Here is a 60,948-nt window from a genome sequence, read left to right as displayed (position 1 = left end):
GAGCAGAGCTCAGCTACAGCAGCAGAAGAGCTGATATATGGGTCTCGCTGGTGATGGCGACGCCACAACCTCGAGTCCCGACGAAACCAAACGCAAACTGACGCAGATCGGCTGTTAGGATGGGTTTCAGATTCAGATAAACCCACCACCATCACATTCTGCAATCAAATTCGAATTGCAAATGCAGATCAAAACGCCAGAATCCGATGTCTGCTCATTTACTTACTACGCTGGGAGGGAGCAGCCGTGCGTGCTTGGTGATCGGTGATGGTCGACGCGCCCTCGTGATCAACCGACAAAGCCGTGGCACGAGGAGAGAGAGAGAGAGAGAGAGAGAGAGAGAGAGAGAGGGAGAGGGATTTCTAGGGTTCTTGCTGCTGCTGTGCATACTCCGATCCCATCCAACCCACCGATTTCGCAACAGTAAATAAAGTAATCAGTGAGAAAGAACGGGGACCAGGCTGTCGATGCAGGAGAGGAGAGTGACCCCCCACAACACAGACCAAGAATCTACAGCGAGAGGGACAGACAGACAGGCACTCTGATGCATGAGAGAGAGGACGAGCTTGCATCTCTGAGGGTGTTTCTTGGGGGTGAATAGTTTACTTAGCCCCAAGCAAAGATTCCTGCTTTGTTCTTTCTTTCTTCCTGATTAGTTGGTTAATCCTTCATCTTTCATCAGCTTATGATGATCTGGGTAGTGGTGGAGGGAGGAGTGCAGGGGCAGCAAGCAAGGAATGTTTACTGTGCTGGTTCTTGCATCTTGACCCAAAGCTCTCTCCTTCTTCTTAATCTCCTCTTCTTCTGTTGCTAATTTCTCACTAATTTATTCCTTAGCTACCACTAGTCCACTGCCTTGTGGTGTACTGTACTGTACTAACCAGTAACCACTAGTGGTACTAGTACAAGCTTTGCTTGGCTAACCCCTCTTCTGCCGCCTCCTCATTGCCCTCTTCTTCTCCCTCCCCACATGGGAGTGTGGCTGCTCATGGCGTGGTGCCAAAATGGCGGTCAGGCCCCGTCGCCTTCCTGCGGGAGGAGGAGCGGCGCCGCGCGCCACCCGAGATGGTTGTGATCTGTGATTCTCTCGCATTTTGGCGCGGCTGTTCTTGAGTTGGCTGTTCTTGGTGTGAGGCGCAATAGGGGAGGAAGGGCGAGATGCGGTCGCTCGCTTGTTGCGCGGTGCTTCTTCTCGCTTCGGTTCTTGGATCTACAGGTGAGACGAGCTCCGGGCATTCGCCATGGTTTTCAGGTTGTTTTTGCGCCTCCTGTTTTTTTTTTTTTAGTTCTTCTTCTTCAGGTTGGGATCATATGATGGGGTTGTGGATGCTGGTCCAGTAATCTGGAGATTTGGTTGTTTCTCCATGGTTTTTTCTGGGTTAATTTAGAATGCTGTTTGAATTGTTAGGAGAATTTTTAGAAGAATGCTGTGTGATTTGTTAGGAGAGCTCATGGATGGATTCTGTGATGCACATGCTGCCTAATTGATCTGTGAATGGGAAAAAAAAATGCAGTTGCCTGTTCCTACTTCAAAATTTGAGCAAATTTGGGAGAGGATGTTGTGAATTTTGTTAGGATTGAATGGGCTTCTTCTCATTAAGAAGGATGGTGCAATGTCGGTGGCTTGGCATATCTGGTTGGCTGTGTGCTAGGCATCTCGTGCTAATTACTAGCCACTTTAAATTCCATCACATGTGCTTTATTTTCCACCCATTTGCTTGTCTACTGGGAAATGCTTAACTTCGCTGAATATGTATCTTCCCCACTTGTTGCATACTACACCTTGTTTTCTTTTCTGATAATTTTGGTGCTGTGCACTTGCATTGCATTACCATTGTTCTTGTTTTCCTAGTTGCTAATTTCATACGGCAAAACAACATGGACAAATTGCCTCTAGTACTAATCCACACTCACAGGGTGGTTACCAACTTGTTTGTGCAATTTTGAGCTTAGTAGTTGGATATCAGTGTACGTGTGGCACATTCCATGACCCTGTTGTGTTCTTTACTCCACTGCAGGTACTGATCTGGGTCCTTCTCCTGTGGTCGCTAACTCGCCAGATGCTCAAGATCAAACTTCTAGCCCTCCTGAACCTACAATCGCCCTCGGTCCAGTAACTCTTCCAACAGGTTGCTCTGAATTTCTAATGTGGTGTGGCATTATGGCTCTCAAGATCATAACCAGCATTGACAATTGTCCTTACAATTGCTTTGTCTCAGCACCCTCTGCTCCATCAGCAAGCCCTCCTGTGGCGAAGGGCGCTGTCAGCCCAGCTGTTCCCACTCGACCACAAAATGCGCCTACTCCAGTAACACCCCCTAAAGGTAGTTCGTCCCGCGGTTAGATCATGATGTCGCATCAGTTCTAATGAGTGTATCACTAACTACGTCTTATGTAGAATATAATGCGCCTCCTCCAGTTGAGCTTACGCCTCCTGCTCCCACTCATGTGGCGCCAGTAGCTCCCCCGCAAGCTGCAGTTGAAAATCCTGCACCAGTGCTTCCTGGGACACCTGCTTTGTTGCCTTCTGTTCAGGCTCCTGCTCCATCTGTGGCCAGGAATCCTAATCTACCGATAGTGCAACCTCCTTCTGTGAACAATCCACCAAGCAGACCAATTGGATCAGGTATATATTCTTTCTCTGTTTTTTTTTTCTGAGAGGCAGCGTATAAGTATATATTCTGATAGTGGCAACTCAAAACCTTAAGTTCCTGGACTTCTTCATGTCCATGTCCAAAAAGGTTCCTTACAATTATGCAAATATTCACCTGATACATTTATTTCTCTAGGGAATGGCGTCCCTCCGTATCCACCACCTCAAAGAAGTTTACCTGCCATTCCTCCTTCCACTTCAGGTAAACTAAACTATTTGCTTTGAGGTCAATCAAAATAATCATGTTGTGTATGCTTGTGTTTTTCCATTTCTTCAATAGGAGTTCCGCGAGAAAGTGTAAAACCTCCAGTTGCACCACCTATTATTGCACAAGCACCACGTCAGCAAGCACTGGCACCAAGTAGTGACCATAGCAATGGTGAGAATGAAGTATAAACATATCCAATCCTATTGATCTGATGATGCTTTGTAAGTCCCTTTGTTCTAAATTTTTGGAGGTTTTTGTTTTTAAATATTTAGGAAACTCAGTGCCCCCAGCAAATACATCACCTCCCCATAAGAATAGTCATATTCCACGTGCACTGCCACCAAAGGAATCCAGTAGTCAAACTGGCACAGCTCACAAACCGCCAATTAGAGGTAATCTCAGAAAATTTCATTGGGTTGCCGGGCCGTGGTAGCTTGGATATGACAAAGTTGCTTGATTACAAAAATTCCTCATCTCAGGATCAGCACCTGCAGAAACTCCTTTGCCCCAGAACACAAATATGCCAGCAGTCCCAAAGAATGGATCATCAGTTTCTCATGACCGACCCCCTTCAACAGTAGCTGCTCCTAAACCAGCAACTTCTAGCAGATACCATGGTCGGGGTGGGGCACCGAAGAAAGGAGAACACCTTCCATTTGCCCCATCTTATCCACCATCTCATGCTCAAGGTTTGACAAAATTCTTCTACCAACAACCTAGTTATTGTCTATATTGAGTCATTTAGATTCTCAAAAGTTTTGCATTATAGGTCCTGAGAACTCACGGGCTCCAAGGCAGTCTGGGGCTAAAAGGCAAAAGCACCATGCACCTCCACCTATGTTTCGAGGTAATGTAGGCCATTGCTGTCTAAACATATTTGATAGGCTGTTTCTGTGTTAATTAATGCCCTATTTGTATGGATTTCACAAGAATTAGTTCTTATCCTATGAGTACCCATGGGAAAAAGGAAAATATTCCATTCCAAATGGGTCCTGATTTTATTTGATAGCACTAACAACTTAATTATTCTCCTGCCCAGGCCATACGAACTTGCCTGCGTATTCTCCATCTTCTGCACCAGTGTCATCAAGGACTCCCACTCATTCAAACAAAAGTACTCTCAAAGCCTTAATTTATCTCCCTGTTAAATATCCATGTTTCTCTTGTCTGATGAATTTTGAAAAAAAATGCTGCCTTTTTCAGGGCCTCATATTTCTCCAACCATGCCACCAATCCCTCCCCAACCAGGGCCGAAAGCACCATCAGCCCATCCTATTTGGGCATTACCTCCACCACCGCCTAATCTAGGTGCATGCTTTATTTACATGTTCACATACCTAGTATGTCCTTTCAAGATTTACAGATGGATATAATATATGTGCTCTTATTGTTTCATTATCTAATGAGCCTTATAAATGCAGATTGCAATTCATTAGCATGCCCAGAGCCTCTAACAGATCCACCTGCGGGAGCCCCATGTGTTTGTGTTCTACCAATCAAAGTTGGAGTCCGCTTAAGTGTTGATCTGTATTCATTCTTTCCATTGGTATCTGATTTTGCGGAAGAAGTGTCATCTGGGGTAAATATGGCACAGAGACAGGTTCGTGTTATGGGTGCAAATGTAGCTGGTGATCAGCCTGACAAGACAGTAGTTCTTGTTGACCTAGTACCAATGCAAGTGAAGTTTGACAATGCTACTGCTTTTTTAACGTTTGAAAACTTATGGAGCAAAAAAATTTCCCTAAAACCATCAGTTTTTGGGGACTACGAGATTCTGTATGTTGTATATCCAGGTGTGTATTCTTGCTTGTGCTTTTGATGTGCCTTCTCTATTTGGTTTTGTCACTGGTCAATGCCACCAACTGCTATCAATTTATTATAGTCATCTGGTTGATCTCATAAACAACAGCAATGTCAGACATAAACTTATTCCATCTTGCACTTTCTCATTGTTGAACATGCTGAATTTCTGCACCACAAGTTTTCACCAAAGATATGGATTTTGTGCAGGGCTTCCTCCTTCTCCACCTTCAGCACCGGAAAGTGTTGGTGACGGGGCATTTGGAAACAACAGAAATGCAAGGGCAATGAAGCCTCTCGGGGTTGATGTAGGCAGGCCCAAAAAAAGAGTCAACGGCAGCCTAATTGCTATTGCCGTCTTGTCTACTGTTATAGCATTGATTATTTGCACTCTAGCTGCATGGTTGCTGATAATCAGATTCAGGGGTTCGGATGGCTTGGCTCAAAGATTTCCACATAGCGCACTTCCAAAATTTTCCAGATCATCTGGTATGTGTACTCATCCAGCATATTTCCTCATACAGCAGAACAGCATTAGTGTGCTTTTTCAGTCATCATTGGGACCTCATAATCTCTGTTTTTTTTTTCCTATCTGTTCTATAGGTACTGCATTTAAATGAGCTATCAAAGTCCTGGTTTCATCTTTAACTGATCTAGGTTTAGCCATTGCCACTGGAATCAGATGCTCCCATCTAGCAAGAGCTAGTTTCGCTGTTAGCCGTCCATCCTCGTTGAGAGAGTGTGAATCACTCTAATAGGGTTTATGGGCTTACTAGTTTTTAAAAAGTTCAAGCATATGCCTGGGACAAAAAAAAAATGCTTATTTAAAATGGTGATGAACAGTATTTGCAAGTTGCAATGACTTTTCAGATAATGCCTTTTCTATAATTTCCACTTATCGTATCGTTACCCTGTCATGACAGTACTGGTTTCCCTCCTGAAACATGTTGAATTATTGCAGGTACAGGTCAAACACTGTTAGCTGGTCGCTATAGTTCACCATCAGGTCCATCAGGTTCATTGGGCTCAAGTATCGCAACATATGCAGGACAGGCAAAGACATTCAAATTTGCTGAGATTGAGAAGGCCACAAACAGCTTTGATGATTCAACAGTACTTGGAGAGGGTGGCTTCGGATGTGTCTACCAGGGCACGCTTGAAGATGGAACCAGGGTTGCAGTAAAGGTTCTGAAGAGGTATGATGGCCAAGGCGAGAGAGAGTTCTTGGCTGAGGTTGAGATGCTGGGACGCTTGCATCACCGAAATTTGGTCAAGTTGTTAGGCATATGTGTAGAGGAGAACGCAAGATGTCTGGTTTATGAACTTATTCCGAATGGCAGTGTAGAATCCCATTTGCATGGTAAGTACTTGAAGAATTAAGGCCACCAGCCTGTAAAGTTTAAGCAATTGACTGAAAGATCTGCCTTTGACTTTTGTAGGAGTGGATCTTGAGACAGCACCACTCGATTGGAATGCCCGCATGAAGATAGCCTTGGGGGCTGCACGAGCTCTTGCATATTTACACGAAGATTCAAGCCCTTGTGTGATTCATCGTGATTTTAAGTCAAGCAACATCCTATTGGAGCATGATTTCACACCGAAAGTGTCTGATTTCGGACTGGCCAGGACTGCAAGGGGGGAGGGGAACCAGCACATCTCCACTCGTGTCATGGGAACATTTGGGTATGAATCATATCCCTCATCCCTCTGTGTTCTGATGGAATCACAATTTCTAATGCATAATATGACTATGTCTTTCTTCTCAGATATGTTGCACCGGAGTATGCCATGACAGGACATCTCCTTGTCAAGAGCGATGTGTACAGCTATGGAGTAGTGTTGCTTGAGCTCCTCACCGGTAGAAAGCCAGTGGACATGTCTAGGCCCGGGGGGCAAGAAAACCTAGTTTCATGGGCTCGCCCGCTTCTGACCAATGTGGTAAGCCTACGTCAAGCTGTTGATCCACTTCTTGGCCCTAACGTACCCCTGGACAATGTCGCAAAAGCAGCTGCCATCGCATCAATGTGTGTACAACCTGAGGTTGCGCATCGCCCGAGCATGGGTGAAGTAGTGCAGGCCTTAAAACTTGTTTGCAGTGACGGTGATGAGGGCCTCGGATCAGGAAGTTTCAGCCAGGAATTGGCGGCACAAGCTGCAGCAATCTATGATGTAACTGGCATGGAAGCTGAGAGGGTGCTGTTATCTGAGATGTTTGGCTCAACCCCTGTCTTCACTCCCGCTGCGGATTCAGGTTCTTTCCGAAAGCAGTCCAGCTCAGGTCCACTGATGACAGGCAAGAACAGAAAGTTCTGGCAGAGATTGCGAAGCCTATCAAGAGGGAGTATGAGTGAGCATGGTGCCTCACCAGATTTTGAGACGCGCTCGCAGTGTAGTAATAGGTGAGGTTTTTTTCTGTTCCCTTTTCAATCTTGCGAAGATAAATATTCAGTTGAATGGAAATAGAGAGTTTTCAGGCCTAGTTTCTGTACATTACTCATGTGGAGATAAAAGGCTGTATAGTTCAGAAATCAGGATAGTAGCAGGGCAGAGCTTGAGCTGTGGAGTATTCAAGGATTTAATGAGATGAGCTCAGATTTGGTTCCATACTAGGTTTGTCTGCATTTGGATTTGTGATGTCGTCTCTTTTTCAGCTTGTCAGTTTGAGTTCATTTGTGATTTTCTTTGTTTTCTTTTTGGTTTGAGTTATGATTAGTTGTTTGGTAGGAACTGTTGATGTATAGATTCAGACTACATTTAGAAATGCATTTGTTGCAATGAAGATGATAAGCTTCTTTTTTTCTGGCTAGTTGCAGCTTCTGGCTGATTCCACTTGTTTCAGAAGAAACTGCCATGTAAATCTGACAGAATTGCTTCTGTTCTTCCATACCTCTAACCCAGTGGATGATGCTGCTGCATCAGCAACTTGCGAGAGTTGATATGCTTTCTTGAGAATATGGCATAAGTGCTCTGTTTACTACAAAGTATTTTTTTTCAGAGAAAAAGCCGCTTTAGGGCCTGTTTAGATCCATTTGGAATAGCAAATGGCAAATGGCAAAAGTTTTGGCATTGCAAAAGTACTAGTTGGTGTTTAGATGCATGTTAAAGTTTTACCATTCTAGCAATAAAGTGAGAAAGAGAAAGAGAGATGGAGTGGTCCCAAAGCACTTTTTGGCACAATTTGCTACTATGGACTAGCAAATGCCAAATACCAAATTGCCAACTTTTACTACTAGTGTTTAGATCCAAAATGGCAAAAAGTACAACAAAATAGCAAAACTTTTGTCATTTTGGAAGATCTAAACAGGGCCTTAGTTTATCATGCCCTTTTTCTTCAGTTTGGGGATGAAAAGTTTCGGCATTGATGGTGCAATCTTCCTACCCTTTTGTTATCCTTTACCAGTTACACATCTTCCATTGAAAGGTGCCAAATTGCTATCATGTAGTGCTAATTAAGAAAGCTAAATCATGTATATCCTTTATTCCATAGTCCTCACACGGATTGGAAGAACGGGAAAATCCTAAGCTTTTTTGAGGATCAAAACCTGAAAAATTCCCTTATGAAGATCAAACAAACACAAGGGCTCAATGAAAAATACAGTTCAGAGAAAAGAGTAACCTTCGTGTAGGTGCTACCGGGGTAGCCACTGAATCCGGCGGCGGTAAGGTCACCACGGTGGCGCGGTTGTCGGCGGTGCCATCGCCGGCGGCTCGCCGGAGGTCGGCGGCGCCACCGGGTTGATCCGCTCCCGTACGTGGATGAGCAGGCAAAGGCATCTTCGGCCTTCCAACTAGGCTGTTATATTGGGCCTAAATGGGCCTATTGGGCTGTTAGATAATTCAGCCCGGTCTAGTGAGAGGTGTTTTGGGCCGGCCCTATTACGGTGTCTCCTAAGTACTTTTTTTTTTTTTTTGCCCTTCGTTTACCTCTAGGGCTCCTGTCCTCTCACCGCTCGGCCGCCGCCGGCGACGGCGAAGACAACATTTCCATCGCCATCTCGCCATAATAATCCATGGCTTTTCCTCTGGCCCGTTAGCCCTAGCCACATTACGTTGTTTGGGGATTGGGAATTGGGAATCGGGAGAGATTCAGAGATGGGAGATCACCTGGGGCATGCCAGATCGATGTGACGCCGCCGAGCGCCGGCGGCGAGCGGAGCGGCAGGGGGCGAGGATTGGCGCTGCGTTCTCCCCTCCCTGAATTCTTCCGCCCCGTTTCTGGATTTCTCGGTCGCAATCCAGGTAAATTTTACTTGATCAACAGCATGCTGCATTTCGCTTCTGTTCATCGTGCATCGAGCTAGGTGGTAGAGAAGGGGAAGAGACGGGGATCGCCGGGAACGCGAAACGGCCGGAGGTCGCTGGCCGGACCGAGCTCCTCCGGCCGCCGGCGGCGGCTTGAGCCGTTACGCAGAGAAATGTTGGGCCGCCGTGAGCTCCCTGGTACCTCGTCACAGGAGTCAAATTCAGGCCCATCGATTTTTGAGAGGGATTCGGCCCAATCAAGTAGTGGATGATTGAGCCGTATTTCTGGATTACTTAGGTGATGGTGATGAACTGATGATCAGGTAATTTTTGCATTTTGCTCGCTGATTTCGATCTTTACCACTAGGAATTTTACATTTTGTCCTCTACATGCACCGGAATTTTCATCTCTCTCTTGTTTCCGGCCACCTATCGGCCGTCGCTGCAAGAACATAAGCATTGGCAGACGAAGAAAGAAATCAGAGATGTGCCTCATGAAAAGTGAGACTAGATGGGAAAAATATGTACTACAAACCTTTATATGTAGTAGTACAAACATGTAAACTACCGTAAAAATCAAGAAATAGGATTTATCCATATCACGATGAGTAAAACTTTTACTTATGATTAAAAAAATATTAGAAGTAAAATATTTACTCATGGTTACATGGATAAATTTTGAGTAAATTCCCTATATACCCATGAAAACTCACATAATCTCTTTCATATCCCTGAAATTTATTTGATCCCTTCTATACCCTTAAAATTTTGATCCTTTCCATGCCCTGCCGTTACATTTTTCTTCTTTTCACTGTTACGTTTGGTTGCAAATGTCTGTTATGCCCTTGATGATTAATTTAGGATTGAATATAAGCATGAAAAAGATTGAAATTTTTGTTTGAGTGCAAAGTGTGTGCATTTTATGAAACTAATGAGACTATAAATAATTATATATCAGAAAATATTGACATAAATTTTGAAAATAAAAAAATGTAATAAACAAAAAAATTTATTTGCAATTTTAATAGGATAATGGATTTTTTTTTATCGGGAGCATTCATAAAAATAGTATCGTGAGCATTGGTAGTCATATCTTTGTATGAATGCTCCTCATTATTTTATGATTTTTTTTAAAAAAATAAAATAAATACATATTTTTTATTTCATTATCTAAAAATAAATTTTATCATAAATAATGTATCGTACAGCAAACTCATAACTATAATAGTTTCATGCGACAAACTTTTACATTTTCAATAATGTAATTCATAATTTTTTTATGTTCATCCAAAGGGTAAAATGGATATTTTTATAGAAATCAGACGGTCAACTGACGGGATTGGCATGGAAGGGATCAAAATCAAATTTTGGGTATATAAGGAAGTAAGCAAAATTCAAGAGTATAGAAGGAATTAGCTAAAATTTCAGGAGTATACAAAGGATTTTGTCATTGTTAAACGTCTGTTTTTCGATCCTACCGTCAGTGTTCGCCTAGACCATAGTCTAGATGCTAGACGATCGGTTATCATCGAGTTTAGAGCCTAAACCGAGAATTAGACCGTTTGACCATCTAGTTAGTCAAAGACGGTTCTAGTTCTAGACTGTCTCGACCACACAATTAGACAGCATCGAGATGAGTGTAGAACGTAAAACTGTCGCTTAGACTATAGCCTAGGCAATGGACCAATGCATTTTTTTTGTGTGGCAGGACATGAAACTTTGTGCCCTCCCCAAAACCAATATGTTTTAGGGTTTTCATCCTATTCCATACTCTTCTTCTCTGCTCTAAGCCACTCGCAGCCACGAAATCGCAATGCTTCTCCTTTGCTAGTTGCTACCGTGGACCTTACTCCCACCTCCCTCCGACCCACGACTCTACGAGAGGGGCTACATCTTGGGACATGTGTAAGTGTGTTTAGTGTATTCATTTGTGTGCAAAAATAATATGTCGATAGTAGATGTATTGTCTAGACCATGTAGACTTGCATTTAGACTAGCTAGAGTCTACAGGTGGCGGCGTTGGGAAGGTGGTGCTCGAAGAGGAAAAATTGGGGCGCGCTAGGAACTTTGTGCTAGGTAAGATGACTGAAAGGGTATTTCGGTCATTAAAAAAAATAACAGTAAAAATGGCGTGTAGCTGATAGACTGTGGACGGCGATAGTAAATCGTTGAGGTCAAGGAAAAAGCGATGACATATTATAGATGTCGATAAAGTCAGTAGCATATTGTTGAACTGTGACGAACTCAGTGGTACTGAGCAGAGAATCTCTTAAAAAAATAAAAAGAAAGAAAGGAAAGTGCATTGCCTAGATCTCCTAAAGTACCTATATGTAATTTATCTTTTATGGGTGTGTCTATTTTTTTTGGCAAATTATCTATATATCTATTGTCTACAAATTAGCTATCTTTTGTCGAATCTTTATTTTGTCGAGGTATTTTGCTATATCCTTCCTTACTTTATTTTCCGTATGTCGTTAATTGATCTTAGCTATTGTCATATTAGATGTTGACTTGCTGGGTCAGTGCTCCAAAACTCATATCATTAAAATAACATTTTGTTATGCACTTGCTTCGTCCTAAAATAAGCGCAGCATGAGTTTCCGTGTCGAACTTTAATTGTTCGTCTTATTTATTTTTTTTTAAAAAAAATAAAAGACATAAGTCACGTATAAAGTATTGTTCACGTTTTATAATCTAGTAACAATAAAAATAATAATCATAAAAAAAATTAAATAAAATGGACAATTAAAGTTGAATACAGAAACTCATAGCAGCGTTTATTTTAGTACATTTCCATTTTTCCTTCCTCCGCCGTTGGTGCGGAGGGAAGCGACAAGATGATCAACCATAGTACATCCTATCCTAGGCCTCCATCGGTTGGCTTTTTTTCTAATAAGCCAAAACGGCTTATTATGGAATAAAAATAAATTTGTAGGTAAAACTTTTATATATGTGTTCTTTGTAACTTAAAAGCCAATGCTGAAAAAAAACTACATTGAAAATATTTCAAAATCAATCTCAAAATTAAGTTTGAAAATTCAAAATTTGGCTTATTCTTTAGCTTTAGCTTATTGTACCATCCGATGGGAGCCCTACTCCAGTGCAGTGTTAAAACACAGATCCTGTAGGAACCAAGCATCATTGGAGGGGTTTAATTAGAGATAGTAAACGCATGCACATCTTTTCATTAGCAGAGAAAAAGCGAGGCTAGTACGTACGTTGAGCTAAGGGCCTCGGGCTTGGGGTGCTATTTCATGTCAACGGGCCGGGCAACAAAAGTTTCGGCTTTCTCCCTCCTTCACCTGTCTCCCCCATCATCACCATGCATCCATCCATCCATCCATCCAAATTTCTCTCTCTCTCTAGACATGGAGATGCAGAGGCATGCACGGCCATCTAGGCTAGGAGGAACGAGCTGGGTGTAGTAGTGATGGCCTACACAAAGTTTAGATTGGTCCAAAGTTTAAAATTTGGTTAAGATTAAAGACGATGTGACTGAGTTGTGTGTATAAAAGGTTTAATGTGATGGAAAGTTAAAAGTTTAAAAAAAAAAACTTTAGAACTAAACACACCCACTACAACCTCGATCGCGATGGCCGCCAACATTTACCGCAACTTTCTCTTCTCTCTTCTTCTTCACACAGGATCAATCGACGCGACCCCCGGGAGAAAGTTACTACTCGTACTCCGTCATCTCATCTCTCTCTCTACCTCGTCGTCTCCATCTGCTATTCTGCATGCATGAGCCAATCGATATACTCCTACGCCATGACCATGATCAAGCAAAGCAATGTACACCTGCTGCTGTGAGAGTTGCAATTCTCCACGGTGCATCATCGATCATCAATTACTGCTGCTGCTGCTGCCAGGTAACCCAGCAGAACACTACTACTACGAGCTGGTACAATAGCAGACTATTAGCCAGCTATAAACATATTTTAATGAGATAAACGATAAGAGAGAAGAACAGCGGGCTACAGATCTGTAGCAAGCTGCAGCATGAACTCCAAGACATTGTGTATAGATGAATTGAAGCTAATAGTGGGCTATGCTATTAAACTTGCTCTACTCCAGCAGAGTAGACTAGTGTATGGTGTTTCTCTCTCATCTGTGATGGATGGAAGCATGCGCACACAGAAGAAGAGGAGAGAGGGGTACTCACTCCTACTGAGAAAGGGACACGTGACGAGGGGGGGATTGTCCGGTAGCGCTTGGCGGCGAGCCCTGACTTTGATGCGTGGGAATATTTGGTGGCAAAGTAGGCTGCACTTGTCTACCAAATGTCCATGCTCAATTCCAAACTTGCAGCCCCTCTACTACCAAGCTCACTATGCACACACAGCACAGCTTGCATTGCATATATATTTTTCCAGCTGCTCCTTGCTTAATTTTCTCTCCTCTCTCTCTCTCTCTTTTGATCAGGCTGAGGCTCAGCAGCAGAAGCAGCAGCAGTAGTACCCCATCATCATGCATCCATGGTGAGAGATGGATGGTCACTCACATGTGAGCAGTAGTGCCGATCTTGCCGGACTCTGCAGGGCCACCCACTGCCCAACCATTTCTTGGCTAACTTGCTACGACTACACATATATACCTAGCAATGACATGCATGAAAGCCAAACACAAACTGCTCCAATATCTCTATCTTCTTCTTTAGTTTCTGAAAATGCACATTGACATCATTTCCTCTTCAATGGAGTAGATAAACTAGATAAGCTATGTTTGAGGGATAAATTTAAGTATGACACATAAATGGGGGCTATTGCTAATAATATAATTATACTCTTTCCATCCAAAATATGAAAACATTTCTAGGCCACTGATTCTAATGCACAAACAATGTACATTTTTAACCAATGAGATGCTTGGGAAAAGGAATACTATAAGCAATTCAAATATCAAAATTTGACTACTGAATTGAAGTGACTAGAAGAGAATTCTTTTTCCCTCCACCTTTGTTTTTGCTGAAGAACCTAAAAATGTTTATATTTTCAAAAGATGGAGTATTTCAAGCTTGGTCTATGGTGTTTTTTTAATATATTCAGGGATTGTTTCCTGTTTCTGCTGCCATGAAATCATGAGGATTCCCTGGAACAAGACAAGGGGGAAATACAAGCATTTGAGATCACCAAGGCATGGCCAAAAGGAAAGAAATGGATGGCATGGCTGGCTTGCTGGAGCTCTCGTCTGTGTCGTCTGTGATCAATCATGATTCCGTAGAAACTACCAAAGCATGCAAAAGGCCAATTGGCATAAAAAAAACCCCTGGTTATTTTAATTACCTACAGCAGCAGTTGCTCCTATATCTATATATGCGTGTTTCTTCATGTTTGATAGTATATGAATTATGAGTATATAATGACAGAATCAAATAAAACTTTTATGTGTCATACTTGAATTATGAGTATATAATGACAGAATCAAATAAAACTCATCGTGCAAGATTCACTGATTTGCATGAAGTTTAAAACGACTGCTTTCTTGCAACAAAAGATCTTAGCATTCAAAAGCCTAAAATTGTGTAAGATGCAGTGTAATACAGTACATTCTACTATTCACTTTCCAGAAAAGATGTAGCCAGTAGGACATTCTACGGAATATCTTGACTGTTCTGTCTTGAGGGAAATTAAAGTAGCTAACTCTACATAATAGTTGCAATTATGCCCATTCCATGCACCTAGCTAGAAAAAATATTTATATTCAAATGGAAGAACAGTTTTTCTCTACCATGCATGAAGCTACAGCACACACCATGAGCTAGCCCATGCATGACTCTGGAGGGAATTGGCAACTTTATCTGACATTCTGCCTATATATGTTGTTAAATGCCTAATCTAATAACTGCAGAGTACACACAATTAAGTACTGGTGTGAAGAAGAATATGCAATGGTCCAGGCAGGGATAATAATACGGTTTATTCTTGTCAAAAGTAACATGCCTAAGCCCTAAGGTATGTCTATTGATTGATGTTCTTACATTTGAAATAGGCATTGGAAACTATTTTATTTGTATAACCAAAATGTGAAATGAATAAAAAGAGTACTCCAATATTAAAAAAAAACAAGGCATTAACTTTACTGATAATGTCACAATACTGTTACGGCTGAGAGAGTGAGATTACACTGGGTAGTGTTTATTTCCTTGTCAACGCTTTATTTTAAAGGCGGTTTCAGTAACTATAATGACATAGTAGTTCTCAGCTTACAGCCTTACACTGCTGCATTGATTAAAGTTCTCGAATTACTGCTACGGCTTTCTGAAGCAGTACCGTGTTTTCTTCTGAAAAATGTTTCATAACATTTCACTTCCAATTTCATTCATTTTAGCAGAGAAAGCATTTACATGTACTCCAATTCAGTTTATCAGAAATGAAGGAAACCTGTGCAGTTACAACTAAGTATATACGGGCAACAACATGTGCATAACATATGAAAACCATTAGCCCATAATTAAACACAGATTTTGAAAATTTTACTTCATCACACCACATTTATTTTCCAGATAAGTTATTAATTAAGTGCACCCCCAGCTCAAAATGCATGCAAATCCATTCTTCAGGAACTAGAAATTTAAGGGAATGATTAATGGTAACAACTGATTACAAATGGAGCTCTAATGGCAGTAGCTCTACACAGCTTTATGAGCTGAGAATGGCTAAAAATTTTATTATTACAGTAGGAAGATGAATTAACTATGATATATAGCTAGCATAAACAACAGTATATAATTTGAAAAGTTCCATATATATGAATTGAACAGCCCATACCCTCCCAAAAGAACATCGAATTATTAAACCTCAATTGGAACATCAAAAGAGAGAGAGCTGGGTAAATTCGACTCACTTACCCAGCTATGAAATAATCTTGACATGATCATCATCATCAGGCAGTTCTTGTCGAACGATCGATGAGTAGCCCACGAACAAAATTTGTTTGGATTTGCTTGCATGATTCATTCGCTATTCATCCATGGCGGCCGAGGTGGTTACTAGCTATGCCATGGCTTGTTGCTGTGGTGGTGGTGGTCGTACGGCGCCGCCGACGACGCCGACGTCGTCGACATGCAGGGATCGAAGCCGGCCATGCTCATTATGTTGCCGTGGGAGAAGGCTCGGAGACCCAAGAAGTCCCTGGTGAGGCCGTCGTTGCCGGCTCCGGCGACGCCATTGCCGGTGTCACGATCGGACCTGGCGCCCCTGCTGCTCTCGTCTGCTGCGATGAAGTGGGACGCTTCGAAGGCGAGCCCGTAGCCGCCGGCGCCGACGCAAGTGCTCGACACGTTGCTGGTAGGAGGAGGAGGGGGAGCATTGGTGGTGGCGGCGCTGCTGCTGCTGTTGTGCGTGCTCGCCGCCGCCGCCGCCGCCATGTGGGCGTGGCTCGACGGGCGGCTCAGCGTCGCGCCCATCTGCGCCGCCTTCTGCAGCAGCGCGGTGGCGGACATGTGCGCCGAGGAGGCGGCGGGGTGCGGCGGCGCGGATGACGTCGACGAGAACCCGAAGCTGAGGCCGGCCTGCTGCGCGCCGCCGCTCTCCGGCGTGGAGCTCCCGATGAACTCCTGGTCCAGCCTCGCCGACCCGTACATCGCCGCCGGATTCCCCGCGCCGGCCATCGCCTCCAGCTGCTGCTGCTGCTGCTGCGCCGTGAGCCACGACGGCGCGAACTGCTGCTGCTGCTGCTGCTGCTCCCTCTTGAGGCACAGCTCTTGCATCAGCCCATGCCCCCCCATCGCCATCGCCGCCTGGTGATCAAGCACATCCGCCACCTGCGAGAAGAGCATCCCGCCGCCATGCTGCTGCTGCCCCGCCACCGCCGCCGCCGCCGTGACCGCCCTCGCGCTCTCCTCCGCCAGCGCGTCGCAGAACGCCCTGTGCGTGATGAAGCTGTCCCGCCTGCACCCACACCGCAACCCGATCATCAGAACCTCCGACGACGGCCATGGCGGCGGCGGCGGCGGCGGCCACGAGAGACGACTGACCGGGAGAAGAGGGTGCCGCAATCGCAGCGGTACTCGCGGGTGCCGCAGACCTTGGAGTGGGCCTTCCAGTCGGAGTGGACGGCGTAGCGCTTGGAGCACTTGTCGCACTTCCACTTCTTCTCGCCATGCTTGCGGCTGAAGTGCTTCTTGATGCCGGTGAGGTCGCCGAGGGCGCGCGCCGGGTCGTGGTGGACGCAGCCGGCCTCCGGGCACACGTACACCTTCTTCCTCACCACCTCCTTGGGGTTCCGCTGCTTCAGCTTCCATGGCAGGTTGTGCCCTCGCCGGTGCAGCTGCAGGTTCTGGTCTCGCTGGAACCCTTTCCCGCAGATCTCGCACACGTACCTGTTCGTCGCCATCAGCGTCCTCGGCGACAGCGCGATCACCTCCGCCTCAGGATCTACCCATAATTAGTTAGTTAGTTCATCCTAAATTCGATTAACTCGATCGCGATCGAAGAATTCGGTGCTGACCTGGGTTGCCGGGGAGGCTGCGCTTCTTCTTGGCGGGAGGAGGAGCGGGGTGGGACGAGACGCTGGCCTGGTCGCCGGACGCCGACGTCAGGTTCGACATGTTCTCCTCGGCGGCGGCGAGCAGCTGCTGCTGCTGAATTTCGGCCAGATCCTTGAGCATCATCTGGACGAACTTCTCTTGAATTCTACCAGCTGCTGCTGATTATGATATCTGAACGTATGATCAATCGATCGGCGATGGATCAATATCAATCAGATCTCGCTGCGCCGGTGGCGATCGATCGCACTTGCACCCTGTAACTTACACCGATCGATCTCTGACGGCAAGGCCGGCCGGGACGACGACTAGCTCCACTGATGCTGCTGCTGCTGCTGCCACTAGCTATCTACTGGTGTGCACCTTGCAGTGTCACTACCGGCATAGACGGAATCATGGAGCTTGGCTATAATCTCAGCAAGAAACGAGGTGATGATCGAACGATCTCAAATTCTCAATTGGCTTCTCATCACCCGATCGATCGAGAGAAGAAGAGAAGGGGAGATCGAATATATTGGCTGGTTGAATCAACTATCAAGCTAGGGTTGATGAGAGAGAGGAGAGGAGAGGAGAGAGGAATGAGGAGCAAGTGTGTGTGCAAGTGCAACCCCTCCACCCATTGGATGACACCCACAATTCACACTGAACTATAGCTTTCTCTCTCTATCTCTATCACTATGTATTTCTTTCTTTCTCTTACTAGGGTAGTAGTAGCTTTCTCTCTCTAGCTAGCTAGCTAGCTAGCTCCGTGTCAGCAACACCCCACAAGGATCGCTGGGCATTCTGTCTTTTCCTTTGCCTCTCTCTCTCTCTCTCTCTCTCTTCAGACTGTGATGCACTGGACTCAAGAAATCCCCTGTACATGCCTGCCTGCCTGCTTACCTGCTGTTACTGTGCTCTAATCCCATTATATGCTCTTCCAATGGATGTTAATTACTGCCTCCAAAGCTAGCTGGGAGATTAGATTTTAGGGTCCTCTTTGGAGAGCTCCTGAAGCAGCACCTGATAAAACTTAATATCTCTAGGTATTAGATATCTCAAGTTACTAAAATTTTTACCTGTGAATACTTTCTTTAAGGATTGTAAAAATTCTTCTTCCGAATAGTGCCCAGATATACATGAGCTAAAGTGCAAAGACAAGTAGTGGACAGGTGGGACATGGGTCACAATTGACAAGTCTGAATTTTGCTTATGATCACCATTGCCCTGATTAATTGTGTAGGGCCCTGATTAATTAAAGCTAATGGTGTTCCTGTGCAAGGATTCATACTGAATAATTGAATCTTTTTTCTACATCTGAAACAAAGCATATAGGTAGTGAGTGTTAACTAACTTCGAAATGTTGGAACAGGGCGTGATAACACCAATACATGAGACATAAAGGTCGATCTGAGATCATCCACTTCTCTTTTTTTCCACATTGTTCTGAATTCTGATCGGTCACTGTGCATGCATGTGTATCTTTCAGCATATGCACATCTCTCCTCCAGCTTTGGGTTAGGTATCTTAATTACAACTGTTAAATTAGTGGAGATAAGTGAGCAGTCCATGAATGTTTGTTTGCTTCAGGCAGGGCAACAAAATTAGGGCACACACAAACAATCAGCTTTGGCGATCTTAAAAGTGGGGAAGGAAAGCTAGCAGCTAGCTAGTATGGCCTGATGAAAGGTTGGTATGATTTCCTGGAGAATGATGGGCTTCTTCATTCATTTATGCTGTTAAGGAAGGGAGAAAAGTGTGCTGAGTTAGTGGGTGAAGCAGGCTAAGCAAAAGGGTCAGCTTTTTGCATTTACACACACATCATTGGCCCATTGATTGAATTTCACAGCTAAGTAGTACAGAAGTAGTAGTAGATTGACATGCATGCATGCTTGAACCCTGATGCAAAATTTTATATATGTTCTCCTTCCATGAAAATTTTTAAAAGGTTGTGCCCAAGTAGCTTCCAACCATTCAATCTCCCCTCAAGTTGATTGGGGGCTTCACAAGTTATTTAATACTCCTTTAGAGCTTAAACATGATTTTTTTTTTCATGAATAAGAAAGATGGTGTGACATCCCAGCCCAGGGCTTAATAGGATTAATAGAATACTTATATCAATAAGTTGCAACTTTTTTCCGGAAGCCGATTTCCAAAGAACTCCGGGGTTAAGCGTGCTTGGCTTGGAGTAATTTGGGATGGGTGACCGACCGGAAAATTCTTCCCGGGTACACACGAGTGAGGACAAAGTGTGTAGAAAAGACATTGTGTTATTCCAGAGTAGGGTAGTCTACGACCTATATAAGCAGGCCCGGCCTGGGAGCAGTCTGGCACTGGATACATGGACGTGGCCAAGTTGCAACTTCTTTTCCGGAAGCCGATTTTCAAATAACTCTAGGGTTAAGAAAATGGTATCAGAGCCGACTCTCGTGGTTTCACGGGCGCGTGTATCGCAGTTGCGCAGGCATGGTGTGCATGGCTGGTGTGGACCCGGAGTGGTCACACAGCATGGCACATGTGCTGGCACTGGACAAGCGTGCTTGGCCTGGAGTAATTTGGGATGGGTGACCGACCGGGAAATTCTTCCCGGGTGCACACGAGTGAGGACAAAGTGTGCAGAAAAGACATGTGTTGGTCTATGAACCCCGCGCATTACGACCGGATATATAGATAATTAAGGATGGTTGATAAACATATAAAAAAATAGTTGTGCTAAAAACATTAGAGGAATTAAGATTTGCGAGGTGAGACAAGGCGAAAATGAGGTGAAGATCCATCTGAACCTAACCTCTAGTTTGGACCTTATTAGCCATTTGTATAGACGTAATAACTAATCTAACCGCGGATGTTTGAGGGACCAATTGATCCAATAAATAATAAAAATATATTGATGATGTGGCTCAGCGGGGATGAAATTCTATAGTAATTTTTATTTACTGGCTTGTAACTCTATGTTAGAAAGTAGAACGCTGCTATACGTACGATCGCAACGTCCGACTTTGTTACGACGTCAGCAGCACATGTCAGATTCTATTACCGAAGTGAGACATTTATCGTCCAAGTGATTGAGCCTTCCATTGTGGCCGTGGTCGTATACGGTAGCTAGACAATAAGGACATATGTATATCATTTTCCTAGAAAGTATTATGTTTGCTGGAATACACATCTTTTTTCCTGAGTAAATTGTGCTCGATGAAGACCGGCCAAACTGGAAAAGTAAAAACAAGCTGAAAAATTAAAGCCAATGTCAATGCAGATGCAGTTATGGTTGTCCTGGTGTGTGTCATGTGTGGCAGGGGCTTTGTACTGCTACTCAGATTAGGTCATCCAACGACAAGAGCACAACCACACTTTGTTGCAAAAGCCCCAAATTTAAAGCCTGATCTTGGGTCCCCTACCAAAGCAAAAATCTCATCTCTGGCCTGGCCTTCTGCATGCACCCCAATGCTTTCCTTTCATCTCTGCAGGGCCACACCACCATATGCCCATGCACATCCATCCATCGTCCGGCTTCACCTATGGTTTTTCAGATTCACTTCACACATCCCTAGTTTGTGCTACTCCTAGCTACAAATTGAAATTCCATATTGGCATCTCATTGTTCATTTCAGGCCCCAATATTGGGCCCTCCAGCCAGCCAGTACGTATGTCCTAGTCAACAATGACAGGACATTGGTAAGTTACCCAGCTCTGTCTGTTCTGAAGCACACAGAAATTTTACAGCATTTTTACACACAAGTCCAATGTCCATGAAAATTTAACCTCCGAAATTCCTATGTTCCAAAAGAGGCATGAATCCTGAAATCCGTGAAAAATCAAATGAATCAGTTCATTGATATAGGGATTGGGGGAAACTCATGTTTTAAAATAGGGCTTCAGTAAGATTTGTTATTCAAGGCGTTCGCAAAAACAAAAAATAGTGTTCGCAAGACTTGTTATGCAAGTACTTAAAACCTATATATATGAGAGGAGTAACTACCAATGTTTATTAAGAGGTGATGAGGCTTGAAGCCGAGCCAGCTAGCCCACCAACTTGTGCTATACAGTAAAACTCTAAGGCCTTCTTTGTTTAGGCTTATAAGACAGTTATGAATCGAAAAATCTAAGGCTAAAGCTAAACAAATAAGTAATTTTTTCGTTTGGCTTTTTTAAAGCCATAAGCTACTTTCGCTATTAAGACAAAAACTAAGTTGGAAAAACTTTTTTTTGACTTATGTGAGAGAGATATATGACTCTATCATTAAACTTAGGACTTTAAATCCATTAGCTTATAAGTAACTTAAAAGTCTAAACCAATAAATCTAGACCTAAAAAAAGCCCCCAAGTCTTTCTCTAGACTATAAGATTCAAATGGTGGAGCTGGTGCTGCTACGGATTTATGGAATTCTTTACCACTCCAGGCTAAAGAAAACCACACGAGGGTTTTAACTAGCTATGACCCACTGAGCCCACTAACCAGTACATTTGTTCTAGTGTGATGATAAGTCAACAACAATAGGACAGTGCTAAATTCACCGAGGCGCATTTTCAAGAATGGTAAATTTACAGTATTTTCACACCTATCAGCTCAATGCCCGTGAAAATCCTGCAAAATCCGTATGTTGCAAGAGAGACCTAAATCCTCTGGTATAACATATAAACTTGTGAAAAAAAAAACTTGTGGATTAGGAGGAAATCATCTTCCCAATAAGGCTTAATATATACTCCTTCCATCCTAAAATAAGTGCAGCCGGTGAACTACACGGCTGCACTTATTTTGGGACGGAGTGAGTAATTCAAGTACTTCACCTATATATGACACTCCACTCAAATGGTGGAGCAGGTGCTACTATGTACATATGGAATTATTTACCAAAATATGAGCTAACAAAATCACCTGAGGATTTGAACCAGCTACCTGCAGCTGCAAGTTGGTCCCTGCAGGCATAGATGGATGCAGGACATGTAGAAAGAAACAAAAGAAGATGTCAGCAAATGAACAGTTTATAGACCCGTGGGTTAGCATGTCCTTCACTCAAAAAAAGTGAACTTTTAAACTACGCATAGCTTGGTTATTCTTTCATCTTTGCTAATTAGTTTCCTTTGGAGACAAGCAAGGGATTTGATAGATAGATAGATGGGTCAAATATTGTTCCACGTCAGCTTCACTTTGCTTAATTTGATAAACTGCTCTTGATTTGTACTGGTGATCCAAAAAGCAAAACAGCTACTGCGCCAAAACATTGTACGGCCGATACATATTCTTATAGTCCATGAATATAATATGATTGATCCGTGAAATTGAATTGAGTTTTCTAAATTTTTGGCAAGTTGTTGATGGAGCCTTCTTGAGAGGTTGGTCTCGTGGGCTACTTTTTCCAATATGTTCCTTCGGTGTAGCCAGGTACAGTGGATGTAACAATTGATATCGACTTATGGTACAGTGATCATGGCCCCATTGTCTGGAATCCAATGTTGGTTTTTTTGTGTATTATGATGATAAAAATAAATTTCTTCCTTTTTTTTTTCAAAAAGATCCAATGGGTGGATGGCATGGCGCGCTATTTATACATTTTTTTTCATTTGTCCACAAAGAATTTGTTTTTAGATAATCAATGCATTGAAATTTGAGGGAATGGGGGACAAATGCATATTAGAGTTTGAAAATATAACGGACAAATACATTAAAGTTAAAACAAAGTTTAAGGGCATTCTAGTTTTTTTTTGGCTTTCTATTAGGTCCAATGATTGTTCCCCATTTCCAACTTACACCATCAACACCTTCGACACCATTGCATTGTTCATATGGTCTGGTGAGATGGTGCATAATGGTTAACTAGGACTGTGGCAACCTTAATGTTCAAGATTTTGTTTTTTTAAGGGGAAGGCGGGATTATTGCCTGATCAATTAACCCAAGGCCTGATAATTATTCTAAAAAAAATTCTCCTCTTTCGCTCACCAAAAGATATATACTACTACATTAATGTAGTGTATATTAGAAGACCAACGACATTTTTATCTTTGAAATGTTGAGCCATCAGCCACCATATGGTTCATGAAGGGTCCAATAATATAATTAGCATATATGTTGAAGTATTTATTACATTTCAGGTTGGTTCGTTGAAATGTGCTTATTGAACATTAATTTGTCTGTCCCTACTAATTATCTAATGTAGGAATATTTCCATATTTGTAAAGACATGATTCATTTTGCTGTCCTGTAGCAGATCGACGATATAATGGACCATGTCATACATATATGTCACGATGCGTTGGTCGTTGTTGCATTGGCAAGCTGTACATAAACCCATGTCGTTATCATTTCTCGTGTGTTGCGGTATCCTTGTCCAATAGTTCATGACATTATTATCCTCTCTTTTTTCTCAAAAGATCATTCGTGCCATTATTATCAGCTTGCTGCTCGATCATATGATCTGCCTTTGTTTACTGTAGGACTATGCACTTCACTACGACTTACATTGATCAATCAACTTCTCTAATTAAGAACAACAACTAATTAATTAACTCCATATTAGGATTAATCGGATATATGGTTAATTTTATCATTTGTTGGTATCAGTAGTTGGCTTGGTAATTTAAGCTTAGGCCAGCAGGCCATCGTCGGCACACAGATGAAAAAGGTTAAGGAATTAATTAATTGTTTATCATGCAGGGATTGGTGATCCGAATGGCAGCTAGCTCGATCGGCAGAAGCAAGCAAGCGAAAGACACCAAACAACTTAAACAATCGAATTGTTAATTGAAACCGAAAGAATGTCGGATGATGGTGTAGTGGTACATGCATGTTTGCATATGCTCCACGACAAAAGGAGGACATCGTCGGCACGAGACACAATTTAATCAGTTAATTGTTGCTCATCAGCCTTGGTCATCATATAACTTTGACGGCTATACTCCCTTCAGTTCAAATTTTAAACCAGATAAAAATATGTGACAAATTACATATCTAATGTTATTCAGTACCATGAAAAGTCCGAAATAAAAATAAAGGATGTGCTCAAGCCTCAAAGTCCAAGGCTAAGGCTATTAGGCTAAGTCAGATATATAGAACTAAAATAAAGTGCATACCTTTATTAAAAAAAATTCAAAGTGAATGCATACATGGTTAAACAAGAAAACACATAGCTATATAGTTTTCAATTACACAGAATTATCTAAAAGAATGCATGTTATCTTCTTGTCTTTTAGCTTGCATCACTCTTGGTTTTTTTATGCTTTCACAGTATGAGTAAGATACTATTTACAATGGTGTTGCACTCTTAGAATCGGTAGCCAGAGATCTTTTATTTCGTTTTGGATGAAATAATTCTTATAAAACTTTCATTATAGAATCTCTATCCAATATTTCAGCGGATTATCATTGCACAAGAAGTGGATTTGTCCCATAACCTTAATGATTCCTTTTTTTTAAAAAAAAAGAATAGAACTTAATGGTTGTGTGACTTTTGACGGAGGCCGAAGATGTGAACAGTTCCCATTAATAAAAACATATAAACATATAGTATTAACCAAAAGAAACGACATACCCCTAAGTCTCTGCAATTCAATCAAGAGGAATGAATACTTTGTGGGTTTTCAATAAGTATGTTCAGTAGCGAAGCTAGAGCAAAACAGAGGGTGGTGCACCACTATAGTAGCAATATATTACCATGTTCGAAAATGATATATGTATGACCTACCATGTTTTATCAAAGAACATTATGGTAAACAATACTAAAACCATTGATTTCAGTATCTACATTAACATGAACGAGTGATATAAGAACGAAAACTTAGCGGTAAATTATAAAACTACTTGCCAAAATGGGAATTCCCAATGACGATAGTTATCAGCGCAGTGTACTGAAGAAGTTAAAGATTAAAATCACAACCAATAGGTGGCCAAAACTGGAGAACTACTCGTCCAACATCAACATCTGAAGAAAAAAAAAGACAAAACAGCTTAATTTTTCGTTTGAAATTATCGAAAAAATGGAATGAAACTATGAAAGCAAATTGCAAAACTTTCTTTTGACGTCATCCCTTACCTGCTACGATTAATAGGCTGCGGCTGGCCACCGAGTGCATTCTGTTTCACCGTGAAGTAGTTAACAGTGCTGTTATGCAGGGCAAATTTGTCAACTAAACATGCTGCACCACAAGAAAATCCTCATGGTTGTGCGCTTCTCTGTTGGCCTTGTTACCTTTGCTCGGCCTGATGGTTTGCTTGGGGGTACACATTGTTGGGATGAGGGGGGTGCATATATGGTGGAGATGGGGTAATTATAGCTAAAACTTTTCTCTTACTCGGATGCCTAGGAACCCCCATAGCTGCATGTAGCTTCGCCCCTGAGTATGTTCATGTGCTCGAGTATCCTTCTCTGCTTGATTCTGAGATAATCTGATACGCGGTTAAACAACATTTGCAAGCTAACTACAGCTTTGGTGGAGCGATGATTTCTGCAATAAATTAACTTGCTCAAAAATCAAATCTACGATATTTTGAGAGAAGCTAGTCAAGAGGCCCAATTGATAAAGTAGGGAAAAGAAAAGAGGCCCAATTAAGTCTACACAAACACAGGCCCAAACCAGCTGAAGTACTGGACCATCCTACGAGGCCCACATCAACTACTGTTGGGTTCCATCTGAACTTGGGCCTATTTTTTTCTGGGCCAATCAATGACCTCGCTCACGACAAAAATTGCTCAAAGGCCGAGCAGGCGAGCACACAATCATCATGGTTAACCACTTAATTGTCAGGCTTTGGTAATTAGGAACTCCATTTTAATATATGACTCATTTAACTTTTAAATTTATTTGAATCGATTATTTGTCTTTTCTACAAATATACTAATGCAATATTGATGGCAGATCCAATGATGCTCTTTTCACTTTACTTAACTAAATAATTTAATATATTAATATAGTTGTCAAAGCACCGTACATAAAATAAAAAAAAAGGGTGAATAGCTAATATGGTCCCTGAAGTTTATCTTTGGACTCAGTTTAGTCCTTTAAGTTTCAAATCGTCCAAACAAGTCCTCTAAATTAATTATTTGGGTTAATATAATCCTTAGACCCACAAAAAGTGCCACGTGAGCATGCCAAGTCATCCTCACATGCAGCGGTATAAATGAAATAACCATTCTACCCTTATATACCACATAGAAAAGAAAGAAAAAAAAGATAAATGTTTTCACACGTGTATGATCATTTTAGAATTATCATTTACGATTGTCGCTGACCTGTTATTTTTTCTGTTTGTGTTTTTTCTTTCTTTTCTATATGGTATATAAGGGTAGAATGGTCATTTCATTCATACCGCTATATGCGAGGATGACTTGGCATGCTCATGTGGCACTTTTTTTGGGTCTAAGGACTATATTAACCCAAATGATTAATTTGGAGGACTTGTTTGGATGATTTGAAATCTCAAGGACTAAACTAAGTCTGAAGCGAAACTTGAGTGACCATATTAGCTATTCACCCTAAAAAAAAGTAATTAAGGAAATGTACATTCCAGACCGCCCCAGGGTTATTGAAGCTAGCACACAGCATTGGCGATCTCTGCACGCACGAAACGATGTCAGAATCAGATCTCATCACGCACAAGAACTCAACTGCTAAAATAATCACTCGCAGATTGCATTGATGATGCCACCACTATGAATTTATCTATGCATATATTCAAAAATGAATTTTATATATACATGTATGCGTACGTACTAGTTAATGACAGTCAGAGAGAATCTCACCGGTCACGTAGTATACATATATATGTCCATGCATATAGTACAATCGTATAAAATTGACTTTGCACGCAAACAATATAATGTCCTACCTCCATATTTTTATTTTAATGTATAACGTCGTTAACTTTTTATCCAACGTTTGACCATTCGTCTTATTTAAAAATTTTATGTAATTATCATTTATTTTATTATGACTTGATTCGTCATCAAATGTTTTTTAAGCATGACATAAATATTTTCATATTTGCACAAAAATTTTAAATAAAACAAATGATCAAACGTTGGTCGAAAAGTCAACGGCGTCAAACATTAATATACGGAGGGAGTATTCAAGTTAATTAAGCTAGCCGACAAACAAGTTTGCATATATAAGCTGACAAGGATGACACATGACCAATTAATTTAATTGAAAAGAAATTAGACCGATGCAAAAGTAAACAACCGTTGCATTTTCAATCGACAGAACCTGAGCACCGGGGGTGAGCGCTCTGAATTTGATCTGAAGGTGTGAAAAGGGTAAGAAAATTATTGTCCGTATCGATATTGTTTCCATAAAAGTAATAGAAAAAATAGGAAAAAAAAAGTACGAATTACCCTGCCGAACTATTGCGGTCGACCGGATTATACCCCTAAACTCAAAAACCGGATATTTTACACCCTTAATTATTGAAACCGGACAAATAACCCCCCTAAACACTATTTTGAGCGGTTTTGACTAGAAATCACACACGTGACGCCAACGTGGCAATCCAGTCAGCAAAACAAAACAAAATAACTCCCTGGGCCCACTTGTCAGATTTATCCCTCAACCCCCCTGCTCTCTCTTGCGCATGATCTTGGACTAGTAGCCAGCGACAGGCGGCGGAGGCGGACCTCGCCCGGTCGGCAGCAGGTGGCGGAGGCGGACTTCGTCCGGTCGGCAGCCGGCGGTGGAGGCGGACCTCATCCGGGCGGCGGTGGCGGACTTCGTCCAGGCGGCCGGCGGCGGAGACGAGCCTTGCTCAGTCGTTGGGTGGCGGAGACGGACCTTGTCCAGGCGGCGGGTAGCGGACCTCGTCCGTCTTGGTTGAAGTCGATCCTCTCTTTGTCGTGGTCGGAGAAGATGCGGTCGCCGGGGCGGCCTCGAGCCCATGACGAGCTCCACGGAGATGGAGGCGTGCCAGTGCTCTCCTCTCCTCTGCACTCCTCTCTCTCCTCTCCTCTGCTCTCTGCTCTCTCCCCTCCACGCGCGCCACGGAGCCGGCGCGGCCCCTTCTACGACTCCCGCAACCACCTCCCCACCGTTGGGAGCCGCGGCGGCGAGCCGATGCACGAGTGGTCCGTGAGGAGGCAGTCGTGCGAACAGGACCGTGTCGGCGCCTCGTCGACCTCTGCCCAGGGGCGAAGCTACATGCAGCTATGGGGGTTCCTAGGAATCCGGGTAAGAGAAAAGTTTTAGCTATGGTTACCCCGGAGCCGCCTGCCTGCGCGTGCACACGGGAGAGAGAGAGAGTGTGACCGGGGGGAGAGAGAGAGGGGTATTACAGGTGGGCCCAAGGGAGGCATTCTTTTTTTTATTTGCTGACTGGATTGCCACGTAGGCGCCACGTGTGCAAACTCAAGTCAATATTTTAGAGGTGCTTATATAAGGTGTGCATATTTTGTATTCATATGAGTGAGTGTACACATATTATAAGTGTCTATAAACTTTATAGACGTTTCTTTTAAAAAAAAGTATGCAAGAATACTCGAAGAAAATTGGACATGTTGTAACCATAGGAACATAATTCCTAAAGTATTGCATAAGTATCAATTAATCTTATAGGGTAAACAATACTAGTAATAATATTAATTTTGTCTAAAGTGTGACGATGATTACTTCAGTCTGATATCAACTTCAAAAAATAACCAAATCTAGTTTAACTGCCCAAGTATCGAGGCTAAAGCATCTCTTGCATATACATTGACACGGATCCTCTGTCATACTATATCTAAAGTAGCAGTGGCTAACAAGTAAACCCACATATCAGTGACAACTATTACATATGTCAAACTACATACAATCCTTACTGGTACATACCACGTTTGAAATTCTTGTCAAGCTGAATCATTTTTTGGTTAGCTAGCTAGGTATGGTAGCTTCAAAAAATTACTTCCTCCGTTTCACGATATAAGTCATTCTAGCATTTCCCACATTCATATTGATGTTAATTAATCTATATATGTATATATATATATATATATATATATATATATATATATATATATATATATATATATATATATATATATATATATATATATATATATATATATATATATATATATATATATATATATATATGTCTAGATTTATTAACATCAATATAAATGTGAAAAATGCTAGAATGACTTACATCGTGAAACGGAGAGAGTAATTCCTCAATTCAGCCACGTCGCATGAAAACTTCAAATTTTATAGGTATATATGTAATGAACGAATAATAATCAGCTTTACCTGACTGATTATTGAATATATTGATTGATTCGAAGCTTAAATAGCGTACACGGGTGAACAGTGTGGGATCGTGTGCTGCAGCTGCATGTCCCGATGGATGCATGCACGCATCGATCGGCACATGAAATTTCGTGCCTATTATTAGATCACCCACAATGATAAAGTAAGTTGCTCTCTATAAAACATGTACATCTCAGCAATAGACTAGATTAATAGTAAACCACCTCAATGGTATGTCTATATGGGTATCTATAGTTCTCTAATACATTGTCCCGTTTTTCTCTATAGACTGTCTTCAAGTTAGTAGATAGTTTTGCTCTCTCTTTATTTAATCTCTTCCAAGTAGTAAAATATGCTGACATGGATCTCTTGTAGAGAGCCTATAGATAACCATTGTGGGTGCCTTTATACTTTTATTTTTTTCCTTATTTTTTTCATAGCCGGGAATTAAGCAGCAGGGCACGTGCCACGCCACGCCATGATGCATGCATGCATCGAGCAAATTAAACAAAAATTAATATATGCATCAACTCGATCTCACTCTGCCTTGCAATGCCCTGCCTTGCAGTGTTAGCAACCCTAAACTGATCTTTACTCTACGTTTCTTCTTCCATTAATTTCTTCTCCCAAAAGCAACGTGAATACATACATCTTAATTAATTAATTAATTACAATTAACAACAAGAGGAGCGGAAAAGCAGCTTACTGACAACTAATCACATCAAATTAACAAGATCATCGCTTAATTACTTTTGCCAATTGGTTTGTATTGAACGTTGTTTTGATCATGAGAAAATTCATTGGCAGGGAAAGCAAGCGGCCATTAATTAGGGTTCTAAGTTTGGGGGGTGACGTATACTAATTCCATTAATTACCCACCCCCACCACAAGCACTTTAAATATGTTATCTTGCTGCCATAAAATAATCGCCTTCCAAAGTAGGGATTATACGCCAGTCATGTGTAGTAATTTAATTTACACCAAACCAAAAACACATCACATCAGGACAAAACAGAAGAGGAGAATACTTAATCGATTTTGCTATATCTCACTCGAAAGATTTTTTTCTTATCTCTCACTCGATTTTCTCACTCAAATTTACAGTGCATTTTCTTGTAAGTTACAGTGTAATTTATAAAACTTACACTGTAACTTTTGTAAGTTACACTGTAATTTTTGAATCTTCACATGTAAATTTTAAATTTTGTATTTGATTTGGTCTTTTTCTTGAGGATATGGTAATTTAATGTTCATTATGGTGTTTCTTAATTGCTTTTTGCTTTTTATTATATCTATCGAATTTTAATACAAAGATTAAAAATCTGTGTGATACGATTATAAAAATCTTTCGAAAGATGTATAGGTACTCCCATACTTAATTTAACCGAGAGATATGCATGCCATGCATGCATGGGTGTAACACTACCAGCCAGAAGCTGCTGTTAAAAAAAAGGTTGAAATAATAAAAACAGTAAAAAGATAAACATTGAACTAGTAGTACTGTTTAATAATCACATTTAGATCCAGGAATTTTCTCACAAACCCCTTTGATTTCCAGAAGAACACATGAGCCCAAACAAAATTTAGTATTATTTCGGCGTGGAATTTTTCACCCCACCCCCTCTAGATTTCTGAAATGGCGGAGATAACCCAGCTTATGTACATGGAAGGCATGGAGCTAAGCCATGGTAGAGAGGATAGGACGGAGGAAGACGACGATGGGACACGTGGCGGCCCCGCGGGCTAGGTGCAGAGGGCGCCGACCTCTCTGAGGCGCGGGACGAGGCGGCCGCTGAGGTGGAGGCCCATGAGGCCCTCGAGGCCGCCGACGGGGTCGCCGCCGACGAAGAGCGCGGGGAGCGCGGCGCCGCCGCCCAGCGCCGCCTCCTCCTCCTCCGCCGCGCCGCCCTCCAGCTCGATGACGGTGGCGTGCGCGCCGACGGCGGCGAGGAGGCGCCTCATGACGTGCGCCATGTAGCACCCCCGCCGCGCGAACACCACCACGGGGCTCTCCCGCACCAGCCGCCCCACCCTCTCGGCCGGCGCCTCCTCCTCCCCCGCCGGGTCTATCGTCAGGCTCCCCCGCCGCATCATCCCCGCCGCCGCCGCCACCGCCTGCATCTCCGGCCGGCCACCGCGCGCACCGTGAAATCAAAAAACACGAAAATAGCGGCGGCGGCGGCGGTGGCGCGCGCTGTCTCTCACCTCGCCGTCGATCCGGAGAAGGGGGTGTATATATAAGCTGGAGAGGGGGGAGACGACGAGAGCACATGGGGGAGGGTGACGTCACGGGAGGAGGAGGAGGTGGGGCCCTGGGTGGCGTCTCGTGGCCGGACTATGGAAGCGGCCATTAATAACTTGTCGAGGTGACGACGACGACGCATTGAGCTAATCGTGGAGGAGAAATTAAAATAGTTTAAATTTGATTTAGAGATTGACCTGACCCGGCCTGATTAAAATTTTCTTATCTCTGTCCTGTTTGTTTCGTTAGTGACAGAAATTTTATCGTTTTTATTATTGGGATCCACAGTTTCGTCTGTTTATTTTTAATTTAGCGAGGAAGAGAGATGGAACAAATCTGGTGGCTGATGTGTATGCTGGGCGCCATCGGAATTCGACGACGGCAGGTAGAGTAGATTGTTCCTCAGCACATGGCATGCAACTGGGGGTCATCATCTCGTCAAACAAAGAACTGTACTGTGCCACGTAACGTCCGTGTCACTGCATGCTCAGTAGTACATGCTAGCAGAGCTGGAGCTGAGGTGAGGTTAGCAATTACTCTCTCCGTTCAAAAAAAAACATGATTAATATTTTATGTGTCCGTCTTATATAAATTTTTTTTATAATTAGTATTTTCATTGTTGTTAGATGATAAAACATGATTAATAATTTATGTGTGAATTATCTTTTTAATTTTTTTCATATTTTTTTTAAATAAGACGGACGGTCAAATGTTAGACACGGAAAGCAGAGTTTGTCTTTTTTTTTTTTGATGGATAGAGTAATTAATGGTCGGCTGGCTCAGTGGCAGCTAGCTAGCTGACGACGTCACACAACTGGAGCTGGGCTAGCTAGCTTAGCTGCCGTTGACGTCGCTGTTTCCGCCGCTCCGGCGAGGGATCGAGATCGATCGCCGACGTCAGGGCATATATGCATACTGCATACATGGAGGTAGGTCGGCAGTGGCGACGACGACAGTGGATGGATGGTCCACGCGCTCACGGCAACAATGGATGGAACAGAAGCTAATGGAAGTAGTTTTCTTGTGATCTTATCCCGGCCGGCCGCGCCACTGCAGTGATCAATCGACGATCATATCATATCATATCGATTTGGAGGCAAGAATAATGCGAGTGCGCGCGAGATCCACGTTTCGTTAATTGGAGGGCTTAATTAATTGCATTACTGGGATGGAGCTTAATTTGCAAGCATTTCACTGATAGATCGATCGGTACTAGCTTAATTAGTTTGCCGTCAACTTTACTCTTTCGTTGGTCTAGCAGCGACCGGTCACGCTTAGTGGCGGTCGGTTCGGTGCTAGCCTTCTTCTGGGTCTATGTATTAGTGTTGTCGGTACGTGGGTCATTTTTTTTCTTTTTTCTTGGTTATGATCTTCCATGGTTATAATTTTGTAATTTTTTTTCTGTTCTATCAATATAAATTTCACACTGTCTAATACAAGTCATTAGAAAAAGAGATAGATAGATAGATAGATATTGTGCAATTTGATTGGTTGTTTTCAGGAAATGAAGTGGTTATGTCTCAGGGTCTCATTAATTGTTCACTATATGGGTTATAAACCACTATACTAAAATTCAAATTTTCAATTTTAAAATTGATTTTGATGTTTCTTACATATTTTCAGTACTTATTTTTAAGTCGCTAAGATTATATATATAAAAGTTTTATCTATAAAATACTTTTCAATCACTAATTGGTTATGGTTTATACTAAATCATAGGCAATCAATAGACTAGGTCCTCAGCCATCAATAGTGCTACGGCCAAGCTACACAACCCAACGAATCACAGAGAGATATAATTCTTCTTCTTCCTCCTGTCCTGCGAGAATCTCCTTAATTGCCCACAAATAAATATGACTAGTACGTTAGTGGAGCAGTAACAAAGATTTATTCAGTGAGGTTCTAGCTTGTGATTCGTAGATTAATTTGTTCTGAACATGTTTTGGAGGTCAACGCCAACTTTATGTGTGTGAGGTCGTCGTACGTTTTAATTTCGAGATTCTCTGCTTCCTTTTTATGCTACCAGTACAAGATCAATGCGTCTCATCGATATATCAATGTATCTCGACTAGAAATTAATCGCACCAATCATGGACTTTCGTCATGCACGGTCCATCGTCGAATTATTGCGTTTCTAGAGGTCGATCGGCTTTCGTCACCATGCACGTACTAGCAGGCCACCACCACGTACACCACCATCTTCTTATTGTGTGGGGCTACTGACTACTCACTCCGTATTTTAATTAATGTACGACGTCGTTGTCTTTTTAAGTAATGTTTGACTATTCGTTTTATTCAATTTTTTAAAAAAAATATGAAAATGTTTATGTTATGCTTAAAGAACATTTGATGATGAATCAAATCACAATAAAATAAATGATAATTACATAAATTTTTTGAATAAGACGAACGGTCAAACGTTGAACAAAAAGTCAACTGTGTCAGACATTAAAATATAGAGGTAGTAATTATTAAGTGCATCTATATATTTTCTCCTGCATGTATACTATAATTGTAATAGAAAACGGCGGATCAGCAAGCTTTTTTGGAACACAAATTAATGACTAGTATTTTCAAATTTCAATGTGTGTTACAGTTTCCATGGTCTTCTTCAGCGCTGAGCGAGCTTCCAGATAGGTCGGCAGCCACTCAAACTCATCATCGTTGATGTATCCATTAGATAGACATCAATTAACATTCAGAAAACTTATCGATCACCGAATAAAACTATTAGTTGTTCAGGTTTGATGGCACTGCTGTGGCTTCGCCATTGGATGAAGACATGCCTGTGAACGACAAAAGAACTTAATTAGACGTGGAAAATATTGTAAGTAAAGGATATATAAAGTACTGCAGTTAATTTCAACAATTTTCAGTCGGCCATACAGACAAATTAAGTTAATGTGATGGCATTTTCTATTACGAAAACAAATTAGCATCAAAATTCAGTTAGGAATTTCGGCCACTGTTTTTCATCCCCTCATCCATACATAGAAAAATCGTCGGTTAAGAAAACTTATCAAATGTTATCAATTTCTTGTCATAGTCTTCTAGTACATGCCCTTGTGATCAGCGATTATATTACTTAGAAGTTGGTTCTTTTTTCCTTTTTTACGGAGAGGGGACAAAGAGAATAGTTTCATTTTGAAGATAACACTAGTAACTACAACTAATCTTCCCAAACCAAGTATGCGCATTGACATTATCAAATATTTGGGAAATTTAAAAGTAAATAACATTGAAAAACATCATTGGTGTGGTGGTGGTGGAGTGATTGGTTCGATCGGGTTCAAATCTCAGTGTTTATAAATATGTCAGTGTGCATCCTTAATACCACCTCCATTCCAAATTAAACATAACAACCTACTAGTACTACTACGAATCTGGATATGCTTCATATATATAGATAGTACTACAACGTGTTTTATCCAATATTAGATTAATATATAGATAGTACTACAACGTGTTTTATCCAATATTAGATTAATAGGTTGCTATATTTTAGGACGGTGATAGTATTGATGCAGAGGCTAGAGGCCAGAAGTTATATTTCCATTAAAAAATAACTCAAGGATCATGATCTTAATTAGGAATACGAGTCGATGGGAATTTTATATGTGGTGGGTTGTACTCTCACTATTCCATAATATAAGGCACGATCAAACTTGGTATGGTTTACAAAATTAATCCTTAGCTTATAATTTTTCATATATTATAAGATTTGTAATAACCAAATTATAACCATATAGAAGTACATTCAAATACCAATCCAACGATAATTTTCAGCAAATAAAATTCAGTTCATATAATACTAACCGTTGATCAATTCTTATAAAAGTTAAATTTTAAAATATGTACGCATCTTATGTTATGAGATGGAGTAGCACACAACTGTAACATGTACAAAGCTGGCAAATGCACGGCAGTCAATCTGCATCGACACAAATGTTGGAGAGACTTAATTAGCTGGATCCCTATCAGCAGGACCTCCTTTGGGGGGGGGGTTATGAAAATCTAAATCAGAAAAATAATATGTTCAATCTTGATCTTGAAAAAAAGAGGAAAAAAAATCACTCAGTTCACAAATCGTCCCAAGTGGAACTCTGGAAGTAGGCCTTATAAGCTGTTGGCTATCAAATGAGTTGGACCGTATGTTGATCCAGCAGATATATATGGGCTGAAAAATACTGGTATTGGGCTAGAGACCATACAACTGTTAACCAGGCTCCAAGCGACCAAGCTGCCAGCTTTTGGGTTTAAGGACTGGTATTGGGCCGAAAATTATCTCCACTACTAAAGTTTGGTAATTCGATCTAGAATATTTCACTCACAAAATCTTGGCAAAAGTTGTTAGAGGTATAATATGTTAGTTAGAGATAAGAGTCAAAAATAAATTATAGAGATAAGATATATCCTAGAGAAGTAGAGATAGAATCCTATAGATAAGGTACAGTTCTAGAGATAGAATCCTAGAGATAAATCTACTCTTACTTGTATTGTACTATAAGTCTCTATCACATATGTACTCCTATATATATCCCATGAGATAATAGATGTAATAGACGAGAAAACATCAGAATACAACATATTTGAAAAAAATTCCTAGATTAAGTAATGATTAGCATTAGATTAGATCTTCATTAGCTCCATGATCCTCATGAGCAGAAGCAGCAAGCCAACAACCACAACCATTGTCATGCGCATGCATGCATGGATCGTGTGGCACATCCTCGGGAAGGCACGAGAAGGTCAAACTTCGGTGCACAGGCGCACGGACCTCCCCGCGCACGACTTCATCTACACCGACAGTACTGATCATCATCAGCCGTACGACTGCGCAATTGTCTTCGCCGATGCAACATCGCCGATGGTCTTCATCAACAAGGGAAACACGCCGCCGCCACTTGTCCACAAGGATGGACATCCCGCGTCCTCTAACAGATTAATCTGCAAGACGCTTCATCAATAACATCGACCGCGTTCTTTACGATGGCAACGACCGCGTCACCGACGACGGCATCGATCACGTCATCTACGACTACAACGACTGCATCAACCCGGCATCACTATTGTGATGACCGCTACACGGCGCAGGAGAACCAACCAAAGTGGTGGCCTCATCGCCAACGATGTCCTCTGACATATGCAAGACGTTTCCAATGGCATCCTCTGACATCTACAAGGTGCAAGATGCTAACAATTACAGTTTCGTCTTCACACCATGGCGTAAATATTTTTTTCGCCTTCGGCTATATGCGGCTACAACAACTACCACGACTACGGCTACTACATGATCGGCTACATTGACGAACGTCTACACCAAAAATCATTGACGGAAACTCCAGTCAAAGTGTCTGTGTCATCGCTATCGTCCATGACACTCCTGCTATGACTGCGGGAGGGAATAGAGGAGAGTCAAGCGACGACACAGATGGGGACGCAGGAATCAGGTGGAGGACCGTCCATCAGAGATGCAATCGATGATGGTGAGTCGATGGAGATGAAGAAATAGAAGATTTCAAATACAGTCGCAATCGTTCGCTTCGCTCCCGTTACGACTGAGGGAGAATGTTAGAAGTATAATATACTAGTTAGAGATAAGAGTCAAAAACAAATTATAGAGATAAGATATATCCTAGAGAAGTAGAGATAGAATCCTATAGATAAGATACAGTCCTAGAGATAGAATCCTAGAGATAAATCTACTCTTACTTGTATTGTACTCTAAGTCTCTATCCCATATGTACTCCTATATATATCCCATGAGAGGATCGATGTAATAGACGAGAAAACATCAGAATACAATATATTAGATTTTTCCACAAAATTAACAAACTAAACATAATTTACACATCTCAACCTTATCAATATTGGTGATGCCAAAATTTAACAGTACTAAATTTTGGTAAGTTGATTTAAGTATCAAAGTGAATAGCCCCTTAATTTGCACTCATTTGCGTGGATTTCACCAAACGGAGAGCGAGAGGGATTGAGATAGCATTTCGTCTTCATTTTTCAGTACAGTGATAACTTCCATCCAACACGTGCAAAAATGCCAATCTGAGAGAACACGTACATATAAAAACGATTTTTTTTTGAAAATTTTAATTTTGTTGATAGGAAACTAGGAGCTCTCTAGACTATAATCGCTAAACCTATCCTCACAGCTGTCATTAACTCATTATTACAGTACTAGTACTAGCTTTTAGGCCGCAAAAGCTACAGAAGAAAGAATTAGAAAAAGTTCAGCATTTTAAACATGGATAAAACATAATATACTACGTATTTTTTTTCGTTCATCTCACTGTTACATGTTGGGAACTTTTTGTTTGGTTCGTTTGTTTGTTTATTTTTGTTTACAGAGCAGCTAAAAACGTTCCATCTTGTTTGGTGATGCCTTTGACAATTGTTACTAGACCACGTGCCATTAATCGTGCTAGCTTCTAGTACAAAAATATCTCTCTAGCAAGCGAGTATCTCGCCCTGCTGTGTTAACCAATAATTTATGCAAATCTCAACTTAGAATAATTATATAATTAAGATTCTAAAGACTTCTAAATTTTTGGAAATTTGTTAGGGGGATTGCTGGAGCATAATTTTCTGATAAAATATCATAATTTTATAATTGGGGATCTATTTAATAGATATGTTGGTGATGCTCCTAAGTATTAAAACACGTGCTGCTCCTTTCGATTTGGAAAGGCTAATAAACCGGGCATTGACTAGAGCCAAATTAGAGTCTGGGATTAGGAGAGAAAAGTATGACCCATCGCATACGCATGGGCCCATCAATTGGGCCATGGCTCGAGTCATCATCCAGTGATCGAGACAATAAACACTACTTTGACCTAGTAGCTTTGTGTTGACTTTGACTTTGACCTTGCCGACCATTTATGTTTCTTTTTAACTTTGTCACTCCTCTTTAATACTAACTAGATGACACCCCGCGTTTTGCTGTAGGATATATGTTAGATAATAGAGAAATGATGAATGATTTGGATTGAAATATTATGAAAATGATTTGAGAACGATGATTTAACATGTGTATGTTTATTTTTAGAATAAAATAAATTGTAGATATAATTACTATGTGTTTGCATGTTGAGTTTCGTGAGCTTAATTGGTTGATGTGATATGCTTGCATATAGGTCTTAGTAGTGCTAATAAATGCTATGCTTGCATGTTGAGCTTTAGGTGTGTAGTGGGCATTAGTTTTATAGAAAGAAGAGATATGATTATCCTTTTATCCACGAACTGAAGGAACCTGATCCTATTTGAGTTGTGCCTCAGGGTTTCAGCCACAAATCAAACCAGTGTTACAAAATGAATTAGCATTATATTTTTATCATTAATTAATCATCTCGTCGCGTAAGGGCATGGGTCAACACATACCCTAGTTATATTCTCTATAGAGTTTTGGATACCACACGAGGACATCCTCAGTCCTCGTTCGACTCAAACAAGTCACGAAAGACGAACAAATCTTTGATTCGGTAGAAGCAGCGTTAATGCCAAATTGTGGGACCTACATAAATAAATCTTTCTCCAATCACTTGCGTAGTTGCCTCCGTTTGTCTCTCCGCTGCAACTAATATTTTTTTTATTTTTCTTAAAGGCACCTTATGAACTATCACGATAGTACAAATTATACTCTCGGACCATAAACGGGATATTTTACACCCTGAACTGTCTATACCAGGTGAATAACCCCTTGACTCAATCCGAAACTGTCTGTCCTACATGACGTATACGTGACAATTCAATCATCATTTTTTTTTAAATGGTGGGCCAGCCTGCCAGACACTCTCACCTCTCTCTTTCCCTCTTACCGACCATCAGCGGCATTGACGATGGCGAGGCAGGCCTCAATTGCTATCGCCACCCCCTCTTCCTTTCTTCCTTGTTCTCGACCTCAGCAGGCGACGATACCAACAGAGGCGAGGTCCTCGCCTGTTTTCGCCGCCCGCCACCTGTTTCACCACTACGCCTTGTCTCCGTTGGATAGAGAGGGAAGGAAGGAGGTAGGGAGGAGCCCAACAACCTTCGTAGGAGGTGCGAACGACCAGCGGCAGCGCGACGCAGCGTGATGGTGTAGACGGTAGGGGCGAGGCTACTGTTGCAGCTCTGATGTACTCCTCTTCAGCTTGCCAGACCTGGAGGAGAATCCCACCGGCGACGGGTTGTGGGATTTTTTTTCTGACACTTAACAATCGGCGTCACATTGTGCTCTATTCGTTCATCTTTGCCCATTATTTGATTTATGCTCAATTGGAGTTGTCCTAAAAGCAAGTTAGTATCTTGTGGAGTGTCAGTGTTTCATACAGAGAAGATGGTTACTTCAAATGAGATCTGAGTGGGCCAAGTTTGAGGAAATGATGAGTTTTTTTTTTTAAAAAAAAGAAAACTTACATATTTCTTCAATATATGGAGTTCACATACAGATTGCATAATTGATTTTAACATATCTCAAACAAAGAGAGATTAGGTTGCTCGCAATGGAACAAGCTGATAGACGTACAACAGAACTTGCAAAAGGCCTCCAAGAAATACAAGTTACAGAAGACCCCTGAAATATGCAAAGGACTCCAAAAGAAATAGAAAAAGCAACTCAGTCCTTGATTTGCTTCTTCTCCCGATTGACCCAAATGTTGAAGCTGACGGAGAAATGACGTTGACCATAAAAGATGGCATCCAACCACAAACTCAACAGGGACCTCGCGAAAGTGAAGGTTGAAGCAGACTCAATGAACTTAGTAAGTTTCAGTTTAATCTTGAAGATGCCTCGTCGAAGACAAGGAAGGGCACCAAATCGGCAGCAGCAACCTCGCCAAAGAGGATTTGAACGGCCAACGCCACCTTGTCATTGTGGAGGAAGAAGACTTCCCACCACATGGAAAATCTGTTGTGCTTGACCCAAACACAGGTGAATAACTCCATAGCAACCTTGCAGACAACATGAGGTGCAACAAGCTCTAGTTGAGCTCAAGCCATCCATGGAAGGAAGCATCCTAGACGAAGAAGACGAGCATCGACATCTCCTTCGAGCTATGTACAAAAGGGGAATAGGAAAACCTACAATGAGATAAACCCGACATCTCCTTGGACCCTCCCCCTTCGTCAGTGACAAGCAGCCGTCAGAGGCGAAGGGGAGAGGGCCTTCGACAAAGGGGAAGGAAGTTGCCCTTTCACTTTTCACCGGCCATCGATAGGGAGAGAAAGGATAATGGTTCCCGAGGAAAATAACAGTTAAGAATATTTTGATGAATATAGGAAGAGGAAGTTGACGAAATGATATCTACATTTCTTAAATTATTATATTTACCTATAAATTTTAATTAAAAATATCACAGGCATACGAGTGCACATAAATAAGTTTATGTTTAGATTCAATTATAGAATTTGACTTTTTATTGGATGAGTCACGGATGATGTACTCCCTCCGTCCCAAAAAAAAAAACCAATCCTAGGTTTGAACCTGAACCCATGTGTGGTTCAAACCTAGGATTAGGTTTTTTTTGGGATGGAGGGAGTATATTGTAAGGGGAAAAGGGTAAATGTGAGAAGTACAATACAGTGAACACTATCCACAATTGCATAGCAACCGATACTATCAATGTTCTCAAAAAGAAAAAATTGATACTATCAAGGGGGGGCCACCGGACACTGACAGAAGTAGGGAGTAACCATCGGGCAAGCTTCAGCCAGCTGGAGTAACAGCCGGTCAAGCTTAGGTGGTGTTTGGATCCAGGGACTTAACTTTAGTCCCTGTCTTTAGACACTAATTTAGAGTATTAAATATAGACTACTTACAAAACTAATTACATAAATGAAAGCTAATTCACGAGACAAATTTTTTAAGCATAATTAATCCATAATTAGAGAATGTTTACTCTAGCATCACATAGGCTAATCATGGATTAGTTAGGCTCAATAGATTCGTCTCGCGAATTAGTCCAAGATTATTGATGGGTTTTATTAATAGTCTATGTTTAATATTTATAATTAATATCCAAACATTCGATGTGATAGGGATATAAAAGTTTTAGTCCCATCTAAATATGCCTTAGACTCAGACAGCTACGGTCGGACGTGCCGGAGAGGGTGCACTTTATCTGTACGGGGACGTATAAAGCGATTGCATCCGTTTGCGACTGCACTCCTCGCGATGTATTTGTTCCGTTTCCATTTAAACCCCTATTTGAAATACATACTCTGGAAAAATAATTACAAAATTTTAGGAGGGGAGAAGATCAAAACCATCCTATATGGAGTATGACAGACCAACTTTCATGAATTTTTTAAAAAGTTGAGGCCATGGTAATTAAGTTCTATCTGACATGAGTCACTGATATATGAACCCTCTGCCAAATGAGTCCATGTATCACTGATATATGAACCCTCTACCAGGTGAGTCCACGTATCAGTGACTCGAAGTCAGAAAGAAGTAGGGGACACATCAGGCAGGGAGAGACATCTAGAGAGAGTAGTCAAAGGCTGCACAATTGTGATATACTCTTGTCAGTTTTTAACATATGAAATCATTGATTTTTTTACGTTTTTTGGGAATCCAAATTAGCCGAAGTTCGCGGTTTTACTGATGGAGTTCATATGAACAGTAAAATTTTCAGGGTGTTGTCAGATGCCAGTCGTTCATGCTCATCGGTGTGGCCGGATCACTCCTCGGATCAGTCCCATGTTTTCTCGAGGTAAAAACAACTACTTTCTTCAATTCCTCCTACAAGCTTAACCAATGGTGCAATGGTGTGCAAGATTGTATCAACTATCAAGTGAAAGGTTTCAAAGATTTTCGTGATGAATTATGCAGGGTTGCGGTGAAGTTCTGAGATCATTCTTCCTGCAGTTTTGCCATGTCGCAGACAATAGATCAAGCTGAGATTGTAAAGCTGCTGATCGAGGCAATAGGTACGCCCCTTATCATCACTTGACAAATCAAACTCTGATTCTTCTTCTTCAGACATGTTCCTGATCTGCACCGCTCTTCTCACGTTTGGCATGGGAATGTGCATCATGTTCTACGGCTCCCGGAGCATTCAGAAACCAGGAATGCAAGTCGATAACTTGCACCTGGGATCCTTCAACCTAAAGGTAACTGATCCTTGCAGATATATATTCGTATACACAGTAACAAAGATCACCATTAGCCATGTGTTTAGCTGTTGATGCTGACAGAGAACCGTAAAATTCCATTGCAGAAGCTGAAAGAAGGGGCCAGGATCCAGTCGATCACGCAGGCGAAGACGAGGATCGGGCACGCCATACTCCTGCCACGCCGCCGCCGCCTCCTCCTCTCCCGCCTGGCCACATCGCCCCGGCAGCCTCCTCCCCAGCCGCCGGCCGGCTTGCCCAGAGAAGAGAATAGAAGCAAAGAGACAGAGAGGAGGAAGGGAGAGGAGGGGTAAGAGAGATGACGTGGCATCTTGACATGTGGGGTCCACGTAGGTTCCACGCTGACTCAGCCGTCACGTAGGATAAAACCGGTGTCAAAACCACCAAAAACCTATTGTAACTGGTTTTGATTAGTTAAGGGACGACGGATATCTGGTTTTGTGGTTGGGGGACGATTTTGTAACTCGATGACAAGTTGAGGGACCTTCGATGTACTTTTTCCTAACAAGGCTCCAAGCGACCAAGCTGCCAGCTTTTGGGTTTAAGGACTGGTATTGGGCCGAAAATTATCTCCACTACTAAAGTTTGGTAATTCGATCTAGAATATTTCACTCACAAAATCTTGGCAAAAGTAACAAACTAAACATAATTTACACATCTCAACCTTATCAATATTGGTGATGCCAAAATTTAACACTACTAAATTTTGGTAAGTTGATTTAAGTATCAAAGTGAATAGCCCCTTAATTTGCACTCGTTTGCGTGGATTTCACCAAACGGAGAGCGAGAGGGATTGAGATAGCATTTCGTCTTCATTTTTCAGTACAGTGATAACTTCCATCCAACACGTGCAAAAATGCCAATCTGAGAGAACACGTACATATAAAAACGATTTTGTTTTGGAGTTTGAAATTTTTAATTTTGTTGATAGGAAACTAGGAGCTCTCTAGACTATAATAATCGCTAAACCTATCCTCACAGCTGTCATTAACTCATTATTATAGTACTAGTACTAGCTTTTAGGCCGCAAAAGCTACAGAAGAAAGAATTAGAAAAAGTTCAGCATTTTAAACATGTATAAAACATACTAATATATATTTTTTCGTTCATCTCACTGTTACATGTTGGGAACTTTTTGTTTGTTCGTTCGTTTGTTTATTTTTGTTTGCAGAGCAGCTAAAAACGTTCCATCTTGTTTGGTGATGCCTATGACAATTGTTACTAGACCACGTGCAATTAATCGTGCTAGCTTCTAGTACAAAAATATCTCCCTAGCAAGCGAGTGTCTCGCACTGCTGTGTTAACCAATAATTTGTGCAAATTTCAGCTTAGATTAATTATATAATTAAGATTCTAAAGACTTCTAGATTTTTGAAAATTTATTAGGGGGATTGCTGGAGCATACTTTTCTGATAAAATATCATAATTGATCTGTTGGTTATGCTCTCAATATATATACTCCTAGTATTTAAACACGTGCTGCTCCTTTCGATTTGGAAAGGCTAATAAACCAGGCATTAATTAGAGCCCAATTAGAGTCTGGGATTAGGAGAGAAAAGTATGACCCATCGCATACGCATGGGCCCATCAATTGGGCCATGGCTCGAGTCATCATCCAGTGATCGAGACAAATAAACACTACTTTGACCTAGTAGCTTTGTGTTGACTTTGACTTTGACCTTGCCGACCATTTATGTTCTCTCTTTTAACTTTGTCACTCCTCTTTAATACTAATACGATTAGCCTTTTATCCACGAACTGAAGGAACCTGATCCTCTTTGAGTTGTGCCTCAGGGGTTTCAGCCACAAATCAAACCAGTGTTACAAAATGAATTAGCATTATATTTTTATCCATTAATTAATCGTCTCGTCGCGTAAGGACATGGGTCAACACGTACCCTAGTTATATTCTCTATAGAGTTTTGGATACCACACGAGGACATCCTCAGTCCTCATTCGACTCAAACAAGTCACGAAAGACGAACAAATCTTTGATTCGGTAGAAGCAGCGTTAATGCCAAATTGTGGGACCTACATAAATAAATCTTTCTCCAATCACTTGCGTAGTTGCGTCCGTTTGTCTCTCCGCTGCAACTAATATTTTTTTTATTTTTCTTAAAGGCACCCTATGAACTATCACGACAGCACAAATTATACTCTCGGACCATAAACGGGACATTTTACACCCTAAATTGTCTATACCAGGTGAAGAACCCCCTTGACTCAATCCGAAACTGTCTGTCCTACATGACGTATATGTGGCAATCCAATCATTATTTTTCTTTTTAAAAATGGTGGGCCAGCCTGCCAGACACTCTCACCTCTCTCTTTCCCTCTTACCTGACCATCAGCAGCATTGACGATGGCGAGGCAGGCCTCAATTGCTATCGCCACCCCCTCTTCCTTTCTTCCTTGTTCTCGACCTCAGCAGGCGACGATACCAACAGAGGCGAGGTCCTCGCCTGTTTCCGCCGCCCGCCACCTGTTTCGCCACTGTGCCTTGTCTCCGTTGGATAGAGAGGGAAGGAAGGAGGTAGGGAGGAGCCCAACAACCTTTGGAGGAGGTGCGATCGACCAGCGGCAGCGCGACGCAGCGTGATGGTGTAGACGGTAGGGGCGAGGCTACTGTTGCAGCTCTGATGTACTCCTCTTCAGCTTGCCAGACCTAGAGGAGGATCCCACTGGCAACGGGTTGTGGGATTTTTTTTTCTGACACTTAACAATCGGCGTCACATTGTGCTCTATTCATTCATCTTTGCCCATTATTCGATTTATGCTCAACTGGAGTTGTCCTAAAAGCAAGTTAGTATCTTGTGGAGTGTCAGTGTTTCATACAGAGAACATGGTTGCTTCAAATGTGATCTGAGTGGGCCAAGTTTGAGGAAATGATGAGTTTTTTTTTAAAAAAAAGAAAACTCACATATTTCTTCAATATAGGGAGTTCACATACAGATTGCATAATTGATTTTAACATATCTCAAACAAAGAGAGATTAGGTTGCTCGCAATGGAACAAGCTGATAGACGTACAACAGAACTTGCAAAAGGCCCCCAAGAAATACAAGTTACAGAAGGCCCCTAAAATATGCAAAGGACTCCAAAAGAAATAGAAAGAAGCAACTCAGTCCCTCCCGATTGACCCAGATGTTGAAGCTGACGGAGAAATGACGTTGACCATAAAAGATGGCATCCAACCACAAACTCAACAGGGACCTCGCGAAAGCGAAGGTTGAAGCGGACTCAATGAACTTAGTAAGTTTCAGTTTAATCTTGAAGATGACTCGTCGAAGACATGGAAGGGCACCAAATCGGCGGCAGCAACCTTGCCAAAGAGGATTTGAAAGGCCAACACCACCTCGTCATTGTGGAGGAAGAAGACTTCCCACCACATGGAAAATCTGTTGTGCTTGGCCCAAACAAAGGTGAATAACTCCATAGCAACCTTGCAGACAACATGAGGTGCAACAAGCTCTAGTTGAGCTCAAGCCATCCATGGAAGGAAGCATCCTAGATGAAGAAGACGAGCGTCGACATCTCCTTCGAGCTATGTACAAAAGGGGAATAGGAAAAACCTACAACGAGATAAACCCGACAGCTCCTTGGACCCTCCCCCTTCGTCGGTGACAAGCAGCCGTCGGAAGCGAAGGGGAGAGGGCCTTCGACAAAGGGGAAGGAAGTTGCCTTTTCACTTTTCACCGCCAACCGATAGGGAGAGAAAGGATAATGATTCCCGAGGAAAATAACAGTTAAGAATATTTTGATGAATATAGGAAGAGGAAGTTGACAAAATGATATCTACATTTCTTAAATTATTATATTTACCTATAAATTTTAATTAAAAATATTACAGACATACGAGTGCACATAAATAAGTTTATGTTTAGATTCAAATATAGAATTTGACTTTTTATTGGACGAGTCACGGATGGTGTACTCCCTCCGTCCCAAAAAAAAAAACAATCCTAGTTTTGAACCTGAACCTATGTGTGGTTCAAACCTAGAATTAGGTTTTTTTGGAATGGAGGGAGTATATTGTAAGGGGAAAAGGGAAAATGTGAGAAGTACAATACAATGAACACTATCCACAATTGCATAGAAACCGATACTATCAATGTCTCAAAAAGAAAAAAAATGATACTGTCAAGGGGGGCCACCGGACACTGACAGAAGTAGGGAGTAACCATTGGGCAAGCTTCAGCCAGCTGGAGTAACAGTCGGTCAAGCTTAGACTCAGACAGCTACGGTCGGACGTGCTAGAGAGGGTACACTTTATCTGTACGGGGACGTATAAAGCGATTGCATCCGTTTGCGACTGCACTCCTTGCGATGTATTTGTTCCGTTTCCATTTAAACCCCTGTTTGAAATACATACTCTGGAAAAATAATTACAAAATTTTAGGAGGGGAGAAGATCAAAACCATCCTATATGGAGTATGACAGACCAACTTTCATGAAATTTTTAAAAAGTTGAGGCCATGGTAATTTAGTTCCATCTGACATGGGTCACTGATATATGAACCCTCTGCCAAGTAATTCCATGTATCACTGATATATGAACCCTCTACCAAGTGAGTCCACGTATCAGTGACTCGAAGTCAGAAAGAAGTAGGGGACACATTAGGCATGGAGGGACATCTAGAGAGAGTAGTCAAAGGCTGCACAATTGTGATATACTCTTGTCAGTTTTTAACATATGAAATCATTGATTTTTTTTATGTTTGATTATTCATCTTACTAAAAAATATATATTTATCATTTATTTGTCTGTGACTTCATTTAGGTTTTAAGCATGACTTATATTATTTATGTTTGCAAAAAGAATTTAACAGGACCAATTATTAAATGTATGTTCAAAAGTTAATAGTATCATATTGATAAAACTGGGGAGAAGATAACCTCAAGCAGTAGGGGAGGAGGGGGAGAGGGGGAGGGGGGGGGGGAGGGGGTTATCATTTACAATATCAAGGATAATCACCAAACATGTCTGTAGGAATTTGAGCCCCGAGACGATATGCAAGCCCTCAAGTTTGAATCAAACATTTGCATTACTTTCTATTCAATCAATCAATTTGATTGAATTATGATCTACAACTATTCTCAGGGTCATCTCAGCTTACTGGTCAGGACTAGGTTGAGTCGTCATCGGTTGAGGCCGAGGAGTCGAGGATGATGACGAGGTAGCAAGCTCAGCGCTCCCCACTCACTCGTCTGTTGGCCCTAGCCACTCATGCACTTAGGGTCGGGGTGTCATCGTCTCACTTGTTGGTCAACGTGAGTTGTGACGTTGTCGATCTCGGTCGTCCTATCGCATCGAATACTCGTACTTGGAGTCATAGAAGCCAGACATACACCCTGTTTAGATGGTTCTAAAACTTTTAAGTCCCTATCACACTGAATGTTTTGACACTAATTATAAATATTAAACGTAGACTATTAATAAAACTCATCCATAATCTTGGACTAATTCGCGAGACGAATCTATTGAGCCTAATTAATCCATGATTAGCCTATGTGATGATACAGTAAACATTCTCTAATTATAGATTAATTAGGCTTAAAAAATTTATCTCACAAATTAGCTTTCATTTATGTAATTAGTTTTGCAAGTAGTCTATATTTAATATTTTAAATTAGTGTCTAAATAAAGGGACTAAAGTTAAGTCCCTGATCCAAACACCACAGTACTCGTTAGTTAGGAATTTGGATCGACAAGACGCGATTGCGACTCGATCATTTGATCTCTCATCTTGATCTATGAGACACTGCTTTGTGCTCAGCCAAGCCCTTTCTGATTTGGGGGTCTCGTGTCGTCGCTAAGCTAGCTCGCACGATATCATCAACTGCTCTAATAACCACTTGTTATCATGATAACTAGTCATGAGCTGCACCGTGTTTTGGAAATCACTTGGTAATTCGAACAAGTTAAACAAAATCCAAACAAAAATTTATTTTAACTTCACTGGATTTCATCCCATAACCGCTTTGAAATCGTTGCTGAGCGGTTTTCTGTGCCTAAACAATATTATAAGGAGATGGCAAGTCAATCTTTTTACGTATTTTCTTTAGAAACCCTAACAAAAAGTCACCCTAGTATTTTGCAACTCACGACATTTAATTAGCATTATGGCAACTCATGTTACTTCTCGACGGTACTCCATCAGATAAAACAATCTCTATACCCACGTGTGTCCTACTAAGATCATCGACCGGATGGCACTCACAGCCCGAATTAACTTGTCAGCAAGACATTGTGGTCCATGCTTATCTCCCAGTGGACCAACACTATCTTATATATATATCTAATCACCCTCTGAACTGTCCCATCAAGCTAATCATAGATTACTGTTTCAACATCTATCTGCTATACTATAATACACTCACTATGCTGCCTCAAAGGAAGCTATTATATACTCCCTCCGTTTCAAAATGTTTGACACCGTTGACTTTTTAGCACATATTTGACCGTTCGTCTTATTAAAAAAATTTATGAAATATATAAAACTATATGTGTACATGAAAGTATATTTAACAATGAATCAAATGATATGAAAAAAATAAATAATTACTTTTTTTAAATAAGACGAATGGTCAAACACGTGCTAAAAAGTCAACGGTGTCAAACATTTTGAAACGGAGGGAGTACTGTACTACTCCCTAGTACTCCCTCCTTCCCTAAATGTTTGACGCGGTTGACTTTTTTAAATATGTTTGACCGTTCGTCTTATTCGAAAACTTTTATGAAATGTGTAAAACTATATGTATACATAAAAGTATATTTAACAATAAATCAAATGATAGAAAAAGAATTAATAATTACTTAAATTTTTTAAATAAGACGAACGGTCAAACATTTTTAAAAAAGTGAACGGCGTTAAACATTTTAGGATGGAGGGAGTACTGTACTAGCAGTGCATGCATCCAACCAATGCCTGGAGCTACTTACATTAAAGCTAGCTCTTGGACTAAACTAAAGTAGGGTTCATCTAAACAACGGGCTGAACTGTCCGATTCAGTATATATCTCATAGAGGTAGGACTAGTAATTAATAAGCAGGATGGCCTTGTTTCAAGTAAAGCATGTAGGGGACATTGTATTATGTGAAATGAATTAGTTTAGTATAGTTTAGCTAAGGACTGGGCCTCACACATGCCACTCCCTTCCAACTCCGTGCAAAGTTTGGAGCAATGACAAGTGGATCCAACTGGTAGAGTCCATAGCCAAACACAATAAAATTATGGGTACACATCCAAGGCGAAAAAGCAAGTCATTAATCTTTCTTCACATCGACGTGTAGATGTGATCTCTTCTTTGTCAATCTTTGTTTTTTCACTTTCTTTAATACGGGCAGCTTCGTTTTGCAATTTGGTCCTTTCAGTTCCTGGAAAATATAGAGTAAACACTCCTGCGTGTGGTGAACTGGTGACAAGTGACAACTCCTTTTATCTCTTCTTTAATTGGAGCTGTTTATTACTTTATTGTAAAACTAATATAAGTTAACTACTCCCACTATTTCATAATATAAAACATGGTCAAATTTGGTACAATCTCCAACACTAATGTTTAGCTTATAATTTCTCATATAAGGTTTGTAGCAATCAAATTATAGACATATGAAAGTAAATTTAAATCTCAAACTAATGATATAATTCTTAGCAAATAAAATTCATTTCATATTATACTAAGTGTTGGTCAAATGTTTTAAATGTTGATTCTTGAAATACGTGAGTATAATCTTGTATGAAAAGGATAGAGGAAGAAAATTAAGAAATGTTAACTCTTATGTACTGAGCTAACTGTATATTCCATTCTTTAGTTTTTCTAAAAGTGTAAGTCCTATTTGTAGTCAATAAGTGCTAAATTAAATTGTTAATTGGAACCCAAGAAGCCATTCTATTACTTCGTTGTATGTTCATTGGTTTTGGAGTATCACACAGTGAATAAATTAATTGCTTCTTAGTCTTGGTGAAAAGAAATAGATTTTAGACTTTTGGAAGGAGGCAGTTCATGCTTCAAGGTAAATATATTAATTACATAGGTGAGAGGAAAAGAGAAAAATAATTAGATGCACCCTCAGAGTAAGTTTAATAGTATAGCTTACTACTAACTCCAATTCATTTATAGCCAATCTAGTAGTCAATTTATACAATAGTTGCCTACTATACTATTAATATATGGTCCCACCTGTCATACACATACTGCGTCTTGTAGTCCGTACTGCAGCTAGCTACAAATCTGTAGCCCGCTGGTCTTCTCTCTTATCTTTTATCTAATTAAAATATACTTATAGCTGGCTAATAGTCTGCTATTGTACTTGCTCTCATAGCTAATATATTATATATGTTCGTATTAATACTACTTTATGATTGATTTGTAATTATTTTACTACTAGTATTAAATTTGCTCTTACTCCAGTTCATACTACTTCCTCTGTCCACCAATGCAAGAGATTTAAACTAAAAATTATCCATAAACATGTTTAGAGTGTATACAGCTTCACCGACCCACTGGTAGTTTAGTCATTTGGCTTTTCAGTAAGCACTTGATTAATTAATTATTAATTACTATAAATTTGAAGATAAATTTATTTAATATTGTGAAACCTTTTATTTAGAAAAACTAAAACACACTATTTAGATGTTTTGGAGTTTGTTAATAAAAACGAGGGAGTTATCATCCTAATATGCAAAAATAAACTAAGCCTTAGGGGCATAACTTCAACCTTAAACTTTGCTAATAGCCTACTCCTTTCATTATAAAATATACTAGTAGGTCTTTACTACAAAACAAACATATGATAAAAACATATTTAATGTTAGATTTAATAAAACTAATTTAATATTTTAAATAGTACTAAATTATTCTATAAATTTGGTCAAACTTAACAAGTTTGACAAAAGAAAAGTTAAACGACTCATAATATGAAACATAGGAGTATAGGTTATTACAGTTGAGAAGAAAATATCTGGGTGTCACATGAGAACTTGTTGAGGTGAGAGGCTAGGGTAAGATAAAAAGAAATTTAAAAAGTGGATGAGGGAGGCTAGAGTATAACACATAGTATTATGTATTATGAATACTCCTTCCATCCTAAAAAAGCTGACCTAGTTAGGGATAGAAGATAACATAGTACGATGAATATTCATGTCTAGACTTGCTACGTTAGGTTGTGTTCCATCCTTATTTTATTTTTTTTATGAAGGGAATAATTTCTCTCGGAAGAGAGGAGGTGTGTAAGCCATTATTTGTGTGGAAGCAAGAGGTATTTACGTTTGTTGGCTTTCACGAGGCACCACCAATTGTGCATTGTCAGTTACTCCAGTCTGGTCAACGAAGGAATGACCTTGTAAAATCCCTAAATCTACAGGTGCAATGTGCAAAATTGCGGTTTGCACCTCACTCCTCGTTTTACTACTCCATCCCTTTCGCCTTCGACTTCCTCGCGCCTTCCCACCAGCTCGGGCGGGAGGCCTCCTCCTCGCCTCGCCTCGCCACGCCGCGCCGCGACGCGACGCGCCGTGGTCAGCTGGTCGCCGGTGCGGGTGCGGGTGCGCAATGGAGCCGCCGACCAGCCACGTCACCAACGCGTTCTCCGACTCGGACAGCGCGTCCGTGGAGGAGGGGGGCGCCGACGCGGACGCCGACGTGGAGGCGCTCCGCCGCCTCTCCGACAACCTCGCCGCGGCGTTCCGCTCGCCCGAGGACTTCGCGTTCCTCGCCGACGCGCGCATCGCCGTCCCGGGCGGCGGCGGCGGCGGCGGCGACCTGCTGGTGCACCGCTGCGTGCTCTCCGCGCGGAGCCCCTTCCTGCGCGGCGTCTTCGCGCGCCGCGCCGCCGCCGCCGCAGGCGGCGGCGGCGAGGATGGCGGCGAGAGGCTGGAGCTCCGGGAACTCCTCGGCGGCGGCGGCGAGGAGGTGGAGGTCGGGTACGAGGCGCTGCGGCTGGTGCTCGACTACCTCTACAGCGGCCGCGTCGGCGACCTGCCCAAGGCGGCGTGCCTCTGCGTCGACGAGGACTGCGCCCACGTCGGGTGCCACCCCGCCGTCGCGTTCATGGCGCAGGTCCTCTTCGCCGCCTCCACCTTCCAGGTCGCCGAGCTCACCAACCTCTTCCAGGTCCGCCTCTTCGCAGCTGCCTCTCCTTTTCCCCTTCCATTCGCGATGCTCATGTCATGCCAGTTCATCTCTTCCCTGTGCTTGCTTGGATGCGTATTGCTCATAGAAGTGGGGGTTTAAAGATGCATTTTTTTAGTTGCGCGCGTGGAGCTTTGCTTTAGGCGGCAAAATGAACTACTTCTGAAGGAGAGGGGAGATGGTCTGAACTGAATCACTCCTAATCACGTTAATCATTGCAATTTGGATTACTGCAATTGGAGGCCTGTGATAATTGCATTGTGATTAACTTGCTGTCATATTGGCGATGAACAGTATTCAGGTTTAGTTGTTTGCGATTTTGGGGATTCACGTGTGCTTGGTGCTGTATGCATTGCAGAGAAAAACAAAAGCTTACAGTTGTATGAACGTGTGGATGCGACTCCCTGCTTCAATTAGAAATCGTCCAAAAAGCTAGTACATCTTAAGCCATTAATCAACTCAGATCATGCACTGTTACATCGGTTATGTTTGATCCAATCCTCCTAATCAGTTTATTCTAATGTCTGAATCGAACTGCCTGGCTAACTGTCCTTATCTAACATGTTGCTGCTTACTGATCTTGGGGGTGCTTGCCGTTCTCGTTGTTATTTATCGGATTCTTCTTGGTCATGTTGACGCGAAAATGGAAGTTAACTGTGTTTGATATCCAGCAAGAGTGGTGCTGATATAGTAAAGGTGTTTCTTAACCTTTTCTTTTCTTGCAAAAGAGCAGTTCCTTATTGAAGTATCTTCAGATAAGGCGATTGGACTGTGCACCATCCTATTCTAGGCTGCTTCAAGTACACATGTTTCACTCAATTGTACCATGATAGGGACATACTCACATACCGCACATTATCCTTCCAAATTTGTCAATGCTGCATTAATGTGACAGTGATATTTATGCACAGAAAGCACAATCATATGTTTTCCACTTAAACTTGACTGTATCTCAGTGTTTTTAAATTGAAATGTCACACATATTCGAAGCAATAATAAACGAACAACAAAAAAAATATGCATGTATCTTATGGTAAAATTTGCCTTGGCTATATTACAGGGGGAAAATGAGTGGCTACACTCCAATCACAGCATGTTTATCCAAGAACACAAAAGGAAATTTCAAAATTTTAAATGTAAAAGCCTAAGGTCACTAATGTTTATATATATATCAACTTTTATTCTCTTTACAGTCTTTGGAAGTTGTTTTTAGGAGTTATGGGGGTTGTTTTTCAGTAATTCTGTCTCAAAATTATATTGCTTGCGTGGCTGCGCCATACGTGCCAATCTGACAAGAACCAAACATGATTGTACTAATTGTATATATAGCCTAGCTTCCTTTGGTCCAATTGATGGCCCTCAGCCTTGTATTTATATTTATAAATCTTCTGGCGTTAACATTACTCTACATTGAACTTGCTATTTCAAGTATTATGTTGGTGTTTGGCTTGTAATATTTTGGTTTCTAAAAAGAATTAAAACCAGGAAGTTTCCTTTTCTAATAAAAAATGGGCCTTGATGCTACTTGCTTTTGTTGACCTTTGTTTTAGAACGTGGTACTGTTTTTTTCAGATAAGGCTGTTCCATACTGAATCCATTAATTATTGCTAGCCCAATGCATGTCAGTCGGTTATCGTTTGTAATGTTTCACTATTTTAAGAAGCCAGAACCAAAGCAATGATATATTCTTCTTTTTCATGCAGCGGCGTCTCCTTGATGTCCTTGATAAGGTTGAGGTAGATAACCTTCTATTGATCTTATCTGTTGCCAACTTATGCAACAAATCTTGCATGAAACTGCTTGAAAGATGCCTTGATATGGTAGTCCGGTCAAACCTTGACATGATTACTCTTGAGAAGTCATTGCCTCCAGATGTTATCAAGCAGATTATTGATGCACGCCTAAGCCTCGGATTAATTTCACCAGAAAACAAGGGATTTCCTAACAAACATGTGAGGAGGATACACAGAGCCCTTGACTCTGACGATGTAGAGCTAGTCAGGATGCTGCTCACTGAAGGACAGACAAATCTTGATGATGCGTTTGCACTGCACTACGCCGTCGAACATTGTGACTCCAAAATTACAACCGAGCTTTTGGATCTCGCACTTGCAGATGTTAATCATAGAAACCCAAGAGGTTATACTGTTCTTCACATTGCTGCGAGGCGAAGAGAGCCTAAAATCATTGTCTCCCTTTTAACCAAGGGGGCTCGGCCAGCAGATGTTACATTCGATGGGAGAAAAGCGGTTCAAATCTCAAAAAGACTAACAAAACAAGGGGATTACTTTGGGGTTACCGAAGAAGGAAAACCTTCTCCAAAAGATAGGTTATGTATTGAAATACTGGAGCAAGCTGAAAGAAGGGACCCACAACTCGGAGAAGCATCAGTTTCTCTTGCAATGGCAGGTGAGAGTCTACGAGGAAGGTTGCTGTATCTTGAAAACCGAGGTAACCTTCACATATATCATAATGGGTTCATAATGCTGGTTTCTTTGGAATTAACTGTTTTTGGTCTTGGCAACAAAAGGAAGGTTACATTTCAGTTTAGTGTGTTTCATGCAGAGTGCAGTTTCAAGAGTTTCCCAGTGCCCATTTTTTAGAACTTCCATTTTGTTATGAAGTTGTATCTTGATATTATAGTTTTTGTACGATGTAGTTGCTTTGGCGAGGATTATGTTTCCGATGGAGGCAAGAGTAGCAATGGATATTGCTCAAGTGGATGGAACTTTGGAATTTAACCTGGGTTCTGGTGCAAATCCACCTCCTGAAAGACAACGGACAACTGTTGATCTAAATGAAAGTCCTTTCATAATGAAAGAAGAACACTTAGCTCGGATGACGGCACTCTCCAAAACAGGTAATACACGGCACTCTGTTTATTCACACTGCCTCCAAGCGATGTATATTTTGAATCTAATGCTACAAACTTGTGTGGCACACTGCTACACATGCAAATATTTTTGATTTTTCATATTTTCTGATGGAAGCTAAAACTATAGATGCTCCCATTTTGACTGATAGGTTCACTGTTGAATACCCTGAGAGGTTTATGCAATGTTGCATATCTTTTAGCTCTAACACTGTCAATGTGAACCATGGACAATTTTGCTCTTTTTTGTTCATTCAGAATGATAGTTCATACTACCTGAAGATTAAATAATTGACAAAGATATGTACACTTTACTGTGGTAATTTCTAATTTTAATCTGGTCTTGAATAGGTAGCCTAGTTAATCTTTCTTGGGGTGCATGTGTTGTCTATAGACTTTTGTGGTTGAAAAATCTTTGTACATCAAGAGCACAGAATATACTTAGGTATATCTATAGGAACAACTGCTTGAGATTCATCACAGAAGTTGCAAAGACATTACATTCTCTTAATTGGACATAGACTAATTGCAAGCTGAATGTGTATACCAGTGGAGCTCGGGAAACGCTTTTTCCCGCGATGTTCGAACGTGCTCGACAAGATCATGGATGATGAAACTGATCCGGTTTCCCTCGGAAGAGACACGTCCGCGGAGAAGAGGAAGAGGTTTCATGACCTGCAGGATGTTCTTCAGAAGGCATTCCACGAGGACAAGGAGGAGAATGACAGGTCGGGGCTCTCGTCGTCGTCGTCATCGACATCGATCGGGGCCATTCGACCAAGGAGATGAACACCATTGCTCCCAAATAGTTGCCATATTGATAGCTAACTGTCCTCCTGGAGCTACTCACCTGATGGTTGCCTTCTGTCAATTGCCCCCCAAATATATTCTCAATGGTTTAGGCTTGTACAGTATTAGTTCTTACAGCTATTGCCCCGTCAATTGTGAAACGCAGAAGTTTCACTAGTGCTTGTACTCGAGGTGTAATACAAGTGCTTGAATTTTGAGTTGTACTTGGAATTTCCAGTGGTTTGCTCGTAAAAATGAGATGATTTCTTGGCTCCCAAATCTGATAGACTGATGAAATAGACTCTCTGCTTGCTAGTGGTCACCAGAGATGGCTGAAGGCCACTGAAGCATCTACTCTACCAGATATGCACTAAAAACTACACTGTACTTGTTACATCTGGATGAAGCAGTAGAACAGTAAACTCATCTCTTTACTGTTCCCTCTGCCATGTCGAGTGGTAAAAATACAAAATTACATGATGGATCAAACTCTGTTCTTTACTGCTCTCTGTTTCAAGTTTCAACTACTACCAAACTGTGGCCAAATGCCGTTAATGCGAGGCAAGGACCTCCTCCTGAATACTGAATGCAGCAGCTAGCAGACGAATGCAGCATAGGAACTCCAAAAAGCTTGAGCCCTTTTTCCTAAATCAGCTCCAATCCTGGCGCGTAGGAGGAGTAGCCTTTTGGCGCGCAACCAGGGTCCATCGCATTTGCATGCGTTGGTGTCAACCACCTGGAAATTGCACTGATCGTCGCCATTGCAGCAGCAAGAAGGCAAGGAAACCTCATCCAAGAAATCTCTGAATTCTGAAGAGCTCTAGTTTCTGAAGAGTTCAGACTTCATAGTAGTAGTAGTAGGTAGCTGAAAGAATTCAGCAGAGGGTGGAAGTGCAAGTGCGGCTCCGCCATGTTCGATCCATGAGGATTCTAGCTGATGCTCATCTCTCTCTTTCTCTCTGCATTCGCCTTTGATCTCCAGGCTGCTCTCCTCAACGATCCTGTTTGTAGTTTAAAAAAGAAAAAAAAAAGAAAAGAAAACACCCTGTTTGTTGTAGTACGTGGGCCACCTGGTCCAGCACTGTACGCAGTTGCTCTCAAGAAAGCATCTTGGCCCGGCCCAATCATACTGCGGCCCGCTAGGCCTCTCATTGTCCTGTGTACTTGCTGACTCCTAATCATGGACTCATATATGGTCATGGTTTCGTAACTTCACTATTGGGGTTTTAAATATCGGTGACGTGGTTGTACTTCACCATTGCATAATGTAACTTAGGGCTTGTAGATTTATCCTTAATCTCCGTTTTATTTTCGTTGTAGGTGTGTTAGGAGGCGTACTCGTTTGCGACAGACATTTGTAATAAAAAAACACCCAATCAGCATTATCCTTGATAAACTACCAATGTTAATAATTCAGAGTTGGGTGCTTGACACTGACAAGCAGTACTAGAGATAGAGGGGCAGACAGGCTCAACTTTCAAATTACTACTCCTACCTGCTGCTCCTGATTATCTGATCCTAAACAATCTTTCTGGCATTTTGTTTTGGCAGGGTGCACCAATTTGGGATAAAAGCTGATCCATTGTTTCAAATCTCAAGATTCTCTTTACTGCATGCAAATAGCAGGAAACATATTCCTCTCTTTTAACCTTTCTTGCATGATGCCCTTCTCCTTTGAATTAATGGATCAATGCCCCCTTTTCTCTTTTTGAGGCACCAAACACTTTGTCACTCACTCATGTCTGACTCCATTTGCTGGTCTTCCCTCTCTCTTTTCAAATTGGTAGACCATTTTAAACAAGTTTGAACTGATGATCTGCACATGCAAGTAGGGAGCAAATATGCCATAGGCATCAGGGTGGAGTACAATAAGGGCCTCTTCACTGTACTACTGTACCAATCTTGCAGGAACTAGCCAGTGTAGATCTTTTAGATTACTAGTGGTAGTAGTAGTGTACTAGTTCAAACTAAGAGCTTAATCCTACATTGCTCCATTAATAAACTAAGAGAGTGTTTGAGAAGAAGGGGATTGAGGAGATTGGGAAGATACGCAAAACGAGGTGAGCCATTAGCTCATGATTAATTGAGTATTAACTATTTTAAATTCCAAAAATGGATTAATATGATTTTTTAAAGCAACTTTCCTATTGAAATTTTTTGCAAAAAACGCACCGTTTAATAGTTTGAAAAGCGCGCGCGCGGAAAACGAGAGCCAATCTCCCCTATCACCCCTAAACGAACGATGCCTAAGATAAGCTTTGCAGATGATGGGCCCATGATGCCCAAATGATGCCAAGAAAGTGTAGCAGATGGGAAGGATATCAGGCTACCAGCCAAGGGAGCCAAGTGGCTTGTAATGAAGACTTTTTTTGTGCATTTGGTTGGAAGTACATGCTTTTTAGCCCTGCACAAGCCAGGTTTTTGTGAAGGATTGATAGTGTGTCGGACCCTCAAAGTCGGATTTGTGTTCCTTTATTATTATTTTTTGGAATATTCCTCTCTACCTCTAGCAAGTCAGGGTTTGTGTATGGTTCTCTGATGGTTTTGTGATGATGGTTAGTACTTTTGAGTGTGAATTTTTTGGTAGTAATGTGTTAGATTTCAGCTATTTTTTCCTCGAATAATTGTCATTGTTGATTATGGTTGTCTCAATTTAACCATATTTACTTTTAAATGACTATGTTGTAATTAACGAAAAACAAGTGACAACACATTTAGGTAGTTTTACATATTTTCAACTATTTACAATGTTTTTTTAAAAAAAATACAAGTGGTTACGTTTAAACATGAATAGTGTCAGTGTCAATTATTGAAAGGAGTACTACTCCCTCTATTTCAGGTTATAACACATTTTGACTTTGGTCAAAGTCAAACTCCTTTTAAGTTTGTAGAAAAAAATAGTAACATTTTCAACCCAAGACAAATTTATTATGAAAATATATTCAATTATTGATTTGATGAAACTAATTTAGTATTATAAATATTACTATATTTGTTTATAAACTTAGTTAAATTTGAAACAGTTTGACTTTAACCAAAGTCAAAACGTCTTATAACCTAAAACTGAGGAAGTAGTAATCTAGCTCAGATGAATATTGTTGAGGCATGCATAAATATGTTTGGCTCTACTCCAATAGCCATAAATATGCTTTGAAATACTAAACCACACTACTCCTTCAAGCTAATAATATTTGTTGTTTTTAACAAGATCGATGTCAAACTTTAAAATATTTAACTATAAATAATATCTAAATTTATTTGTCTTAGTAATATGGAGACCATATGTATAGATTAGTCTTAATAAGTACTTCAATAAAATCATTTGTTGATATTTCTATATATATTTTAATAAAAAAAGTAGTGGTCAAATTTTTTTTAGACTGTGCCCTTGTCAAAATGCCTGGAAGGAGTAATACACACCATAAATACTGGCCCAATCCTTTCTACTCCATCCAATTATTGGCATGGATTATATACCCTTTTAAAATATGTTTTGTCATAAAACTCTTCTATTGCGTTATCTAGACCAATTGTAGTTGTTTAGTTTATTTCTTAGAATATTAAAATTTATCCCAATGATCAACTGTGATAATAAATCCCATGAATAATCTGTTTCAAACGGGGATACATGTTTGATTTATCCCTATGATTAATCCATTTTGTAATGCACTAGGAAAAGGCCATAGAAAAGATACAAAAAGACCCAAACAGCTCCATAGCAATGTTACATCAATCATCCACAGTTGCCAGTGTGGCTAGTATATCCATCAATCAGCCCCCCAAATGTTCCAAATCATATCCTATGTGCATGTTTAGATCCCATGGCAATTTTTTTCACCCTATCACATCGAATGCTTGGACACATGCATAGAGTATTAAATATAGATAAAAAAAAACTAATTACACAGATTACGTATAAAATTGTGAGACGAATCTTTTAAGCTTAATTGTTCCATGATTTGACAATGTGGTGCAACAGTAAACATTTGCGAATGATGGATTAATTAGGCTTAATAAATTCGTCTCGTAGTTTACAGTCGAAATCTATAATTTGTTTTGTTATTAGAATACGTTTAATATTTCAAATGTATATCCATATATCCGATGTGACACAAAGAATAAATTTTCATCGTGGATCAAATCACAGCCTATATCTCCATGCACCATAGTAGGATATGGTCACTCAGTCACAGGTCACACAAGAACAAACTGG

The 60,948-nt window shown here is 41.1% G+C and overlaps 4 protein-coding genes and 3 long non-coding RNA genes across 9 annotated transcripts; 4 read left to right on the top strand and 3 right to left on the bottom strand.

The window, feature by feature from the left end:
* Positions 1-933: 933 nt before the first annotated feature.
* On the top strand, positions 934-7,467 carry LOC4327321 (receptor-like serine/threonine-protein kinase ALE2). Of its 2 annotated transcripts, none has more exons than XM_015766940.3 (16): positions 934-1,216; positions 2,019-2,129; positions 2,220-2,324; positions 2,399-2,626; positions 2,790-2,855; positions 2,934-3,032; positions 3,134-3,253; positions 3,341-3,550; positions 3,631-3,708; positions 3,901-3,975; positions 4,065-4,169; positions 4,283-4,654; positions 4,872-5,150; positions 5,623-6,021; positions 6,101-6,344; positions 6,428-7,467. In XM_015766940.3, exons 1-16 carry the CDS (start codon positions 1,159-1,161, stop codon positions 7,062-7,064), a joined length of 3,186 nt encoding a protein of 1,061 aa, XP_015622426.1. In that variant the 5' UTR covers positions 934-1,158; the 3' UTR covers positions 7,065-7,467. The 2 variants fall into 2 exon arrangements, with proteins under 2 accessions (XP_015622426.1, XP_015622425.1); XM_015766939.3 differs by having other exon boundaries at positions 934-1,252.
* Positions 7,468-7,812: 345 nt separating this feature from the next.
* Positions 7,813-8,433, bottom strand: LOC107279882 (uncharacterized). Its single transcript, XR_003241150.2, has 2 exons — positions 8,278-8,433; positions 7,813-8,203 (listed from the first exon to the last, which is right to left on the bottom strand). It is a non-coding gene; the product is annotated as an uncharacterized lncRNA (long non-coding RNA).
* A 130-nt stretch (positions 8,434-8,563) lies between these two features.
* Positions 8,564-13,615, top strand: LOC4327320 (uncharacterized). The gene is made up of 2 exons (XR_010738918.1): positions 8,564-8,900; positions 13,326-13,615. It is a non-coding gene; the product is annotated as an uncharacterized lncRNA (long non-coding RNA).
* Positions 13,616-15,457: 1,842 nt separating this feature from the next.
* Positions 15,458-18,173, bottom strand: LOC4327319 (protein indeterminate-domain 7). Its single transcript, XM_015767005.3, has 3 exons — positions 17,352-18,173; positions 16,879-17,278; positions 15,458-16,792 (listed from the first exon to the last, which is right to left on the bottom strand). Exons 1-3 carry the CDS (start codon positions 17,512-17,514, stop codon positions 15,892-15,894), a joined length of 1,464 nt encoding a protein of 487 aa, XP_015622491.1. The 5' UTR covers positions 17,515-18,173; the 3' UTR covers positions 15,458-15,891.
* A 12,888-nt stretch (positions 18,174-31,061) lies between these two features.
* Positions 31,062-31,781, bottom strand: LOC4327316 (monothiol glutaredoxin-S2-like). Its single transcript, NM_001409070.1, has one exon. It carries the CDS (start codon positions 31,694-31,696, stop codon positions 31,319-31,321), a length of 378 nt encoding a protein of 125 aa, NP_001395999.1. The 5' UTR covers positions 31,697-31,781; the 3' UTR covers positions 31,062-31,318.
* A 10,433-nt stretch (positions 31,782-42,214) lies between these two features.
* Positions 42,215-43,542, top strand: LOC107281763 (uncharacterized). The gene is made up of 4 exons (XR_001547618.3): positions 42,215-42,334; positions 42,434-42,523; positions 42,643-42,923; positions 43,031-43,542. It is a non-coding gene; the product is annotated as an uncharacterized lncRNA (long non-coding RNA).
* Positions 43,543-52,382: 8,840 nt separating this feature from the next.
* On the top strand, positions 52,383-57,200 carry LOC4327315 (BTB/POZ domain and ankyrin repeat-containing protein NPR1-like). Of its 2 annotated transcripts, none has more exons than NM_001406313.1 (4): positions 52,383-53,056; positions 54,778-55,525; positions 55,734-55,934; positions 56,497-57,200. In NM_001406313.1, the coding sequence occupies exons 1-4, from the start codon at positions 52,496-52,498 to the stop codon at positions 56,733-56,735; spliced, it is 1,749 nt and encodes a 582-aa protein (NP_001393242.1). In that variant the 5' UTR covers positions 52,383-52,495; the 3' UTR covers positions 56,736-57,200. The 2 variants fall into 2 exon arrangements, with proteins under 2 accessions (NP_001393242.1, XP_015622115.1); XM_015766629.3 differs by having other exon boundaries at positions 54,778-55,483; positions 56,497-57,014.
* Positions 57,201-60,948: the final 3,748 nt, after the last annotated feature.

Source organism: Oryza sativa, chromosome 1 (genome assembly GCF_034140825.1).
Source record: "Oryza sativa Japonica Group chromosome 1, ASM3414082v1".
Lineage (NCBI taxonomy): Eukaryota > Viridiplantae > Streptophyta > Magnoliopsida > Poales > Poaceae > Oryza > Oryza sativa.
The sequence above is the reverse complement of the archived record's forward strand: the minus strand, read 5'-3'. Positions and strand labels throughout refer to the sequence as shown.

What these genes read in the sequence shown, in the direction of transcription:
- LOC4327315 (NM_001406313.1), top strand. Translation starts at nt 52,496, where the DNA reads ATGGAGCCGCCGACCAGCCACGTCACCAACGCGTTCTCCGACTCGGAC. An exon ending in AGCTCACCAACCTCTTCCAG is followed by an intron (nt 53,057 to 54,777) that starts GTCCGCCTCTTC and finishes TTTTTCATGCAG; the next exon opens with CGGCGTCTCCTTGATGTCCT. An exon ending in GACGGCACTCTCCAAAACAG is followed by an intron (nt 55,935 to 56,496) that starts GTAATACACGGC and finishes TGTGTATACCAG; the next exon opens with TGGAGCTCGGGAAACGCTTT.
- LOC4327316 (NM_001409070.1), bottom strand. Translation starts at nt 31,696, where the DNA reads ATGCAGGCGGTGGCGGCGGCGGCGGGGATGATGCGGCGGGGGAGCCTG.
- LOC4327319 (XM_015767005.3), bottom strand. Translation starts at nt 17,514, where the DNA reads ATGATGCTCAAGGATCTGGCCGAAATTCAGCAGCAGCAGCTGCTCGCC. An exon ending in CAGCCTCCCCGGCAACCCAG is followed by an intron (nt 17,279 to 17,351) that starts GTCAGCACCGAA and finishes AATTATGGGTAG; the next exon opens with ATCCTGAGGCGGAGGTGATC. An exon ending in TGCGGCACCCTCTTCTCCCG is followed by an intron (nt 16,793 to 16,878) that starts GTCAGTCGTCTC and finishes GTGTGGGTGCAG; the next exon opens with GCGGGACAGCTTCATCACGC.
- LOC4327321 (XM_015766939.3), top strand. Translation starts at nt 1,159, where the DNA reads ATGCGGTCGCTCGCTTGTTGCGCGGTGCTTCTTCTCGCTTCGGTTCTT. An exon ending in TCACAAACCGCCAATTAGAG is followed by an intron (nt 3,254 to 3,340) that starts GTAATCTCAGAA and finishes TCCTCATCTCAG; the next exon opens with GATCAGCACCTGCAGAAACT. An exon ending in AAAATTTTCCAGATCATCTG is followed by an intron (nt 5,151 to 5,622) that starts GTATGTGTACTC and finishes GAATTATTGCAG; the next exon opens with GTACAGGTCAAACACTGTTA.